The sequence below is a fragment of the Podarcis pityusensis genome, assembly GCF_964106645.2.
Source record: "Podarcis pityusensis genome assembly, chromosome: 9".
In the NCBI taxonomy this organism is placed as follows: domain Eukaryota; kingdom Metazoa; phylum Chordata; class Lepidosauria; order Squamata; family Lacertidae; genus Podarcis; species Podarcis pityusensis.
This window is the reverse complement of record NC_138034.1, coordinates 13,058,763-13,130,851: the sequence shown is the minus strand read 5'-3', so window position 1 is coordinate 13,130,851 and position 72,089 is coordinate 13,058,763. Positions and strand designations below refer to the sequence as shown.

Here is a 72,089-nt window from a genome sequence, read left to right as displayed (position 1 = left end):
ATTATCAGAAAGCACCAGCTCACTTAGATTTTGACCCTCAACTTTGTCTCTCAAGTTTTCATTTTGTCTAGAAATACTAGGCTGCAAGGGATAACAATAAGACCATAGGATGCATTTTCAGGTCTTGTTCAACATGCTCTCTATACACTGGCTTGGGAGCTATTGGGTACTCAAGACAGCATTCCACATTCCAGCACTTACCAATTGACTAGAGGTTTGACCTTCCAATGAGCAGCAAAACAGAGTCAAACATTCCTCAGTTCAGACATTCGCCCTCCTTTTTTACCCATCTATAAATCTTCCTTACAGTTTACCCTCTAGCTTTTCTTAGTTTCCATCTTTCTAAGACCAGTGCTCCCCCCCCTTAAAAAAATGTTCAGGGGTACTCACATTTTCCTACTCATCTTGAAACTTAGATTCACAAAATGTTTAGGGGTATGCATACCCCTGCGTACCACCAGAAAAAGCACTGTCTAAGACTATAACTGGTTTTGGAGCTATGAACAAATTGTGATTTCAGAAGAGCTGACTTGCTGGCATGCACTCAACCTTCCTTAATTTTGGATTTATTGGCTTTACATGCCTGCCTTTGCATGTCTTATCTCATGATCCTTGCCCAGTAAAGTCTTGCGGCAGCTAGTGAATACCTACTTTCTCTGCTTTCTGCCTTCCTGGTGCTCAGGGCTCTCACATCCCCTTCTGTTTTCATGTTTTCCAATAGACGATAAGGCAGTCCGTAAGGGGATGTTTCCTACCTGTCATCACAATGCAGAGGTCACTGCCAATGACAAGGAGAGGTTATGTGGTGGTGGGGTAGATGTGGTATGGGTGCAGTGTGAGGTGACATATACTGAGTTGCCCATCCAGTCTGGTGAATACTGCTGATGAACACCAGGACAGTTCATACTAAGTGTGGTGACCAACTAACATTTATTCAATGCAAACTCATTGTGAGGTCCAGCTCCGAGGGCCTTCTGGTGGTCCCCTCACTGCGAAAAGTGAGGTTACGGGGAATCAGGCAGAGGGTCTTCTTGGTAGTGATGCCCACCCAGTACAAGGCCCTCCCATCAGATGTCAAGGAAATAAACAACTATCTGACTTTTAAAAGACATCTGAAGGCAGCCCTGTTTAGGGAAGTTTTTAACGTTTGATGTTTTATTGTGTTTTTAATGTTCTGTTGGGAGCTGCTCAGAGTGGCTGGGGAAACCCAGCCATATGGGCGGGGTATTATTATTATTAATAATAATAATAATAATAATAATAGTCTGTGATGGTCAATCCAAAAGCAAAAGTGGTTCTCTAGTCAAACTAGTTGCTGGTTTGGGATATAAGAAAACATTATGCATGTAATCTTTTTTTCTGTCCTGAAACCCAGGCATTAAAACCCATTATTCACTAAAGTTAATCTAATATATAGAACAAAATGAATACATAGAATGAAACACATCCTCTCAAGCTGCCAGAGGGCAAAAGAGTGTACACCATTCTAGAGAAAGCACCGGAAAGCTGAACAAAAGTTGTAATTTTTACATAGACAAAGCAACACAGGTGTCAGCCTGTTTCTGAGACACCAGATATGCAAGAGTTAATACCTTTCTCTACCCCTCCTTTTACTTATCTCAGACCTTAGTGATCTAAAAATCTCAGCTGACTGTAAAGCATATTGAACAAACAAGGTGTCATCATCACGGAACGAAATGTATTTCTGATGCTCACAGATGGCAGGTTCTAGTTACTGCTTCTTAATTCTCACCTTTTAATTGCCCCAAATGTTTGTCAGTACTGTAGCAGCATGCTACAGTTTTAGTAGCATCTGGGTTCCAATAGCCTCTAGGGATTTGTACAAAAATACAGTGTCAGCAAGAGATTGCGTACCTTTGTGCACATCCAAAGTAACATACACATACATGATGGCAACTTACCCATATTTGAATACCACTGATTACAGCACAGCCCTCTGCAAAACCTCTCAGAAATAAGCCACATTGTGTTCAACTGAGTCAGCTTTCAGATCAAACCTATCCATTCTGAAGGAAATCAGCCCTGAGTGCTCACTGGAAGGACAGATCCTGAAGCTGAGGCTCCAATACTTTGGCCACCTCATGAGAAGAGAAGACTCCCTGGAAAAGACCCTGATGTTGGGAAAAATGGAGGGCACAAGGAGAAGGGGACGACAGAGGACGAGATGGTTGGATAGTGTTCTCGAAGCTACCAGCATGAGTTTGACCAAACTGCAGGAGGCAGTGGAAGACAGAAGTGCCTGGCGTGCTCTGGTCCATGGGGTCACAAAGAGTCAGACACGACTAAACGACTAAACAACAACAACAACAATGTTTGCATCCAGATGTAACTGTGCACCATGGACTCTGCCTAGGAGGAGCCCGGGGGACTGAGGCCCCCCAAATTTTCAAGAAGGGGGCCACCCCCCAATCCATAATAATTTTCATTTCTTTATTTATACTTTTCAAGTTCATACATTTCACTAATTTTATACATTTCACTCTTTTTACAATCATTTTGACATTTCAGAACTTCCTTCCCCCTCTTTCGGCGGTTCCTTAAATTTATTTTTAATATCTTCTGCATATCCAAATTAACTTGATTTGCCCCTTTATTCATATACTTTAAATATATACCCTTATAAAACTGCTGGTTATTACCATAATCCTTCTGATGTTTTTATCTGTTTATAATTCATCTGTAAATATTCAATAAACCATTTCCATTCTTTTATATAAAAAAAAATGGTATCGTGATTTCTTATTCTTCTGGTATGTTTCCCCTTTTCTGCATATTCCATAAGTTTTTGTATCCATTCTTCATTTGCTGGGACTTTTGCTTCTTTCCATTTTGGGGCGAGTAACATTCTTGCCACTGTAGTCACATACATGAATAAGTTTCTATAAATTTTAGGTAGCTCTGTCCCTATAATTCCCAAAAGGAAAGTGTCTGGTTGGTTTTTTTTTGTTCCCCCCCCCCAAAGGTTATTTTAAACATCCTTTTCATTTCATTATATATCATTTCCCAGTACATCTTGTGACGGGTGCAACTCAATCGCAGTGGCAAGGTGGTGTGCTTGCTGTGCGCTAGTGGAAAGCACTTACATTTGCACAAAGCAGGGAATGTTCACTAATCCCTCCACCTACTGCACATAGGAAGAGCCTTTTGGGGCAGACCACTGTCCCCTCTGGTCCAGCATCCTGTTCTCACAATGGCCAACCATATGCCTATGGGAAGCTCCTGAAAATAGACCAGAGGCACTTAATATTTCATCCAGCAGAGCTTTACTGCTACTGAAGGCAAATGAGCATCATGGTCACAAATCCAATAGATTCAGGATCTACACTGTCCATAAAAAATCCAGTTGCAGCAGACTTAATTTGGACTTACAATAACTTAAAATAAGTCTAAACCGTAACACTAAGCATACTACAGTGGTACCTCTGGATGCGAACGGGATCTTTTCTGGAGCCCCGTTCGCATCCTGAAGCAAACACAACCTGCGTCTGCACGTCTGCGCGTGCGCAGGTCGCAATTCACCAGTTCCACGCATGCATGTGACGTCATTTTGAGCATCTGCACGAGCGGCGAAACCCGGAAGTAACATGCTCTGTTACTTCTGGGTCAACACAGATCGCAACCCGAAAATATTCATCCCGAAGCTACTTCAACCCAAGGTATGACTGTATGTGCAGAACAGCACACCAGAAGGAAGAGAGATAGAAAGAGAAAGTGAAACCAAGGCTCCTTCTGGCCTATTATTATAATCAGCATGACCTTGACAGAAGAGATAACAGACCTAGTTTAAGCCAGCTGTACTCAGCTTCTCTGAAGGAATAACCTTTCACACAGAGAAGCTTCCAGAACCCTCTTGGATTAATTAGAATAGGAAAGTTCTCTACACATCAGATCAATACTTTCTGGACTAAGAAATGCAAACTAACAACAAATTCTTTGAGTGCCAAGCCACAGCCAGTGTGGGTTAAGAACAGTGGACTTGTAATCTGGGGAACCGGGTTCGCTTCCCCGCTCCTCCACATGCAGCTGCTGGGTGACCTTGGGCCAGTCACACTTCTCTGAAGTCTCTCAGCCTCACTCACCTTACAGAGTGTTTGTTGTGGGGGAGGAAAGGAAAGGAGATGGTTAGCCACTTTGAGACTCCTTAAGGGGAGTGATAAAGCAGGATATCAAATCCAAGCTCTTCTTCCTTCTGATTCTCCAACTCTCTACCTCCTTTTCATCCACTCAGGCCTGGATGAAGGTATGTTCTACAAGGGCTGTTCATCAGAATCCACATTGCATTTGCTCTAGGCATGTTTCCTTCCTGTTGGATTGGCCACACTGCAGATCTGTGTCTAAGTCAGGTGTGGGGAAACTTGGTTCCTCCATTTGTTGTTGAACTACAACTCCCTTCATCCCTGGCTATTGGTCATGCTTACTGGGTGCGCTGGTCCCAAGGGTTAACCGTGCGGTGAGGTCCGAGTCCAGTCCGAGGTCAAGGGTGCGGTATGGAGACAGTCTGTCAAAGCTGAAGCTGGGTCCAAGGCAGGGAGTCGGGTGAGGTCAGGAACTCTGGCAGAAGAGCAGGCAGGAACAGGCTACCAACAATGTTGCTCCCACAACTTGGGACTGGGGCTGGCTGGCTTTTATCTGCCCCGAGGCATAGGGTGGCGCTGATCCTCAGGTGACTCGCCTCTCCTGGCCTGGAGGCGAGCGCTCCTCCTGCGGGAACTTAGTTCCCTCCGCCTCTCTGCCCTGAACCTCTGCAGCTCAGGAGAGGCTGGAGGGTTACTGGACCCAGAGGCAACCTCACCTTCCCCTGACGGGGCTGAGAGTGGAGCACCTGCAGGCAGTGAGTCCTCCATCACCTCAGGAGCCAGAGCAGACTCAGCTGGTGCCTGCACCTGGGGATACCGCACACGTGAGGGCCCTTCAGGCTCATGCTCCAGCCCTGGCTCAGCTGGTTCTGGAGGCGGGGACTCCTGTGCAGGCTGGGATTCCTCAGGTTCAGCCTCTGAGTCTGAATCCCAGGCCATCACACTGGGGCTGATGAGACAAAGGTTCCCCACACCTGGTCTAGGTGGTAAAAATAAATAAATCAAAACATATTTCTAAATCATACTTTTTCTTGACACCCTAGTGATATTCAGCAAAAAAGAAAGAAAGAAAAGTGTGGTTTTTTGCCCCATTTGCCAACAAGGGACAAAATATTTTAAAGAATTTCTCAAGTACTTTGAGAGTGAGACAGAAACTCAGAACACTCTTTCAGAGCAAAATAAAACTTTCAAGCAACTGGTGGGAAGATGTGGCCACAGCACTAATCATAAAACATATCCAATCATGATAATGATCTGTGCAACAAAACTGCACATCGACTCTTGTTGATAAGTGTCTTGAACATCTGAGGAGAGTTGGTGGAAATATAAGGAAAGGTTTCACACATCCCTACCCAAAATGAATGACAATAATTAGCATAATTGTGAAGAGGTGGGGATAAAAGGAAGACAACATTCAGCTGCTATGCAGTGCTAGTGAATCATGACATTTTGAATATTTTTGATCGAAAGAATGACTCACTTGATACAATTTGAAAGAATAGCTCAACTTCTATCTCTCACAATCCCTTTTCACTTTTCTTTCTTTCTTTCTTTGAGCCTCTGGGAACCAATTAATTGATTAAAACAGTAATTTCAGTTCATCATGCATGCCAGACTTTACTGTACTTACCTTCAGGAATATCACACAGTCACCTTTCATATGGCAAAAAGAAATCCTCAATGTTATTATGACTGTTATAATATCCCTTACAATGGGCAGAAAAGATGAGAAATGCAGGCTTATGTTTTATCCAGAATTATAGTCAGAGCTAAGAGAGAACTGCTAGCTAAAGGAATAAATCCCTTCTGATCCGTGAACTGGGATAGGATAGAAACTTCAGGATTTTTCAAAAGAGCCAGGGAAAGGATCCTCTAGCATCTCTACTAGGACAAACCATATTCCTTCCAGGCATATGCTGATTAAGCTTTTTCAGGTTTAGAGTATAAGGGTATTAGGAACACTGATAATAACATTGATAATAACCACTGGCTACAATCTTTATATCACTAGTTCTAGATCAGTCCTAGATCAGTCAGTGGAATTTCAGAGTGTTTACAGTGGAGTAAAAGGTCTAAGCATTGTGGCTCAATACACTTTGTATTTAAAATCCCATGCATGCCACAGCAGAATGGTCAATTTATGGATTTTCTCCATTAATTTCACCCCATAGAAGACATGCCAATTTAGATAATAATGCTACTTTGCTGTAAGCTCATATCTCAAGGGCCGAACTCATGACTGGTCATCACACTGACCAATCATAAACCCAAGAAGAGTTTGCCCTAGTTGACCCTCAGGTAGACCAAGTAGAGCTCACTATAAAGAGTCTGCATGCCCCTTTGGTCCCAGTCAGTTAAGGAGAGTAAAGGGGAGCACCTCAAAATGAAATAATTTTAGGTATACAAAATGAGAAATACCATAGCATGTCCTAAGTCATTTTTTTTTTCTTTCCCCCTCTTGGAACAGATATTAGAAGTTTTCTTTTCAAAATAACAATGAAGTTCCTGGAAACACCGTTTTAAAAGCTTTTGAGTAGATGAGGTAGGAAATGTGCTCCTCAGAGCCAAATAGATGAGGTTATCAGATTAATCTCCAGGGAAGCAATTCTTAGCAATGGCCTTTAGACAGAAATTAGAAGTGACTACTGAAAAGATTCTCCAACTCCTTGTTTTCTTCTTCTTCTTCTTCTTCTTCTTCTTCTTCTTCTTCTTCTTCTTCTTCCTTAAACAAGCTTTATTGAAATTTTTAAAAATTACCAAGCATAAAATGTTGTCTTCCAGGAAAAATGCATATACAGATGTTAAGTATTGTATGAAGTCATCCACATGGCATCAAAACAGACCTGGATAAACTTTTACATTACAGACTAAATTCACATAAAGTGAATTACAGACTAAAGTGTTAAGAGCATTTTTCCATAGTCGCTGCTGTGACTGAAACAGAAAGGAGATTACTGTACTTATCTATCTTCTTCCTACTCTTCCTCCTCCTCCTTCTTCAGGAAAATACCAACAAAAGGCTTGATGGTAGGTTTTCAAGGAACATTTCGTGATCAAGGGGAGGAAAAGTAAACCTGGATCAGCCCTGAAGGTTTAATTAACTATTAAAGCAGAGAATGGGACTACCAGCTTTATTTCTCATTCTTTTAGATTTCTTTAATTTTTTTAATAATCCCAGTTGTGATTCATAATGTTAAATTCTTTAGGGCAGGGCCTCCCTTCTCCCTTATGTCACATTAATGGTTTTGTGTAATAATGCTAACAGTGAAAAACTTGTGGTGTACTAACAATGGAAGCCTTTGTTCTCCAGATATTTTGCATCACAACTCCCATTTGCCCCAGCCGTAATGGTCATACTGACTGAGGCTGATGGGTATTGTAGTATAAAATGTTATGTACTGAAGTTCTCACCCTGGGCCAGCAGGGGGATACTGTAGATAGTTATGCAAATAAGGGATCGAAAGTGACATTTGGTGATTGGTTAGTTTTAGAAAATTGTTACAGTTACGTTGTACTGGAGCTCTATATAAGCAGGCTGACTGAACCCTTCAGTTCAGTTCTGTTCTGGCCTGTGAATAAACAAGAGCTGTTTTAAGAATCGCTGTATCGTCTGATATGTTCACCCACAACTTAACATAAAACACCTGGCATGCACAGGGTTGGCAAAGACTGAGCAAGACGGCTGGATTTGGGAGGATGCATTGAAACTATGCGCATATTGCAGTCAGAGTTTAATGCATTAGTTTACTGGTTATAATGCTAGGGCTTCTCTCCTGATTTCTAGTTTTCCTTTTACACTGCAGTATCGGTTGTATTATGGAACTTACTGTGGCTTTTTCATCAATAGACGGCAATGCTGTGCTAAATTTTAAATGGTGAGAAAGGACTTTATGCTGGTATACCTTACCAGATTTTATCACTTGAGTGACAAAATGAAAAACATGGAGAAATTATAACTCAAAACGCCCACATTTTTCTAAGTTTGCAGGGTTACAAATGTACTTTTCCTGGACACAATGAATATGGAAATAAGTGCTACATTCCACCAGATTCCTTTAGATTTCTTGAAGTGACTTTTATGTCATGTGAAAGTTCACATAAAACACAAACGTCAACAAGATAGAAAATGTTTTGTTGTTGTTGTTTAGACATTTAGTCACGTCCGACTCTTCGTGACCCCATGGACCAGAGCATGCCAGGCCCTCCTGTCTTCCACTGCCTTCCGCAGTTTGGTCAAACTCATGTTGGTAGCTTTGAGAACACTGTCCAACCATCATGTCCTCTGTTATCTCACAGGATTGTTCTGATAAAGACTCTCCTCCTGAAGAGAGGGGAGTGGTTGTGGGCGGGAGCCCGAGCCCCGCCTCTAGCAGGGGGCGTTAACCCCCTGCCTCCCACTCACCTGGCTGGCGCCCACGCCCATCGGCAGGCACCCAACCAGGTGCCTCCGAGGGGCGTATACAGCAGCCTTAATACTGCGGCGCCAGCCCCTCCTCAGCCTCACTCTTCGTCGACCCGTTGCGATTCACCCACCCTCCATTCCCTTTGAGCTCAGGGTCTTAGTTTTCCTTGGCCTTGCTATGGACCTTAGGTTGGTCACCCTGGTTGTCTGGGGGGCCTGGTAGGAATTTTTCCCTTTGGCATTAGGCTTTTTGGTTTTTTTCGCCTACCTCGTAGCAATCGTCACAACTTTTGTGGTATTGGTGGGGCATTGGAATAATGTGTCGTGGTGTCGAAGGGCTAGGTGTGGCCATCGCCTATGCCTTCAATTTTTGGGTATTCCGTTAAAGGAATCTGGCGGTCGTGTATTCTGTCCGATGCCTGCTTGGCGGGAGGCCATGGCACGACCCTCGGTGACATCAGGGGAGAGCCTATAGTTGGATTAGCATCAGCAGGCTCCACCTACTGGTGAATAAACCCCCCTTGTTTCAGACTCACCCCTCTCTGAGGGGGTGGAGTCAGCTGATGTAATCCAATGCCTAAGCCAATACCTTTTTCACTTGCTGTAATCAATAAAGTTGTGGCCTTTTCTTGCCCATTAACCTTATATCACGTGTCCTTGTGTATTCATTCCACTGTGGGGGGGATCGGGTCCTCGAACCACAATAAAATAAGGTAGCCTCTGTATATGTCACCCTGGACTCCTTGGAGGAAGAATGGGTTAAACAAACTATTAAGAATCATGTACACTACCAATACACTTACAATACTTTCATCCCAAAAGGGGGCCCTGAGCAACTCACAACGTTAAAATTCCCTAAACAATTCAAAATACTAAACTGCATTACAGACAGAAGTTAAAACCAGCAGTATGAAAAACTTCATAATATAAGAAACTTCCTAATACAAATCATTTGGCCAAAACACAATAGTCCTATGTTCTCACTGCAATACTGTCACATCTGAAGTACCTATAGACCCTAGATTTCACACATGGGAACTGGTGTGGTTTGTACGATTTCAGCATGCAAGCGAGGGTTAACAAAATGATGGATTACTCATCCCAGAAACCCGAACTACAGATCTCTCACAGCAGGAAGTTGAAACCTGGCAACTCAGAGTTTTGGTCAGTTGCTGAAGCTCAGTGATGTTGAACAAGCAAGTTGCTTAGGATCTCTCTATGGGAGCAGAGAACGGAAAGTTTACTGAACTGTGTTAAGGGCTAAAAAGAAGTGGAGACCACATTGCTTGTTGTTTATGAGCAATGTGTTACTTTGTATACTGTAACATTTATTTGTAACTATCTTAAGACTGTTTCCAGTAAAGCTTAGAAATTCATTTTTGTGGCCAAGAGCTAATTGATTTTCTACTCTGTACAAGGTGCAGATCAGTGATTCTGCTTGCAGCTACTGAGAGCAGGGAATTACCAGGGTAGCATGCAGGAATACAGTGTTTGGAGTTGTGGAGTCACAGAATCAGTATTTTCTCCAAAAAAAGGTGCAGAACAAATGTGATAATATATCAAATATATTTTGCTTGTCCAGTCAGAACTTATTTTGCAGAGGCCTATCAGAATGATCCATGCTTCAACTTTCTAAACCATGGCTGTTTCACTTTGCAGCAAAGCTCCTGAACTGCTTAGACACCTGGCTTCTGCCTCCTGGTCTTGATGGGTTTCATTCCCTCCCAAAAGCCATTCAAAATCAAGGCAATCTTTTTTTTTATGACTGACACAGACATTGACTGTATCTACTGCCTCTATTTGGTTTCACAAAGTCATTTGCCGATAGATCACCACAGTCTTCAATCATGTGGATAGTGGCATTTTTGAAAGATCCACTTATCTGCTATCTATTCTACTAAATTAATGGCATTAGTTACAAAGCTTCTGGCTGGAAGGTTTGGGGAATATGGCCTTAGTAGAGCATTAAGGGTTCTACCCTATACATGGCAATATTTCACATATCCACTAAGTATGTTCATTGCATTTTCCCTTTTTGCTGGATGATCACTCATTTGTTTGAAAATCAATAGTTGCCTCATTTCTATTTCAGGCTCCTGTTACTTGTCTTAAGGCACTCAGCATCCATGGATGGGAGCTGCCTTATCTGCAGGACTGAAAATATAAAGGCTTTGAAAGCCAAGGAGATTTCATGTTAAAATAATTAGTAGTCAATTTCTTTGTGAGAATAAACTGGGAAGTGGTAAGTGAATGTGAAATCAATCAGCAGGAGGGGAAATTAATCAGCAAAGTTTCCCTGAAAAGAAGAAATTATTTATAGTTCTTACAGCTTCTATGCACATGTCTTTGGGTTAGGAAAGAAAGAAAGAAAGCTTTTGAGCCTTTAAAATGGAAGCTTCATCAATTTGGCAACTAGTCATTCCAGGGGAACATCTCAGCTCCAGGCCCCAAGCATGGGTGGACAGCTGTGGGCCTTCAATGCTACTAAAATTAAAATACTTCCCTGTTCAGGAGCTCTTGTGCATAAAACCCACAGTCTGGAGATATCTAATGTGTCTAATGTTTTGCTCCTGTGCTATCAGTGTTCAAACAGTTTGTCTGGTGTTCTGCCCTCACTAAGTGCCTGGCCAAGCTGATGTTGTTGTTGTTGTTGTTTAGTCATTTAGTCGTGTCCAACTCTTCGTGTCCCCATGGACCAGAGCAGGCCAGGCACTTCTGTCTTCCACTGCCTCCCACAGTTTGGTCAAACTCATGCTGGTAGCTTCGAGAACAGTTTCCAACCATCTCGTCCTCTGTCGTCCCCTTCTCCTTGTGCCCTCCATCTTTCCCAACATCAGGGTCTTTTCCAGGGAGTCTTCTCTTCTCATGAGGTGGCCAAAGTATTGGAGCCTCAGTTTCAGGATTGGCCAAGCTGATACCTGGCTTTTTACCCAAACATAGCCATTTCAAACTGGGGTGGAGCTAACATTTTAATCATGGTAAATATATTACCGTATTTTTTGCTCTATAAGACTCACTTTTTCTCTCCTAAAAAGCAAGGGGAAATTTGTGTGCGTCTTATGGAGCAAATGCAGGCTGCGCAGCTATCCCAGAAGCCAGAACAGCAAGAGGGATGGCTGCTTTCACTGCGCAGCAATCCCTCTTGCCGTTCTGATTTCTGAGATTCAGAATATTTTTTTTCTTGTTTTCCTCCTCCAAAAACTAGGTGCGTCTTGTGGTCTGGTGCATCTTATAGAGCGAAAAATACGGTATGTAATAATTGACACAACTCTGTCCCAAATTACTGTACTGAGTGTCATATTAGTCCAGACCTTGCTAACAATCACTGAATTTTACTTATTTAGAAGCTGATTCATATGAACTTTTTCACCTGGCTGATGTACTTCAAGGTTATTGTTTCAATGTCTATGAAACAGAACACTAGGCACAAACCAGCCCAAGCTAAGTGCCTTGGGTAAAGTCAGTGAGGGACTTTTCATGACCAACTGACCCGTCAGACAAAATACAAAATACACAATGAGGATGAAATGAGGTTGAGGGAACATTCTTTCATATGTGGTGGACCTGTAAAAGGGTCAAAGTGTATTGGGAAATGATATATAACAAATTGAAAAATATATATATTTTAAAGTACCTTTCAAAAAAAACCAGAGTCCTTTTTGTTTGGAATAATTCAGAAGGAAATTCCCAGGTGTCAAGAAAGGTTATTTATGTATGCCAGTCCATGTTTTGTTAGCCCCAAAATGGAAATCGAGCGAGGTCCCAACTAAAGAAGAATGGCAACTTAAGCTGACGGAATATGAGCAGCTTGTGGACTTAGCATATAGAATAAGAAAACAAGAAGAACATACATTTAGAGAAGATTGGAAAATGTTTATTGAATATATGGTGGGAAATCATGTACACTTGAAAACATTGGCAGCATTAAGATAAATTCAACAGTGTAAATAAGTTTTGATGGATGTAATAATGGAATACTGAATGGTTTAGTTTATGTAAAATATGTAGGGATTTATGATATGCAAAATGAACCATGGAAAGGTACCACTTGCAAAGTAATAAATTTCCTCTATAGATCAACCAGGTATTGTCAGAAAAATTTAATATGTTGGAATACATGGCACATCTGGCATTTTTAAGTTCCATCATTATGGTTAGCATGGGGTGGTATTCAGCTAAGTTTTATTCAGTGTAGACCCACTGAAATTAATGAACATGACTGTTAGGTCCATTAATTTCAATAGGACCACTCTGAGTAACATGTAGTTCAATACCAATCATCACTTTGCTAATGCTTGATTTGCTTGAGTCACCTGACTAGATTTTAAATCAGCTTCACTCAAAGGCTGCTTTCAAAACATTGGCAGTGCTTGAAAAAAATGTTGCAGTTACCTGTTTTCTCCTAAGTAAGGAAGAAAAGGCTAAGTGAAAGAGCAATTTCCTCAGTGAGTTCCCCCTCAAATGTGTAAATATGACCCTGGAAATCAGACGCTGCCAACCTGGAGACCTGATTAGTAGATTCTCAACCCCCTTCCCTTGAGTCTGCAAGGATTTTTTTTTTAAAAAAAGTGGTTTATACTGTCACTCATTTGGAAATCATTCTCCCTCTTGAAAAGATGTGTGATCCGTGTGGCTGCATAACATTTTGGGATCTCTCCTTAGGGCTGTCTATATTTTTCAATATTTTAAGAACTGAAGTGGTTTATTTCATTGTTATGTCTAATGCTCTTATATCCTTTTTCTATAATCTTAAAGCCATACATTGGAACCTGATTGCTCATCTGTCCATAGTCTATGGAGAAGTAGGGAGACAACAAACTGTAATCTACCCAATAGTGACCAAGAGAGTTTGCTGAGATTTCTTCCCATCCCAGGTGAAAAAATCCCAGAAGTTGAAGTTCTCTCACCACTAGCAGCCAGTTCTGGGATGAAAAGGTGGCAGCAAAGCTCACAGCCAAGAAATGATGCATGAAGCCAAATTGACACAGCATCAGGCTAATAATATCCCTTTCTCTCTCCCAAAAGTGTTCATTACTGTTCAAAAAGTATGCGTTGAAGCGCAGAATACAAAATAAACTGGAACATTAGGGATTTTTAAATTGCATAATGAAATTCAAAATCACATAGGTTTTTTGCTTGTTAATAGTGCAAGATGGTTCTTCAATTCTTTTTCTTTTTAACCCAAACCTTAAAACCTTAAAAACATGCTAAGGGACACGGGTGGCACTGTGGTCTAAACCAAAGAGCCTAGGGCTTGCCGACCAGAAGGTCGGCGGTTCGAATCCCCGTGATGGGGTGAGCTCCTGTTGCTCGGTCCCTCCTTCTGCCAACCTAGCAGTTTGAAAGCATGTCAAAGTGCAAGTAGATAAATAGGTACCGCTCCGGCAGGAAGGTAAACGGAGTTTCCGTGTGTTGCTCTGGTTTGCCAGAAGCTGCTCAGTCATGCTGGCCACATGACCCAGAAGCTGTACGCCAGCTCCCTCGGCCAAGAAAGCGAGATGAGTGCCTCAACCCCAAAGTCGTCCGTGACTGAACCTAACGGTCAGGGGTCCCTTTACCTTTACCTTTAAAAAACAATGCTAGTAACATTAAAGTGCAAGTTTGTGGGGCTGCATTTAATTCCAGTTTCAATGTGCCCTTGAGCTTCACTATCTATAGTACTTTTGGAATATATTTTCTAGATACTCTTTAAGCAAAGATTAATGCTACAGTGCTTGACTTGACAATCATGCAGAGTCAATTTCAAGGAACTTATTATGCGCTGTAACACTTTGCACATGGAAATTGCAGCAAGTTGCTGAGTCCTCAGAAGCCTGTCAGCACAACCAGGCATTTGATCTAAGGCAAATGCTGCCAGGCTGAAGTAATGTTACCCTAGTTTGATATGGAATATAAATAAGAGTACACTTGATCTAAAAATAAGAACAACGGCATGAGATTTGCATTGAACTTTCCCATGCATGAATACTATAGTCTGTCTGGGGAAAGTGAGGAGAAAGGCAGACTTTGTATTTTTCTATATTTATTTGAAGTTTTAATGCAAAAGAATTCAGCTCAGAAAAAAAGAAGCTACAAAGCACTGCAGGGAAGAAAGGTTTGCCCAAGCTTTAGAACATATGATTCTAGACTATCCACATCCCCCTTCCTCTGAGGGGCTAGCATCATTAGATAGCAGGCTTGGTTAGGAATAGGTCGTCTGTGGTCAACACAGAGCCAAACTTGAATAACTGCAGAATCAGGAAGGAGTGAGTAGCTGTTGGACCAAGAGTCAGGTCATTAGCCAGGACTGCAATACCTCAAGGACTGCCTCTTTCTGTATGAACCTACCCAGACCCTGAGATCATCTTCTGAGGCCCTCCTTCGTGTGCCTCCTCCTCGAGAGGTCTGGAAGGTGGCAACACGAGAACAGGGCCTTCTCTGTAGTGGCTCCCCATCTGTGGAATTCTCTCCCCAGGGAAGTTCGCTTGGCACCTTCATTACACACCTTTAGGTGCCAGGCAAAAACGTCCCTTTTTAACCAGGCCTTTGGTCAATCTGTTTGACATCCTATACCCTTTTAAAATGTGGCTCTTTTCTGGTGTGTGTGTGGGTGTTATTGGGTTGTTGTTTTTATTCTGATTACATATTCTGTGATCTTTTCTGCGAACCACCCTAAGACCTCCAGGTATAGGGTATATAAACTCAATTAATAATAATAATAATAATAATAATAATAATAATAGCCAGAAACTGGCTGTTAGAATGGCCATGTATCCTACTTTATTTGAAGAAGTCCTCTGTTTAACATACTATCTGGCCCCAGTCCAATTTAATGATAATGACATTATCCTGAAAATATGGAGAATTTCTTCCACCTTCTAATACATAAACAGGGAATATGTCACCCCAATTTTTGCAGCCAGAAAATGGGACTACAGAAGTGGGGCAACATTTTCAGCCTAGCTGTAGTCCAAAAATTATTTGGAAACTTATATTCAGGATGCAAGCAAGACACTCTAGTTGACCTACCTAACAGCAGCTTTTTCTTCTTTTTCTTCCTTGGGGCTACTGAGATGCTGGAGCCATAGCAAGCAGGGACATTGACATTAGTGGCCCCTTCAGGTGTGTTTCTGTTTCAAGGCATGTAAGGCATGAAGAGCAATTTTTGGGGACCAGTGCCAAGTCTCTCATTAAAACCAACGTTTCCTCCCTGAGAAGTGGACAAGTGTGGAATCAGAGAATTCCTTCCTTAGTTTTTCTCTTATTCTTCATAGGGGCAGTCTGGCAGAGTGCTGAAGTTAATTGGACATTCATTTTTTACTCTTCAGAGGCTTGAAACATGTTGTGATTAGCTATAGCTGTTATTCTATAATTAATTGAAAGAAACCCTTTAAACTCTTTTATAGACCTTGTGCCCACAGTTACGCTGTGAGGATTCCTTCCCCCACCCCATGTATTCAGTTGATTGCCTCTCCCAGACTTTGGGTTATGGGGGTGGCTATTTCTGCAGCTTTGGTTTTTCATTTTTATTCATCAGGTGGGTTCAAACTATTAGTTATGAAACTAATCTCACAGTGCCCTGACTCATACAGAAATAGCCCAGGGGAGAAGTTGGACCATCTACTTTTCACTAACCTGTAAATAATAACCATGTGACTTGGGGCTCCCCTGTGGATGACCAGTTGTGTGGTGGACCCATTCACATGGTGGGTTGTACAAATGAGGACTCCTGTGGAATCAGGTTATCATATTTCCACATTTCCTTTTGGCCTATAAGTCCCCTCCGCAGCTCACAAAGGGCCATACCATTTGATAGTATTAAAACAAGGCAACAAAATATGTTGTTGTTGTTTAGTCATTTAGTTGTGTCCGACTAAATGCCGTGACCCCATGGACCAGAGCACGCCAGGCACTTTTGTCTTCCACTGCCTGCCGCGGTTTGGTCAAACTCATGCTGGTAGCTTCACGAACACTATCCAACCATCTCGTCCTCTGTTGTCCCCTTCTCCCTGTGCCCTCCATCTTTCCCAACATCAGGGTCTTTTCCAGGGAGTCTTCTCTTCTCATGAGGTGGCCAAAGTATTGGAGCCTCAGCTTCAGGATCTGTCCTTCCAGTGAGCACTCAGGGCTGATTTCCTTCAGAATGGAGAGGTTGGATCTTCTTGCAGTCCATGGGACTCTCAAGAGACTCCTGCAGCACCATAATTCAAAAGCATCAATTCTTCGGCGATCAGCCTTCTTTATAGTCCAGCTTTCACTTCCAACAAATGTAAAACAGCAGGATGTCAACAGAACCATAGAGCTGAAAGGGACCCTGAGGATCATCTGCTCCAACCCCCTGCAATGCAGGAATGTGCAGCTGTCCAACATTGGGATCAAACTTGCAACCTTAGCATTATCATCACCCTGCTCTAGCCAACTGAGCTAACCACAAGAAGGCATCATTTCAAAACTAAAACCCAAAGTCACCTGCCTTTCCACTGTCAGGCATGGCCAAACTTGGCTCTCCAGATGTTTTGGGACTACAACTCCCATCATCCCTAGCTAACAGGACCAGTGGTCAGGGATGATGGGAATTGTAGACCAACAACAGCTGGAGGGCTAGGTTTGGCCATGCCTGGCCTAAGAGGAAAAAATTGTTCCCAGCAAATGGTTAGGAAATATTGGTCAAATTGTGTGGTGAAAGGGAGGGTACCATGAAATACTATGCTATTTCATCACTGCTTCCCAGTGAACACAGATATTTATATTTTACCCATTTTTTATGTATATTGGGTTGGATCCAGGCTGTTAGTCATACATACTGTTTTTACAGTAGTACCTCGCATTACAGATGCTTCAGGTTACAGACGCTTCAGGTTACAGACTCCACTAACACAGAAATAGTACTTGGGTTAAGAACTTTGCTTCAGGATGAGAACAGAAATCGCACAGCGGCGGTGTGGCGGCAGTGGGAGGCCCGATTAGCTAAAGTGGTACCTTAGGTTAAGAACAGTTTCAGGTTAAGAACGGACCTCCAGAACGAATTAAGTTCTCAACCCGAGGTACCACTGTAATTAGAACTAACATAATTTGGACCAAGGCCATTTCATTTCTCTCCTACCTTTCCTCCATGGAGTTTAGGGGAGTGGACTTGATTCTCCCTCCCATTTTTACCTCATAACAATGGATTGGTCCAAAGTCATCCAGTCATCAAATGTGAATTCTAACTGGTGTCCTCACTCTTCCCCATCTTAACTCTTGCTGGCTTTCTCACGATCTGGGGATATTTTGTACTCAGGTTTCTATTTGACATAGCAGTTTGCCACCATGAAGCCACATAGAGCACAGTTTCTGTTGGCATTTGAACATCGGACATTTGTAAAGTCTGTACAGACTGTATGTGGAACAAGTTCAAGCCAGGGATGAGAGCTAAGGCTGCAAATCTCGTGGCCACTCCCATTCAGTTACTCACAGGTGAAAAAGCAAACATCTTGTACAGTGGTACCTTGGTTCTCAAACTTAATCCGTTCTGGAAGTCTGTTCCAAAACCAAAGTGTTCCAAAACTAAGGTGCACTTTCCCATAGAAAGTACAGTGGCACCTCTAGTTACAAACTTAATTCATTCCGGAGGTCCGTTCTTAACCTGAAACTGTTCTTAACTAGAGGTGTGCTTTCGCTAATGGGGCCTCTTCCTGCTGCTGCGCCGCCAGCACATGATTTCCATTCTCATCCTGGGGCAAAGTTCTCAACTCGAGGTAACCCTTCCAGGTTAGCGGAGTTTGTAACCTGAAGTGTTTGTAACCTGAGGCGTTTGTATTGTAACTCGAGGTACCACTGTAATGCAAAATGGATTAATCCGTTCCAGGTTTTTAAAAACAACCCTTAAAACAGCAGTATAACATGAATTTTACTATCTAACGAGACCAGTGATCCATAAAATGAAAGCAATCAACAATGTACTGCAGTCACACAATCAATCAATCAGTAGCTGAACTGGGTTCCACACAGTCACAAAAACAAAACAAAACAAAAAGAGCCGCAAAAACGAAAACCCCAAATAAATAGCAAAAACAGACAGACCTCAGCATAGCACTCAAAACAGAAGTGTGGCACTCAAATCGGAAGTGTAACACTCAAAAATGGAAGTGTGACACTCAAATCAGAAGCATAACACTCAAATCGGAAGAGTTCGGCTTCCGAAAAGCGTGTTCTCACTAAAGGAGAGCACGTGTTGCGGATGGGGCCAGGCAAAGCACCCCATAGTTGCCAGGCAGGATAGATTGAAGGGGCCTGGCTTGGATTGGTGGTTGGTTGCTGGGGTAAATTTGATGTTGCCAATTTGGGGGTGGGAACAGAGGTTATTTAAACAAGGTTCACAGCAAGCTGCTTTCTCTTTCGCTGTGGGCACCGGATCACCCGCCCGCCCTCCCTTGTTTGGGCTTGTGCTTTGACCTTGCTATGCCTGTCATGGGGTCGTCCGCCTTGGTGCGGGGGCCTGGTAGGAATTTTTCCATTTGGCTGATTAGTGTGTGCCAATTGGTTTTTGCCTACTGTGTAGCAAATCGTCACAACTTGTAAAGTTGGCGGTTAGGCATTGGTTTAAATTGGTTGGTGGAGGGGTATGGATTGGCTGTGCCTGCCCCTCCAATGCTGCTGCTGCACGGGAATTCCATTAAAGGAATTCAGGGGCTTACCATCCTTTCGTCCAAACCCTTGGAATCGGATTTGGGCCGCGTAAGCCCCTGGGAGCATGCGGGGAGAAGCTGAGGGTCTGTGCTGCAGCTCCAGTTATCCCTGATCTTGTTCCTCCACACTGGCTTTTGCTGGAATCCGGGAGTCAGTGCTGTCCCCCAAGGCGGGGGGGACAGATAGTCATAACCAATGCCTAAGCAACCACTCACAATTTGTATGTTTAATAAAGTTGTGGCCAAAATTATACCAAAAACCTTAAACAAAAATTTATGAGTGATGTGTGAGTTATTGGGGTAGGGGTGTTTTGGGGGACCTCAGCATGCAAACAGTTTGCAAAGGAACACTTACTTCCGAGTTTGCAGTGTTTGAGTTCCAAGTTGTTTGAGTAACAAGGCATTTGAGAACCAAGGTACCACTGTATGCATCCTACTGTATGCTTAGATTTTGAAAATAATAAACGGAATTGCAAATGTTAAAAAGAAAGGAAAGGGTGCATTTAAATTTCAATCGAACAAAAATTATCATTCTTGTTCTGCAGCTGGGATGAACTCATCTGTCCTTGAGCCAGACTATGCCTGGGTATGTGTAAAAGAACAAACGTTTTATCCATGCTCCCTGTCTTGTGAAAGTGTCCTGCTGCCTTTCCTCCTGCTGTTTGCTTCTTTCCTACCCAGGATGGATGGTTGGGATAAGGAATCTGCTGCAATGGCTTCCTGCCCACAGTTCCTGCTGCGGCCACTGCTGTCCGTGCACTATTTCAACACTATCTCAGAATGGGGGACTTCTTGTCTCTGCTAAGTTCTTCTTTCCTCAAAATTTGTCCAATTCTCTATGTGGCAAAGCCTCCAAAAGAAAAAAAGAAAGAGAAAGTTCCAGTTAGGCCTTCCCACCACAACTAACGTGAATTCATCCATTTAAAAAGTAACACTATTCCCTGAGAAGTCACATGAATTGAAGACCTCATTTCAGTGTGAGCAACCAAATCTCATAGCCTCCAACATTTCTCCAATGAAAATAGAGATGCCCTGTTCAATAATAATAATAATAATAATAATAATAATAATAATGTTATTATTTACACCCTGCCCATCTGACTGGGTTGCCCCAGCCTCTCTGGTCAGCTTCCAACATATATAAACACACAACTAAATATTTAATATTTTAAAAAAGGCCCTATACAGGGCTTCCTTCACATGTCTTCTAAAGGTTATATAGTTACCGTATTTTTCACTCTATAAGATGCACCAGACCACAAGACGCACCTAGTTTTTGGAGGAGGAAAACAAGAAAAATAATATTCTGAATCTCAGAAGCCAGAACAGCAAGAGGGATTGCTGTGCAGCAAAAGCAGCGATCCCTCTTGCTGTTCTGGCTTCTGGGATAGCTGTGCAGCCTGCATTCGCTCCATAAGACGCACACACATTTCCCCTTACTTTTAGGAGGGAAAGAGTGAGTCTTATAGAGCAAAAAATATGGCACTTATCTCCTTGACTCAGGGTTCAGATAACTCCATACCCTCCAATATTTCTCTGATGACAATAGCTGATCTACCTGTCGATCGCGGTTGACCAGTAAGACATCGCTGTTCTAGATCAAAGGACAATTCTGGTTGATGCAAGTTTTGGCTCCCAATCTCTGTCCTGTGAGATATGTCTCCTGAACTGAGTTATTGTGTTTATTTCTAATGGTGTCCCCCTCACTGCCATACTTACCGACCCAATTCTAAATGGCTGGATTTATTTTAACACCAGTATGAGCTTATTTTGTTCTGCTCAGAATCATGATACAAAGAAATTTGGCTTCTGCAATAAAATATGCTACACTTTTTTCCTCCCAGTTCTGTTGATATTAATTCTGCTCACCTTTCAGTCAAAAACTTCAAATCTCAGGTGTTTTGTGTTATGCTGTGTGTGGCTAGACTGCATCTAATTCTGCCTGTCACTTGATTAAATGTAGCCTACTGAGGAGTAAATTTCAAATATACATTTTGCTGGTATGACCAGAAGTGAGGCAGAGAACTATAAGAACTAGGTACTTATAAAAAAAATATCTGCAAATTGTTTTCTGGCGACTGGTGCTGACTGTTCATGCATGTCTAGTCATATAATCACTTGAGGACCTGGAATGAACTGAACGGTGAGGTAGGGGATGGGGATTCAGAATTGATATATCTCCTGAAAAGTCTGCTTCTGGGCAGAACAAATTCACTAGAGATCTGAAAGCTCAGAGTTGATCATTGAGGCCAATTAAACGAATTACTGTAGAAGAACAGAAGATAATTCATGAGTGACATCTAATCTATTCTAATTTAATTGCACAAAAACTTAATGTGGGTAAAGCTTTAGTGTCTCACATGTGTTGGGTTAGTGAACAGCATTCAAGGAAATGATCATTTATATTTGATTTTCAGGTTTGCATGATACTATTGATATTGGCTCTCTTTTACTAATGGATATGGTTCATAGCTTCAGAGGATTCTTACGTTATTTTCTCCAGGCATGTAGACTCACACTCGTATTCAAAAAGGTGTGTGAAATGAAATGTAAGAAGAGGAATGCATATATAATCTGATCCAATATTACTTAACAGAAAATTGATTCCCTTGTGACCATTCCTTCATATGAAGGCCTCACTTTTGTGATTGTTGCCTTTGCTTTGTTTGCAGAAGAAAAGGCACACAAACTGGGCTTCTGCTCACATGGAGGACTCAGTTAACACAGAAAAAGATATGTAAGAAAATGGGTGTGAGAAAACAGGAAACAAAGGAACTGGATTTGGGACAACTTCCATTCTGATACAATTTCAGCAAACCTAAAGGAGGACAATTTTAAAACCCTCTAGCAATGGTATTTAATGTCTTATAAATTGAATTAATATATAAGTTAGGATCAGATAAATGTTAGAGATGTGGATTCAATAAAGCAAATTATATGCATATATTTTAGAATTGTTCTCAAATAGAAATATTCTGAATATCCATTCAGGCAAATATCTCTGATATGTTAGGATACCTGGAACCTAAAACATATCTGCTTGATTATCTAAAAGATGTTATTCCTGAAAATGATCAAGAAATAGTGTTCAACCTTATAACGACTGCTACGATTACAACAGCTTAAAAATTGGAGGGGGGGGGGAAGCTTATCATCTACCATATCTGAATGGGTTGAGAAAACTTGGTCTATAGTAACTATGATTAAGCTACCTTATTACAAACGAATACATATAAACCAGTCTCACAGGTTTATGGGGAAATGGGCATTTTCTGTAATGTTTTGTACCAAGTTCAGCGATAATGTCAAAGCGTAAACTGCTTTCAACCTACTCTAGTGGCATTTCTTAATGTGCTTTATCTTTGGCTGCTTTTGTTTATTAATAAAATAAAATTTATATGAAACGCACACACACATACAGTAAATACTATATGAATGCCTGGAGGAGAGGACCACTCATCCACCATGTTGTTGGAATGCAACCTCAGTGTATGAATTGCTGCCGCCCATAGAATTAAATCTGTGATGGTCCATTCATAAAACCAAATCATCATCATCAGCGTGTGCAAAACATCCTTTGATAGTCTGCAGACAGAGACTTTTAGAAGTGGTGAGAAATCAAGTAGGTGTTCAGGTTTTTTTAAAATGTATTTATCCAGGTTTTTAATTAGTTCTGCATTTAAATATCTTTGCAGTCCTGCATTCTGCACTAACTTTGTGTATACACCTGCATCCAGCACTAGACAAAGTTTTCGAACAGTTTTCAAGGGCAAGCCAACACAGATCAAAATGCAGTAGTCTAGCAGTGAAGCGCTAGAAGTATAAGCTGGCATATGAAACATACATTTTATGAGTTGTTTGTAGGACATCACAAGAGCTTGTTCACCCTTGACTATGGACAAAATTGGGTCCGAACTGTAAATTGTATTTTTTCTTTCTTTCATCTACAGTTGAACCAAACCTTTCTAATACAAACTTTCATTTTATATCATAGAGAGACATACATTAATGCTGCTTGACAAGATATGTATAATTAATGCCTTTAAGGTCAATGTCATCATTCAGATCTCATCTTTCCTCCCTCCTCATATGAATCTTACCAAACCGCTTAAGATGTCTTGGGCAACAACCTTTAAAATATTCCTCAGAACGGTTTTACATCTGTTTTAGAGCACTAGATTTCAAATGGTTTTGACTTCTTTAAATTTTGGTACTAAATGATGCTCTATCATAAAACACCTGGGGTGAACAAAAGCACATTATTAGCACGCGCATTGACCATTGACCTTTGTATTGTTGGCATCCATATATCTTGAGAGACAATAGAGCAGGCCTCCGAGAGAGAAGTCAAACTGAGGTGATCTCCCCAAGGCACAAGCCGGGGCAGCGTGCATGGAGGTTCTGGGCTGCCCAGATGCCCTCTTCTTGGTCTCGCAGATGTGGTCCAAAGGAAAGCAGAGCAATACATTTGGCACCAGCTTGGCTACTGGAGTTGCTGGAAGGAGATGTATAAGATGCCATCCTGCCATCTTAGGGACTCTGGATTTGTGTAGGGTTTACTCCCAAGCCTTTCTTCTCCAGAAAATATCCTGCAAGGCAGTGGAGGTTTAGGATATGAGGTTTCCTTCTCCTACCTTCCCAGGTCGACGAGCCCCATCTGTTCCTCATTTTTCCCAACACCATGTGCTTGTCTGCTCAATCCACTGCAGCCTGTCTTTGGTGGCAGTCCCTAACTCACTGGGGGTTTGAGACCCACCAGCTACCCTCACCTGGTTTAGCCAGCCAGTCGAAGCTGTTTCCTGGGGTGTAGCTGTTGTCAAATGTTGAGAGGCTTATAGGAGCCAAAGGTGAGAGCTGAGTGCAGAATGAGGACCAAAGGTGGAAAGCTAGATTGAGGTCCTCCTCCGAGGGTCTTCTGATGGTTTCCTCACTGTGAGAAATGATGTTACAGGGAACCAAGCAGAGGGCCTTCTCTGTAGTGGCACCCTCCCTGTGGAATGCCCTCCCTTCGAATGCCAAGGGGATAAAGAACTACCTAACTTTTAGAAGACATCTAAAGACAGCCCTGTATCATGAAGTTTTTATTTTTTGATGTTTTACTACATTTTATATATGCTGTAAGCCACCCAGATTGTGGAATGATGGGTGGGGAAGAAGAAGAAGAAGAAGAAGAAGAAGAAGAAGAAGAAGAAGAAGAAGAAGAAGAAGTAGTAGTGTTGAGGAGGGTACAGAGGGTACAGAGAACTAAAGGCTGCCTTCTCGCCTTTTAACCTTTAAATCTCCCACTTTTCAAATGTAACTAAGTTTAGTGTTATCCTGTGAGGAACATGCGAAGCCCTCAGAAGCCCTGCTTAGGTCATAGATGTTGCTGTGGGAGACTGGAGATTTCACTGAGAAGATGTTTGATGAATTTTCTAAGGTATGGGCAGGTCTGGTGTCATCACCCAGTGTATTCGGGTGGTTGGCAGCCGTACCAATTGGAGCCCCAGGAAAATGCAGGTGCTGTCAGTAGTGCTGGTGGGATCAGTGCTGGTGCCAAGCTATTTTGCTCCCTTGGCAAGGCTTTCTGCATCTTCCTCCACCCCCAAATTGCCAAGTTCAATTTCCAAAGACAGAGAGATAGCAGGATCAATGCCCACATTCTCTATTTTTTATTCCCTCCTCTGTTGCGCAATGGGTCAGTGCCTCTTGCTGTGAGCAAGAAGACTGGTGAATTGAGCCCACCCAGGGCTGGCTGTGGACAGGATTCCTGCAGTGTAGGGGGCTGCATCAGAAGACCCAACTCTACAATCTTACGATTCCATGATTCTCTGTGGTGTAGAAAAAAATGAAAAGCACAAAACTTGAAACTTGATTTATTTTAAATTGCAAGAATAAGTAATGCAGCAATCTTTGATTATCCCTCTCAAATACAAATAAAATGTTTTGGCACACAAATAATTCTGAATAACCTCGTGAACTGTGGTGTTAAAATACGAGTCTTTTAAAAGTTCCAATTTCAGGCAAATCAGCATCTCGCTTTGCCTGTCTTTTCCTTTGCAAATGTTGCCACCAATTCCTTCGGGTCAAGTGCTAATGCATGGGCACGTTCAACTAATATACCAGTAGTTGCCAAGCCAACTCGTCTCTTTTTGCAACATTGTTGAGCATATGTAACTTGTAATAAGTTTGAGCTTTGAGTAACTGCGTTCAAAATATTAAAAAGCAGAATATTATCATAAATTTAATAAAATGAATGCCAGATGCAGAGTGTGGTTGTTTATTGGCACTATACCATGCAAAGGGGAGAAATTTAAGTCTTCCCACCTACAATCTTCCCATTAATTCCCCCAACATTTGCTAGGTATAGAAAGTGAGGCATCACCAAGAGAAGTGGAGGAGGGGGTGGAACGTAATGCAGATAAGAAGATTGAATGAGGAAATATATTCTCCCTTGCTTGAAGAATCAGAAAGTAGAAATCAACCCCAGTTTCTATACACATGAGGGGAAGTATGAGAGCTTTCTAGGTAACTTCTTATGGGAAGATGAGGGAATAACTCTTAAAATCCCAAGAAGGATTCTCTTTTAAACCTCTTACATAGCAAAACACATGCCCACACATGATATAGTGAGCCACTCACAGGCAGCAGGCTGGCTCCATAATTACTTAATTAGTTATTCAACTTAATTGCTTAATCCCTTCTGGCAACGCTTAATTGCTCTTGGTTTCTTAATTTCGCAATGCAGGGTAGCTTACAGGGTCCCTGCAGAATTATTACTAGTTCTATCCCAGTCTAAGCAGAACAACTTTATGCTGTTCTTTGATACAGCCCTGCATCTGTTGTGTGATAGTGTCCGAAACTTCAAATTCTACTATGTAATTCTCTGGGCAGTGATTTCTCAGGACTGAATGAGAATTCTCTTGCCTCCATCCTCATCCTACAGTCTTATCTTTCTGACTTTGTTCCTACATAGGCTGGTGCAGCTCCAGCCCTGATGTCATGGATCAGCCAACACCCCAAGATTGGCCACACATAGAGGGCATGGAAGAGGGTGCTAGTGAAGGCAGGAGGTGCAGAGGTGTTTCAGGGCAGCAGGAGGCGACTACCACTGAGAGTGAGTATCACCTGAAGAGGCTTGCTTGGGGAAAAGTGACTGTGAGGGTGGAGGGTGCCCTACTCCAAGTTGTCAGGATGAGGCAGACATGGGAGACTCAGAAGACAGCAGCAGCTGCGACTAGGGAATGAGCATTAGGGAATGACTGGTTGGAGAATCACCAGTGGGCCTTGAAGAAGAATGGTGGGAGCCACCCCCTTCCCCCTAATCCTGAATCTTCCCAGGAACAGGAGGACAGCATAGATTTGGAACAGTGCTTTGCAGAGGGGCCTAGTGCAGAAGGCAGAAGCTGGGAAATACTGGGTGGGAAACAGCTAGAAGAAGAAGAAACACTGGAGGAGAGAGGTCAACAGATTCACAGTCCTTGGACAGCATTCCTCCACCACCCTCCCCAAAGTCAAGGAGAGCTCAGAAAGTTTCAGAACAGAAGGCGCAAAGGGTACAAGCTCAGATTACAAGACTTGGGGCTGGAGGTGAAGGTGGAACTTCCTTGGACTTTGACCACCCCTATCTCAACCCTGCACCAAACACCAACCATGACACCTACCATCTCTGCTTGCCTTGCATGGTGGGAGTTCCAAACTGCATGGAAACATTTGTTCATATAGCTGCACGTGCAAATGTATAGAAGTGTTCGCAAGTGGATGCCAAGAGTGGGGACTTGTTGGGGACCACCATGCTGGGGTAAGTCTAGTTGGCACATCTCTGCTTCCCCTACTGAGAAGGGCTTCTGTGAAGGTCACTTCAAATCCAGAAGTAGCTGTTTCTCCATGCAGAAAGGCATTTGAATGCACAAGCTGTTTTGTGTCTGCATCCAATATGACCTTAAGAGATTGGAGCACTGGGCCAAAACTAACAAAATGAATTTCAACAGGGGTCTTGGTAGACCACAAACTTAACATGAGACAACAGTGTGATGCAGCAACAAAAAAAAGCTAATGCCCTTCTAGGCTGTGTCAACAGAAGTATAGTGTCCGAATCAAGAGAAGTAATAGTACCACTCTATTCTGCTTTGGTCAGACCACACCTGAAGTATTATGTCCATTTCTGAGCACCGCAATTTGAAAAGGATATTGACAAGCTGGAATGTGAGTAGAGGAGGGAGGCCAAGACAAACAAAGGTCTTATGAACCAAACTTTATGTGGAATGATTGACGAAGCTGAGTATGTTTAGCCTGAAAAAGCAAAGACTGAGATGAGATATTATAGCCACTTTCAAATATCTGTCACATAGAGGATGGAGCAAACTTGTTTCCTCTTAAGGCAGCCCTGTTCAGACATCTTAAGGCAGCCCTGTTCAGGGAAGTTTTTAATGTGTGATATTTTAGTGTATTTTTGGTTTCTATGGAAGCCGCCCAGAGTGGCTGGGGAAACCCAGCCAGATGGGCGGGGTACAAATAATAAATTATTATTATTATTATTATTTATTCCTCCTGCTCCGGAGGCTAGGACCCTAATGAATTCAAGTTACAAGAAAGGAAAGACTAGGAGGAACTTTGAGACAGTAAGAGCTGGAATGGACTCCCTCGGAAGGTGGTGGGACTCTCCTTCCTTGGAGGTTTCTAAGCAGAGGTTGGATGGTCCTCTGTCAAGTATGATTTAGTTGAGAATCCTGCATCACAGCAGATGACCCTTGAGTCTTTTCCAACTCTATACTTCTGTGATTCTATGTGCTGCAGCCCAGAGTCTCCTTGAAAGCAGTGAGCAGAGACCCCTGGAAATTCATCCTATCATGCCTTATGACTCAAATCCAAGCGATAATAGAATTCACCAGGGTTTTGCTTCTGCAGCAAGGGAAACAAATACTCATGGGACAGGAGAAATTGCAGCACACTGGCTGGTAAAAGCCCCCAAGAGCATAAGAACACTGAATATCTGTGTTGATAACATGGTTGCAACTCAAATAGTCCCTACGAGAGTTCCTGGATTCTCCAGATATTAGTTTAGAAGAGGTAACACTCCAAGGGCCTCTCCACCATATGAGATATGTATTTCTTGTGTTTACACTAGCTATTCTGAGAAATCCACATTATTCCATTCCCATTTGGCACACAAGTCTTGCAAAAAGTACCCTCCATCTCCATTTATATTTTAATAGGGTCACAGACTGTGTGCAAGAGGCATCCTCAAGGAACAATTGTTCCATATTGGATACTTACTGTATATTACTGTGCACCAGGGCTTTTTTTTTCTACCCAAAGTTATTGAGCTTTTTTTAGGGGGAACAGCCAAAGTTGTTGAGCGCTGGCACAGAACACACCAAAGAGGTGCCAGAACGCACCTAAAAGGTGCCAGAACTCAGTTCAGGTGACCTCTGACTGGAGGTCAAAAAGCCCTGCTGTGCACAGATATCCCCTAGGATTGCTTGTTGATAGGAGATGTTTTTAGTTGAATAAGCATCTGCTTCTTCCATAGATTAACCAAAGGCATTTTTCAAATAGGCCTAAAAACCACAACCACAACTCAACACTGTTGAGTTACTGAAGGTAATATGAGAAGACTTACAACTTAATAAACAAGGTCAACACCCATTTTTAAACAGGAAAAATCGTATTTAATTTTTATATATATATTGCATTGCATTTTACAATAACGGAACCAAAGCAGCTTCCAAAATTAAAAAAGTGTGCTCTTAACTCTTCCAGGTAGTGGAGTTTGTAACCTGGTAACTCTTCCAGGTAGTGGAGTTTGTAACCTGAAGCATTTGTAACCCGAGGCATTTGTAACTCGAGGTACCACTGCAATCCCTTCATCTTGGTTCAGGCTGTATATATGTGTAAAGAAACCGTATATATAAAGATATAGTCTCTGCTGTGCATTATTCCCAAAGGCAAGCACGAAGCCTGGGACCCCTGAAGTCTCTCACACCAGCCCGTAGCATGTCACAATATGGAGGAGGCAAGTCTGCTTCTTGAATGCAGGACTGTACAGTGGTACCTCGGGTTAAGAACTTAATTTGTTCTGGAGGTCTGTTCTTAACCTGAAACTGTTCTTAACCTGAGGTACCACTTTAGCTAATGGGGCCTCCTGCTGCCGCCGCACCACCGGAGCACAATTTCTGTTCTCATCCTGAAGCAATGTTCTTAACCCGAGGTACTATTTCTGGGTTAGCGGAGTCTGTAACCTGAAGCGTCTGTAACCTGAAGCATCTGTAACCCGAGGTACCAGTGTAATCTTTAGGAAGGAGCTTGGATGACTGAATGCTCACTTGTGGGGAGACCCACCTCATAACAACAAATACCTAGCAAGACTATGGTTGTTGACATGGTTGTGACATAATCTGCATACATAACTAAGGCTTTGGTTGGGCATAATGCGTTTTTTTCAAGGACAGAGGATAGATCTAGTACTTGAAAAGCAATTGGCAAATGGCAGACTGAAGCAAGTCCTGCCCCATTGCTGTACTTTTCAGGATTCCTATTATACCCGCTTCCTTTTCATCTGCATTTATCCTTCGCCATAACAGGAGCTTGTGAAAGAAAGGGTTATATGAACAAGAGGTATATTGTTCTATTGCCAGCCTGGGTTTATGCTGAGGTTTGCTCTCTGTTTTTGTTTTGTTTTTGCTTTGGCACCACTTCATATTACAAATAAAGTAATCACTGCTAAAGCATGGGGAAGGAAGCCAGCACCTGGAAATAATACAAAAGTATGTGAGCACTGAAAGACAACAAAAATTGAACATCTCTCTGTTACATGTGCCCATTTCCACTCAGATTTGCTTTTGTTTATCCAAGAGAGAAAGAGCTGCTATTTTTGGCCAGAGATAGCACTGTATGCCGTAAACTCATTACACGATGTACAATCTTTTGCCATCAATTCAAGGTGTCATCTTATCAAAACTCAGCTACTTGCCTAGAGATTCCATCATGTTCTTTCTGATGTCCATTACCATTTTTATTTGCCATCATCAGCATCCCCGAGGCAGCCAAATTATAAGGAAGGAAGAAGTTTGTGATTGCGGGACCTCGAGGTCATTAATGCAGCCCAGTATCACAACCTAGCATCAGTTCATTGAACAGAACTGTAGCTAACAAAACATAAATTGGGAGGATTTGTGTAGATGAGGGGCAAATCATGAGAGAAGGCAATCACTGTGCAGAAATCTGAGATTACTTTAAAGCTTTAGCAGGCAAACATGGAACAGCAGAAAAGCAACTGTTTTTTTCCGGTTATTTCATGAACTGCTCAGTACCAACTCTGCTTTGCCCTATAACCCACCATCTTCCCACCAGTACTTTTATCTATTTTTTGAAAACATTTATGTACCACTCTTAAAACAAAAAATTAACAGGATGGTGCACAACTTGACAACTTGAATTGGTCAACTAAAACATAATTTTCTAAAAATCATCTGCCATATCAAAGATCAATAGAAACTGGTTGGAAGCCCAGCAAGGGGTCCTGAATCTTTTTTTTTTTTTAATATAATTTTTATTAGTTTTTTTTTAACATAACATTTTCAACAGTAATTAAACATACTTTTACATCTTATTCAAATTTTTGACTTCCATCAATCCTGTCTGAAAATTTTCTAATTTAATCTCTCAGTATGCATTTCTTATCTTCCCTATTACATTTCAAACTCATATCCAATATCTCTATCTTTGTAACACTTCGTATATTTCTCCTTACAAAACTTCTTGTAGTCCTCCTAGCGTAATTTGTTGATTACAGTTGCTCTTCAAATAATTCATATACTTCTTCCAATCTTCTGTAAATCTCTGGTCCCTCAGGTTTCGAATCCTTCCTGTCATTTTGTCCAATTCTGCATAGTCCATTAATTTCGTCTGCCATTCTTCTTTCGTCGTAATTTCTTCTTGTTTCCATTTCTGGGCCAACAATACTCTTGCTGCAGTTGTTGCATATAAAAACAATTTAACATCTTGCCTATTAATGTCCTGACCTATAATACCAAGTAAAAATGCTTCTGGTTTTTAAAAAAATGTATATTTCAACATCTTTTTCATCTCATTATATATCATTTCCCAGAAGTTCTTTATTTTATTTACATTCCCACCACATATGATAAAATTTTCCTTCTTTTTCTTTACATTTCCAACATTTATTGTTTGTCTTATACATTTTAGCTAATTTCACTAGTGTAATATACCATCTATACATCATTTTCATCATATTCTCTTTCAAAGCATTACAGGCTGTAAATTTTATCCTTTCATTCCACAATCTTGGAATCTTGACTAACTGACAAAATATCAGGACTGGCTGTTCCGTTGGATTTCACAGAGAGAGTATTCCTCAAGGTGGGTGCCACCACAGAGAAAGCCCATCTCCAAGTGCTCATTAGATGAATATCTGTAGGACGCAGCATAATCAATTCATCCGATGACCACAGCGGGTTGGTATATCTATATGGGGATTCTGTAATGTTTACAGCACGGATAAGGAACTTGTGGCCCTCCAAATGTTGTTGGATTACAGCTCCCATCTCCCCTGACTATTAGTCATTCTGACATGGGCTGCTTGGAGTTGGGAGTCCAAAATCTGGAGGGCCATGGGTTCCCCATACCAGTCTAAAACAGCTACAAAATCTCTCCACTGCCACACTGCCAGAGAGAGAGAGAGAGAGAGAGAGAGAGAGAGAGAGCTGGTCCTGGGGGGTTACCATGCAGCATGGTCCAAGTCCAGTCCAAGGTCAAGGGTGTGGTATGGAGTCTGTCCGTCAAGGCTGAAGCAGGGTCCAAGGCAAGGAGTCAGGTGTGGTCAGGAACTCTGGCAGAAGAGCAGGACAGGGTGCCAGGAGGAACAGGCTACCAACAATATTGCTCCCGTAACTTGGGACTGGGGCTGGCTGGTTTTTATCTGCCCCGAGGCAGAGGGTGGTGCCGGTCCACAGGTGACTCGCCTCTCCTGGCCTGGAGGCGAGCACTCCTCCTGTGGGAACTTAGTTCCCTCTGCCTCTCTGCCCTGAGCCTCTGCAGCTCAGGAGAGGCTGGAGGGTTACTGGACCCAGAGGCAACCTCAGCTTCCCCTGACGGGGCTGAGAGTGGAGCACCTGAAGGCAATGGGTCCTTGATCACCTCCGGAGCCAGAGCAGATTCAGCTGGTGTCTGCTCCTGAGGATCCGGCACAGGTGAGGGCCCTTCAGGTTCAAGCCCCAACCCCGGCTCAGCTGGTCCTGGAGGCAGGGACTCCTGTGCAGGCTGGGATTCCTCAGGTTCAGCCTCTGAATCTGATTCCCAGGCCATCACACACACACAGAGAGAGAGAAGATCCAACGAAAGGACATAGAGGTAAATGAAAATATTTTCAGATAAGGACTGGTCACGGTAGAGGAGAAATTCAGTTCAGTGAGGATTTAAAGCTGAATCTATTGTAGTCACGTTTTCTGAAACAATGTGTGACCTGAAATACAGGTATTCTTCAGAATTTTCACTTAGCCGAATTTTGCGATGCCTTTTTCCAACCATACAGTGTTTACAAAAATGCACACATTAGGGGGAAGTGTGCATGAAAGTGAATATTTTTTAATGAAAATAGCATCCAAAACTTGATAATAATAGGGGAAATTGCTTGCAAAAATGTGTACATTAGTCAAAACTGCATATTAGGTGTATTTATGAGGATATATTTGCACTAAAATGCTTATATATTTTCGTGATGATTTATTTATTTACATTTTATTTTTATTTTTTTAAAAAAACAAGATAGCAAATTCCCGCAAAATATGAAGAATGAAATTTAAGAATGGAAAAAGGAGAAACTGAGACAACAGAAATGGACACATCCTTTCACCCCCAGGGACCAGGTATTTAGCATCCACTACCTCACATTTTAAGGGACACGGGTGGCGCTGTGGGTTAAACCACAGAGCCTAGGACTTGCCAATCAGAAGGTCGGTGGTTCGAATCCCTGCGATGGTGTGAGCTCCTGTTGCTCGGTCCCTGCTCCTGCCCACCTAGCAGTTTGAAAGCACGTCAAAGTGCAAGTAGCTAAATAGGTACCGCTCCGGCGGGAAGGTAAACGGCGTTTCCGTGCGCTGCTCTGGTTCTCCAGAAGCGGCTTAGTCATGGTGGCCACATGACCCGGAAGCTGTATGCCGGCTCCCTCTGCTTATAAAACGAGATGAGCACCGCAACCCCGGAGTCGGCCACGACTGGACCTAATGGTCAGGGGTCCCTTTACCCTTTTTACCTCACATTTTACATCCACACCATCAGCCTTCCCATTTTGCAGAATTAAGAGATGTCTAAATGTTTCAGCGAGATGCGGGTGGCGCTGTGGATTAAACCACAGAGCCTAGGACTTGCTGATCAGATGGTCGGTGGTTCGAATCCCCACAACAGTGTGAGCTCCCATCTCTCAGTCCCTGCTCCTGCCAACCTAGCAGTTCGAAAGCACGTTAAAGTGCAAGTAGATAAATAGGTACCACTCCAGCGGGAAGGTAAACGGCGTTTCCATGCGCTGCTCTGGTTCGCCAGAAGCGGCTTAGTCATGCTGGCCACATGACCCAGAAGCTGTACGCCGGTTCTCTCGGCCAATAAAGCGAGATAAGCACCACAACCCCAGAGTCGGTCATGACTAGGTCAGGGGTCCCTTTACCTTTAAATGTTTCAGCAAGACTCTTTAAAGTGTCAACTTTAGCAGATGAGAGGTGCCATTTGGGTTCTGCTTCTGGCCAGCACCACCATAGCAGAATTCATCTTATGCCTCAGTGCCTGCCACAAGCTGTTCTAGCAGTCTTAACATCTGTTCTAACTTAACATCTGAGTTCCAACCTTGATGTTGCAGTTTATAGCTCTACTTTGTTATTTAAATTTATTTATAGGCCACCTTGTTCACAAAAGGTAGGACAAGGGGAGAACATTCTTTCCCAGCCAAATGTGAACTCCTACAACATGGCTGTCTGTTCAGATTTGGTAAAGGGATTTGGAACCTTCTGCCCTCCAGATGTTCTAAAAACTAGTGGAAAATGTAATTCGGACAGCGATTCCACACATTGAGGATGGATTTCTTCAGCATGGAAGCCTACACATGAAAGTTTTCCATGCAATCTGGAATCCTGACTGTCAGACGCCTACTTTCAACAATGAGGAGGGGAAAACAGCATGATGTGGGCTGGAGGTAGGGCCAACCCCAAATCCCAATTTGTCGTTACTTGTGTGAAGCCTTCTTCACACAATTAATGCACAAAGAAGGCCATGTCTTCTTGTTTGCTTAGGCCCTGCTCCCCACTGCCTCCTGTGTGGGACCAACTGTTATCAACATTCTGTTTCCTGTCAAACAGGATGTCTTTATATATATCAATGTCATTTTTGTTTTATTCACCAAGTTGTGTTCTTCTGCATACTAAGGAAATCTTTTGCATATGTGCTAGGTAAAGGGAAAAGGGACCCCTGACCATTAGGTCCAATCGTGGCCGACTCTGGGGTTGCGGCGCTCATCTCACTTTATTGGCCGAGGGAGCCAGCATACAGCTTCCAGGTCATGTGGCCAGCATGACTAAGTCGCTTCTGGTGAACCAGAGCAGCACACGGAAATGCTGTTTATCTTCCCGCCAGAGCGGTACCTATTTATCTACTTGCACTTTGACGTGCTTTCGAACTGCTAGGTTGGCAGGAGCAGGGACCGAGCAACAGGAGCTCACCCCATCGCAGGGATTCGAACCACCGACCTTCTGATCGGCAAGTCCTAGGCTCTGTGGTTTAACCCACAGTGCCACCCGTGTCCCTATGTTCCGCATCCCATATGTTCCCCTGAACTACTTATTAAAGGGACATTTCTCTTCTATGATGTTCTATTCTTTCCCTCACCAGTCCATCTTCACTGGGGTTTACACTCACTTAGGTTAGGAGTAGAATCCTGCAGCTGATCATAAAATATTCTTATGTAAAAGCATGTTCCACAGAGTTCAATAGTACTTACTCTCAAGAAAGTACGCATAGCATTACAATCATATGATAATTATCTAAGAGGCTTGAGTCTCTGGCACGGTTTATATTACCAAGCTTAACAAAATCTGTTCTAATATTCCAAGTCATCACAGCAAGCAAACCCTGTGATTGCAAGGCAATATGATGATCCCTCCTGATTGATCAGGCTTTTTGCTTTGGCCTGGCACGCAGTGCCAGCTACTGATGTCATGGGCCTTTCCACTCTAAATTTGGGTAGTGCGTACCTATCTTCAGAATCATGAACTTTGCTGAACTGAAACAGTTTCTCCTATCAGTTTATTTCCGGTGCCTTTCCCCAAGATGTTTATGTGCTTTTAATTTCTCAGACAATCTGTTACTGCTATGGATTCCTCACACATATGAGGAAAGTTATAATTAAAGCCTAATAGTATCATCTGAGAAAAGTTTTCCCTCTAACTTGGTAGCTATCTTCAGCAAAGAAAGGGCAAGTCTGATGGTACCATGACTGAATTCCCATCTGCCACCATTTCTGAAACATTTGGCTCCCTATAGGCTAAATTTGGGAAATAGTAACAAATGCTTTTAATATCCAATTCAGTCTTCTCTTGTCTCTTAAATGGAGCTGTGAGAAATGTCAAGAGGATAAATGTAAGAATTAGCAAACATTTTTACCCTTTTGGAAGCCCTGTGTCTGATCTTGAAAATGCAGGCAAAAAAAAATAAAATTTTTTTTTAAATGCTGCTTTTGTAAGGCAATCAGCTGCTAAAGTGTTCTGACTTACTATTTTTGTAGACTTCTAGCAGATAATGCTGCCAAAAAATAATATATCAAATATTTCTTAAAAGCATACCGTTCCCAAGCAGACTCTGTAGTGATGTTTACAAGCAAACTGACAGACAATTAAATATCATTGTTTGTGGAAATAATTTCACCTGGAGGAAGATTTGTAACAAGTTTTGTTTTGTTTTTTAAAAAGCGGGTGTCTGAGTGAGAGAGTTTAGTTAAGGAAAATCTATTTGCAATGTACTAAAAAGCAAATACCAATATGAAGATTAGATCCTGTACATATTGCTCCTGTAAGCTCTGAAAATAGGAATCAATATTTTCCCCTTTCCTCTACCTTTTAGATATAGGAAAGCTGCAATATAACCGAAATCATTTTCTGACAAGCAAATCTTTATTGCATTACCCACCCTGGAATATATCTATAGGATTTTTTTTTTCCTGAGCTGGAAACAGTAATAACCCAGAGAAGAACATTTCAACTGTGTTATCCTGTCATCAACATTTCAAGAATCTTTTCTAGAAAATAAAATTATATTATTGTTTTGGCTCTTGCTGTTGTTTTCTCCTCTCTTATTTGGAAGGGTTTTTGTGATTGCTGTGGGCCATATCATTGCAGCCTGATGTACAGCACTATGCAATCCACATTTTACAAAGAGTACAAGAATCTATGCACTTAAACTTTATTTGATGGGATTAGGACCTCCATGTCTCATTTTCCCTAAGGCTTATTGGCCAACAAACGATGGGGCTCTGCAGTTCAAGGGAAGTTTGGTGCTTTCATTTGCAGAAAAATATGACATCCAGCTTGCCCCATCTTCCTTCACTTGGGATTGTGGTAAAGAGGTATGTTTCTAGCATTTGTCTAAAGCTGTACAGTAGGCTCCTTAGCAAGGGAATGCCACAACGTAGGGGCTTCTACAGAGAATACCACTTCCCAAAATGTTTGAGGATGTTGGAACAAAAAAATCAGAACCAGGGAAACTAAAAAGCATATGTAGGGAAGGAGGTGATCTCTCAGATATTTAGGTTTTTAAGCACTAGTGTACCTCCTGGCAAATAGAAGGGGAAGAAATGGAGGCAGTGAGAGATTTTACTTTCTTGGGCTCCATGATCACTGCAGATGGTGACAGCAGCCACAAAATTAAAAGACGCCCTCTTCTTGGGAGAAAAGCAATGACAAACCTAGACAGCATCTTAAAAAGCAGAGACATCACCTTGCCAACAAAGGCCGGAAAATTAAAGTTATGGTTTTCCCAGTAGTGATGTATGGAAGTGAGAGCTGGACCATAAAGAAGGCTGATCGCCGAAGAATTGATGCTTTTGAATTATAGTGCTGGAGGAGACTCTTGAGAGTCCCATGGACTGCAGGAAGATCAAACCTATCCATTCTTAAGGAAATCAGCCCTGAGTGCTCACTGGAAGGACAGATCCTGAAGCTGAGACTCCAATATTTTGGCCACCTCATGAGAAGAGAAGACTCCCTGGAAAAGACCCTGATGTTGAGAAAGATGGAGGGCACAAGGAGAAGGGGACGACAGAGGACGAGATGGTTGGATAGTGTTCTCAAAGCTACCAGCATGAGTTTGACCAAACTGCGGGAGGCAGTGGAAGACAGGAGTGCCTGGCGTGCTCTGGTCCATGGGGTCACGAAGAGTTGGACACGACTAAATGACTAAACAACAATAACAACATATTGTGTTATGGCTTGTACAAGAGATAATTCTAAACAACTTGTCAGGGAACTGCCATCGGAGCTAGAGGTGGAGGGAAGGCTGCAGAGGGATGCCGGAGAGGGTCCCAGTAGGGAGAGAGGCAGCCCGTCCACTGGGGAAGGAAATCAGCGTAACACCAGTGGAGAAGGGGGGCAGATGGGGGAATCGGAGAGGAGGCTCCAAGACTCCTCGCCGGAGACCAGCGGAGAGAGTACGGGTCCTCCGCTGCCCACACCCTCGCTGCGCAGAAGGCTTCCACGCAGGGAGACTAGGCGGAGACTAGGCGTCAAAGAACTTTTGTGCTGGAAGAAGTTCAAGAAACGCCCACTGACGGATTCTGCCAGCGACTGAGACAGCCACGAAGCTAAAGGCTGTCCAGTCAGAAAGGTTTCAACCAGGTAACCTAGCCAGGAGTGGCTGCAACTTACGCACGAGCAACCCCTAAACCCATTACACAACTAAACAACTACAACAAGTGAACGCCTTTAATTGGGTCTAGAAATGAACTGGCAAGCAATATGCAAGCTGCCACCTCACATCCAGACACAGTTCTTTCAATCTGCAAGTGAGAAGGCAGCCATTGGTTCCTTAATAGTGTATTATCTGCCCCACCTCATATTCTGTAATAAGGAACCAAAATGCATGTTTACAAAGCTATTGTACTACCAATCTTACTGTATGCTTGTGAAACATGGACCACTTATAAACGCCATCTCCAACTCCTCGAAAGATTCCATCAACAATGTCTCCCGAAAATTTTTACACATCACTTGGGAAGACAGGCAAACTAATACCAGTGAAGCAGTGAATGGCAGAAGAAGCAACTAATGCCAGTGTACAGTGTTGAAGCAATGATTCTTCAACATCAACTTTGTTGGACTGGTCATGTTGTGTGGATGTCTGATGATCGTCTTCCAAAGCAACTACTCTATTCCAAACTTAAAAATGGAAAGCGTAATGCTGGTGGTCAACAAAAGAGGTTTAAAGACTCTCTCAAAGCAAGTTTTAAAAAAGTAGTATAAACACCGGCAACTGGGAAACACTGGCCTGTGAGCACTCCAATTGAAGAACAGCCTTTACCAAAGGTGTCATGGGCTTTGAAGACGCTCAAATTCAGGACGAAAGGGAGAAATGTGCTGAGGAAAGCACACTTGGCAAACCCTCACCATGATCAACTCCCGCCCAGAAACCTATGTCCTCACTGTGGAAGGGCGTGTGGATCCAGAATTGGCCTCCACAGTCACTTACGGACTCACTGTTAAAACCATGTTTATGGAAGACTATCTTACTTGGCTACGAGTGATCACAAAAGAAGAAGAAGACTATGCCAGGGGTTTGATTTCAATTTAGGATTTTTTTTGGCGCAGTAAATATAGCAACAAGCAACTTCAGGAGGGGGCAAATCAGAGCTGAGGAACCGTCGGATGGGGAATGTTTCACATGGTTTCCGCTAATCTTTTCTTTGTTCTAGGGTGATTCCGTGCTCTCACATTTCCAAATACACGTTTGGAACAGGAATAGGAGGAAGTGACTGGATGTTTGAGGCTTTAGACTGGAGTGGTTGCAGGAGGGGAAAGTTGTAACAAGTTTATGTACCTGTGGCAGCTGCTCAGCTCTTCCTCTCCTTTTTTCCCCTCCCTAAAGAAAGCACCTGTCAGGCTTTCAGTATATACACATGCAATGTAGTATATAGTTCCATCTGCAAATTGCAGCATCTCTCTCTCTGTGTGTGTACACACACACACACACACACACACACACACACACACCTTCCCCATTCATCATTATCTGCACACACTGTTCGCCTAACATAATTATCCTAAACAGATATTTTTATAATAATTATCTTCTTAGGAATCTTTTTGCTACCATACATCTTATAAAACAATTTTCTAAAATTAAAACAGAAGTGACAGTCTTAATGGTCTAGTTCATAAATTGGTGAACTAAGTGTTTCTATTTAAATAAATTATCTAAGTACATATAATTTTAAATGCAATTATCCTCACAAGTCTGGATTGCTTTGGTTTCTCGGTATAGAGAAGTTCATCCTCTGACTTCAGTCCCGGAGACTTTTAGGAGGACTGCATAACAGAAGGAAGGATTGCTTGGTAAACTGTAACCTTAGGCTGTGGTCAGGAACTAGTCTCTTTCTTTGGGCTGGGGGTGCTCTGGAGGTGTTGTGAGATTTTGAGCAGGAGTGCACAGCAGTCAAATGGCCTTGCTCAAATTCTTCCAAGCAGAATCAAATTTTCATCTTGGGAGAAGTTATGGAGGGAGGATTTAGAATTTACAGCATGCTGTGCATCGAAGGAGAACTATATGAAAATAATGTATCGTTGGTACTTAACACCTGCAAAATTAGCAAAGATATATAGAACTGCTTCAAATGTATGTTGGAAGTATAAGGGAAAAGAAGGCACGTTCTACCACGTGGTGGAAGTGCAAGATAACAAAAACATTCTGGGAAACGATATACAATGAGTTGAAAAAAATGTTTGAAATAACGTTTGTTTAAAAAACAGAAGCTTTTATACTATGAATTTTAGATGCAGAGATACCAAAGGAGCAGAAATGATTATTTAGGTATGCGATGACAGCAGCATGAATACTACTCTCCCAGAGATGGAAAGAAGATAAAGTCCTAACCAGAGATGCATGGCTGATGAAGATGATGGACTACGTCGAAATGACGAAAATGACCAGGAAAATCAGAAACCAGGAAGATAGAAACTTTAAGAAGGCATAGATAATTTTTTTAATAATTTACTTAAGAGAACACCGTAAACAACAAAAAACTTTGGCAGGACTTGAGTAACGCTTGAAATGTATTAAAAACTAAGGTAAAAAGAAAAATAGAGAAATTATGTGATGCAGCATGAAAAGTTTGATAATGGAAACTATGGAGGTGTGGTGGGAAGTCTAAGGATTCGGGGAATGATTATGGTTAATGTTTGAATTCAAATGTAGAATATAAATAATAATACCTTTATTTTCAATGCACAATCTGTACAATAGAATTGACTGCAATGTTCTCATGTATAAGCTCCATTCAAATAAGTGATAGTACAGTGGTACCTCAGGTTACATATGCTTCAGGTTACATACGCTTCAGGTTACACACTCCACTAACCCAGAAATAGTGCTTCAGGTTAAGAACTTTGCTTCAGGATAAGAACAGAAATCGGGCTCCAGCAGCGTGGCAGCAGAGGGAGGCCCCATTAGCTAAAGTGGTGCTTCAGGTTAAGAACAGTTTCAGGTTAAGAACGGACCTCCGGAACGAATTAAGTACTTAACCCGAGGTACCACTGTACAATGAAATTAAAACTGAATAAAAAAGTTGTTGTTTTTTTTAAAGAAAAGAATCAAGGCTGCAACACATTCTGATGGACTTTTCCTGTCTGTAAGGGAGCCACCCGCAGTCTGACACCCATACCTGGCCCTTAATGTGAGTTCTTTGCTCCCTGGGGGACACGGTCGCCATTGGCAAATAATGAGTGCAGTAGGAACCTTTGCAGCCTGCTACCCCATCCTGAGCTCAGGGTGACTGTAATTCGTCTCTAAAGTTCAAATTAACTAATGTTACCATGGTATCCCCGTGAAGGCTCTATTCTGTTAACAACAAGAGCATTTAAGGAACGCAATCCAAGGGAAAACCAACTACTTATCTCAAGAGTACATTTTACCCCACATCCCTGGTTTCTTCTTCAGAAAACAATGCCCCAAGAGACTCTTCAGATGATGTGAGTGTGTGTATGTCTGTATAATCTTGTAGTTAAAGCTATAGCTATATTCCATATGATACCATCTCAAGCACAGTTGTCTGAAGCAGTTAGAAGTCAGACATTGTTAAAAACATCATTCCTTGAAGTAGTTTTCCTCGGTGTTAATACATTTATAACTGCATCATTGTGACTCAGGGTTATATCTAAGGTCCACAGGGCAATATCAAATAATACAGGGAGCTTTTATGTGGGCACTTATCATTGTGTGTAATAAAACAATTTGATCCAAAGTGAGTGTGCCCCAAGCAAACTTTCTTGTGGCACTGACACATGAAATTGTATTTCTTCACATTAGTATTTATGGATATGGAAATATAACTATCCGTGAATGTTTTATTATGCTGTTAAGTTGAATTCTGCACTCATTTGGATGGGGATAAAATACCACAGAGGGCTTGTATACAAAGTTAAGAAGTAAGCTCTTTCATGTAACCTCAACCAGAAGAAAATGAAACAGGAATGATACTCTTTGTCACATCCCAATGGAGATTATGGTATTATTTAGATACTTACGAACGAAGTGATTCAACTTGCATGATAGAGGCACATTTAGATAGCACAGCATGTACCAAAATAATGCTTCAGCCTATTGTTCCATGAGGCTTCCCTCATGGAGCAACAGGCTGAAACATTATTTTGGTACATGCTGTGGCCTCTTTAAGGGGCCATTGAATGTATGGAGCTCCACTTTTGTGTCTGTTTTACTCCCTGTTGGTTGTATGGTAGAGGGGAGGGACTTTGCTTTTCTGTTATATGTAGCAATGGGTGAGGAACACCCCACTCTAGATAAGGTAAAGGACCCCTGGATGGTAAAGTCCAGTCAAAGGCGACTATGGGGTTGTGGTGCTCATCTCGCTTTCAGGCCAAGGGAGCGGGCGTTTCTCCACAGACAGCTTTCTGGGTCATGTGGCCAGCAAGACTAAACCGCTTCTGGCACAACAAAACACCGTGATGGAAACTAGAGTGCATGGAAATGCCGTTTACCTTCCCACCACAGTGGTACTATTTATCTACTTTTACTGGCATGCTTTTGAAGTGCTAGGTTGGCAGGAGCTGGGACAGAGCAACAGGAATTCACTCCGTCGTGGGGATTCGAACCAGCGACCTTCCGATCAGCAAGTCCAAGAGGATCAGTAGTTTAGACCACAGCACCATTCACCTCCCTCTACACACCACTCTAAAGAGACTCTGAATGCAAAACCCAGATGGCCGATTCCCCACTCATTGAAAGGGGAAAATCCTGGGGGTGTGCAGGGGATTCAGACAAATTCTGGACTTAAGCAGACCACTTTGGTCAGATTTCAGGCTTGTCTGAACTAAAAAGGGATCTCTCTGGAGAGTCCAAAACAGAAACAGGGCCCCATGAAGTGATTTTGGATTTAGAGTTTGAATTCCCTCTGCCCTCACAGCAGATAGCATATCTGAAAGCAAGCAAGCAAGCAAAGCAACCAAACCAAACCAAACCAAACCAAATCAAATCAACCCAACCCAACCCAACCCACAAAGCCCACCCTACTCCGCAAAAACTGAAACACCCCTTGCCAAGTTATAAGGAAAAGAACCAAGGGGGGGCTTTTTTTTTTTAGCAACAGCCATAGCTTCCAATTACTAAAAATTATTTTACCAGGGCTGCACCTATTTTCCTGCAATTTGGCTTTATATACTCTGAAAGGGTTATTATAACTGCAAATCCATCCGATTCTAAGGAAAATACACACATAGCCCCCCCAAGCCTCTTTTCCCTCAAATGAATGGGAGAAATACACAGCTTCATTTTTTCAAGTCAAGGTTTGGACCTGAAACAAATTGGGCATTTCAGAGGAAATTTTGTTCTTTTCTGAAATGCTGCATTAGCATCCATACTAAATTTTGTGGTTTGTTCACACCCCAAGAAAAAGCATTAGCTTTGCAAAAGGGGATAGCAGGACAGATGGTCAGGAGCAAACCCATCTCCCAGGCACGCAAGTTAGCTCTCAGAATTGAAATGGTGCTTCTGAGCATTCTTAGAAATATTATTTGGGATGTATAGTTTCATGAACTAGGGGCAATTCTGCTGTCTGCAGAGGTCTGCATTAATAGAGGTGGGTTAACTGAAGTGCTGGTACCAGAGAAGGAGACCCCAGCAGGACTGAAAAGGGAGTGGCCAAGACCACAGATATCCCAAGGTGGGAAGAAGATACCTAAACCTGGGATCCCAGAGCAGAGGGGGAGAGAAGAACTGCCCTCATGTTTGGCCAGTGATAAGGGTTAGTCTCGCACTCTTCAGAATTAAATCCTACTGAATTTGATGAGGCTTATTCTCAGGTAAGCAAATAGGATTGCAGCCTTAAGCTGCTATGGAGTTACCTACTGATTGTGTTTGGAGAGTGTTTTCTGATGTTTTGTGCAGTTTTATTGCCATTGTTTTAGATTCTAGTTGAGTTGTCTCCACTCCCATCGTTCTACCTGGACACTGAGGTGCAGCGCCGACGGCCTTCTGGCGGTTCCCTCGCTGCGAGAAGTAAGGTTACAGGGAACCAGGCAGAGGGCCTTCTCGGTAGTGGCACCTGCCCGGTGGAACGCCCTCCCACCAGATGTCAAAGAGAAAAAAGCAACTACCAGACTTTTAGAAGATATCTGAAGGCAGGCCTTTTTCGGGAAGCTTTTAATGTCTAACAGACAGTTGTATTTTAATATTTTGTTGGAAGCTGGCCAGAGTGGCTGGGGAAACCCAGCCAGATAGGTGGGGTATAAATTTTACACATATATATATATATATATGTAATATATATATATATATATATATATATATATATATATGAAATTTTACTCAATATTGCAGAATTCTCAATATTGTAGAATTTTACTCAACACTGCAGAATTTCCAAAAGATAGACAAGAGGCGATTGTATTTCATCCAGCAGAGCTTGACTGCTACTGAACGCAAATGAGCATAACGGTCACAAATCCAGAACATTCAGGACTGGCACTGTCCATAAAAAATCCAGTTGCAGCAGACTTAACTTAGACTTACAATAACTTATAATAATTCTAAACTGTAACACTAAGCATGTTATATACAGAACAGTGCACCAGAAGGAAGAGAGATGGAAAGAGAACGTGTAACCCAGGCTCCTTCTGTCCTCTTATTATAGTAAGCATGATCTTGACAGAAGAGATAACAGAACTAGTTTAAGCCAGCTGTATTCAGTTTCTCTGAAGGAATAACCCAAACATCAGGAATCTTCTGCTTGTTCCTTTCACACAGAGAAGCTTCCAGAACTCTCTTGAATTAATTAGGATAGGAAAGAACTCTAAACATCAGATCAATACTTTCTGTACTAAGAAATGCAAACTGACATACATATATATATATAGAGAGAGAATGAGACAGAGACAAAGAGAGAAAGGGACTGTAAGCCATCAAAGGAACAACAATTGCCATTGAAGTTTGTGTGAGAGAGATTCGTAATAAGCAAACAAATCATCCACAAATGATTTTCCTAATGTGATTCAGCAAGGCCATAACAGAGTCAAGTTCTGAACTAGGATGTTCAAGTCCACAACTCAGTCTCTTAGCCACAATACTGCAATGCTAAAAAGCCCCAAGAGTGCATTAACTAGTGAAATCAAGAGTTAGAGCACCGAGGTTTCTAAGGCTTCAATATTCAGGGCAATTCAGTGACTATTCACATTGCTTTGGCGGCCTCATTGTATGCAGTCGCTGTATCATCCTATTAGATTTTCCATAACAAAAGGCATGTCTAAATGAGGAGCAGCCACTGTATGACCATTATGCCACTTACATTTTTTTCATGGTCAGGAGGGACAATGAAGAAAGGGAACCTGGCAGCACGCACATTTCAACATGTGAATCAACGAAACCAGCCGGCTGTGCTGCTCAGGGGCTCAGTGATAGGAGGGACGCTAACATTCTCTAACACGAAAACGCTACTCAAATGTAATGCAAATGACATTTGCTCTTTTATAAAGCAATCTTGGGATGTAAGAGAAAATTGCCGGTCTGAGTTACCTACGAACCATCAAAAGCGTATTTCCTCTTCACTTAATATCAAAGGGGGAAACTTAACAGCGCAGCGGCATTTCATTGGGAGCTTTTCAAACCAGTCGGCACTGCCCTGAGCTCTTGAGGAAAATATGTTTGGATGAATAATTCCCATTCGAGGAATTCTTAATGCTCTTCAAATGGTTTGCTCTCCGCAGACAATGTAAATAGCGAATAATCCCCCTCCTACTCTGCTTAAGGAAATAATAGCACCGCCAGCAAGAGGCACATTCTGGAACTGAGTAGTATGCCCAGGAAAGACCCAAGAATGTGAAATCCAAATAATATCAAGGTCCCAGATTTGGGAGGCTCAGAAGCTCACAATACTCCAGCCATATCCCTCTAATTTCCCACCCCTGCTTGAATTCTTAGCTCTTTTGATATGCCAACAGGGGTTGTATGACTATATGAGAAGATAAAGGTAAAAGGTAAAGGGCCCTTGGACAGTTAAGTCCAGTCAAAGGCGACTATGGGGTTGCGGCACTCATCTTGCTTTCAGGCCGAGGGAGCCGGCATTTGTCCACAGACAGCTTTCCAGATCATGTGGCCAGCATGACTAAACTGCTTCTGGCACAATGGGACACTGTGATGAGTGCCAGAGTGCACGGAAATGCCATTTACCTTCCTTCCATAGCAGTACCTTTTGATCTACTTGTGCTGGTAGGCTGGGACAGAGCAGTGGGAGCTCATGCTGTCACGCAGATTCGAAACGCCAACCCAAGAGGCTCAGTGATTTAGACCACAGGTGTCCCCCGTGTCTTTTACTATATGAGAAACTGTAAGTGACTTACATGGGATTTGGGTGTTGCTGTGGGTTAAACCACAGAGCCTAGGACTTGCCGATCGGAAGGTTGGCGGTTCGAATCCTCACAACGGGGTGAGCTCCCATTGCTCAGTCCCTGCTCCTGCCAACCTAGCAGTTCAAAAGCACGTCAAAAGTGCAAGTAGATAAATAGGTACCACTCCTGCAGGAAGGTAAACGGCATTTTGTGCAGTGCTCTGGTTTGCCAGAAGCGGCTTAGTCATGCTGGCCACATGACCTGGAAGTTGTACGCCGGCTCCCTCAGCCGATAAAGCGAGATGAGCGCTGCAACCCCAGAGTCGGCCACGACTGGACCTAATGGTCAGGGGTCCCTTTACCTTTACCTTTAAGTGACTTACATATATGATTGCTTAAGAAGGGAAGACGTAATCTTCACCATGGGCAATTATTCCAACTGGAGAAGTATCCAGGTTCCAAATTATTCAGGGCTTTCTACAGTAACACCCTGAATTTTGCCTGGTAACATATAGGCTGTCAGCACAGATCCCTCAAAATATGTGTAGTACAGTTCTAAATGAAAGCATCCACCAAATCTCTTGTGGCATCATTCCACCGTTAGCTGCAGTTTCTGGACTGTCTTCAAGTGTAGCCCTTTGTACAAGACATAAATAGATAGTAGCTGTGGCAGGGACTAAAATCTATTTGTGGATGTTTACATTGTGAAATCTGCTGTAGCACTACATCCTGCAACTTCTCCACCATACCTACCCACTGGAAATTTTGCAGAAATAATTTCCTTTAATCATTGCACCAGCATGGCACCACAACATTTTTCTATTACTTGGACTTCCGGGGTGGCGCCATCGGCAATGGCGGACTCCCTCTGATCTAGAGGGACTAGCTCCGCACGAAATGGGTCTTTTCCGCTACGGCGAAGCGGGGACCCTTTCAAAAATCACAGGCAGATGAAGCCTGTGACCATGGGACTCGGCGGGCACCCTTAGCGCCCCCCCAACCCGCAAAGGAACCCACTAACTGGCTCCGAAGCGAAGAGGGGGAAGTGGCGTGGTGCTGAGAGTCAACTGCTATTTCCGTGGAGCAAAGCCGCATAGCTGTTGCTGGAGAGCGCTGCCTTTTTCCTGGGACAATTTGGCTTCTAAAATAATCACCCGTGAGTACTTAAATTTCGGACAATTGGACTTTAAATAAGGACTGGCGAGCAGAAAGGAATTGGACTTAAAAAATTACTTCAATTTGGCACTGAAACGGGAAGGTCTAAACAGGAAGTCAGCCTTCCGTTTCTTTGTAGACAGAATAAAGCAAAGACAACGTAAACTAGAGCTCAGAAAATCGCTTCTAAAAGATTAATTTTCATCATTTAAAATTGTTGAACCCCCCTTGGGAAGCAGGAGAAGAAGGGGGATCTTTTTCAAACTGTTTAAACCTGCAGAAGTGAGTTTAAAGTAAAGTAACTTTCCACCGTCCTGATCCTGGAGCGGGGTGTTAGGACTGACGTTTGAAGCTCATTGACCAGAGACAAACGCTTTTGACAGATAGCTAAAAGAAGAGAAACATAGTGATTCCACTGTTCCCTTTCGCATTTTAAAGGAACAAATATTGACAAAATATCTCAAAAAGGAAACTTTGTTGCTAGATTCGTCCTTAAAAGAAAGAACAAATAGAAGTTTTCCCCCTAGAGGGAGACTGTGAAACTGTAACTAATTTCAGGGAGCTTGCAGCTGTTACAGATTACAATCGTGGGAAATAGACTTGTGACCTTGTAGGACAATGTATTCAGAAGCTCTGTTGTGCTGTTACAGATTACAATCGTGGGAAATAGACTTGTGACCTTGTAGGACAATGTATTCAGAAGCTCTGTTGTGTGCTCTCTGTAAAACAAATGTCCTGCTGGAACAGTTAAATGAGAATACGGATTTGATGACCAATGCGGTCAGAATTTTTGAACAGGCAGTGGGAAACTATGTGGAGCCCACCCAGGAATTAATCCAGGAGTGTGCCCTGACAGAACAGATGAGAGAAGAGGATGTTGCCGAATCTTGGGCGCCAGAGATGGAGGGAGCTGTGGCCCTGCAGGAACATGAGCTTTTGGATTTGACAAATGAACTTGGAAAAAGCCAGATTTGGAAAGATAAGGTGTGGACTGGAAATGGGGGTTGGATAGACCCCCCTATGCAGGGATGTTTGGACTTTCCAGGTCTGGCAATGGGCCGTGAGATGTTTGGGGCTGTGGGGTCTCTTAATCTTGGAGAGATTCTGAAACATGTTTTTAAATACCACATGGAGTTTAGTCTGGACTTTGGAAAAGGGGCTGATTTGTTGAAAAGGGTCAAAAACATTACCAAGCTGGAGTTCCCATGTGTGAAAGGAGAATATGAAGAAGAGCTGCGGAAGGGACATGGAAGAGACTTAAGGGCCTCGGATATAAGGTTACCAGGTTAATGTGCTAGATCAATGGGATAAGGAGGACTGACAAAACCCGGGACCAGGAGGAAGGGACGCTGGATGAAGATTGGATTGTTTTTATTTCTTTCTTTTTATTACTAGGATTGTTTTATAAAATTGATGAATGTTAGAAAAATGTTGGAACGAAATTACTTGGCTCTAGCAAAAATGTCTAAAGAATTAGGTAAGAATATTATGGTTATGAGAAGTTGGTAAAAATAAGAGTTAAGTTTTAAGTTTTAAGGTTTTCTATAAGATAAGATGAAAATAGATTAAGGTAATGTAATGACAGAATATTATGAAATATGGAAAGGATTTGCTGCGATAATTAATAACTAGGATACCAAAAAAGGGAGGAGGAGGAGGTCAAAGAAAGAAGGTAATGAAAGTTGAGGATTCAAGAATGATGGATTTGTTTTTATTTGTTTGTGGTGTATTTTTGTTTTTTGTTGTTTTTTTTAAAATTTACATCCAAAGCATAAAACCATTCCCTCCAATCACAAGGGAGAGGTGTCAATCACAAAAGAGCCCCCCAACCGTGATTCTGGTGTTTTCCCTAATATAGAAACATAAGTCTCAATTTTACAAAGCTGCCCCCATTCCCCTGGCATTTTTCCTTATACGTCCCACAAATACTTGTCTGCAGCGTTCTTTTGATGTCCAAGTTACCAAAGTGCTTCAGATGATTTTCACTTAGACTTGGGGTATCCTGTAAAGATCTTGCTTCACCTTGAAAAAGCCAATAATCTCTCTGAGGCACCCCGCTTTGACTTGAGGTTTGAGATTCCTCTGAAACTGCAGCACAGCCATATCTCAGACCTACTTTACTATGTGTTGGGAATAAGCCCTCCAGGAACATGAAAGACTGGAGGGAATTATTCTGTTGTGTGGTGGGAACATATTTCCTCTGTATCCCGGATCTGTTCTGCAGAGAAACAGGTTCTTGCAGGTGTGGTTAGAGCTGGCTCAGAAACTAGCTTGTTTTACCAAAATACACAATATGAATAACTTTTAGGAACTGTGTTTTTTGTAGCAGATTGCCCCTGTAAGGTACCTTAGAGGAAGTAATGGAGGTGAGCCCAGAGTTCTTCCAGAAAAAGAGGTTTTATTGAGAAAGTAATAAACGTAAAAGACAAATTGCAAAGTAAATTACTGAAGGCTTGTCCCAGAAGGGAGGCAGGGGGTTTTAAGGAGATGAGGCAAGTCAAGAATGGCTGCATGATGATGCATCCAGAGGAAAAGGCAGGAAAAGGCATAATGAGCGAGGAAGCTGACAAGAGAGAGAGAGAGGAATACAGATAGAATAAAATATGGACATATTTTAACTCTGCTTCCTTATGATCTATTCAAAAACATGTCAAAGGAAAAGGGAAATAATATCTACAATGTCACTGTAAAACTGAAGAGGGCAAGAGAAGGAGTTCCTCAGCCACAGCGAGGCTGTAGGGCGATGGGGTGCAAAGACGAGCAACCACAGCTGGGAATTCCAAGAATCTGTCCAACAGTTTGCCTGCCAGGAAGACGGTGGTCTTGGGATCATTGCTAGTAAGTGTTATGAGATCTATGAGTTCAGAGGTCCAGAGCAGGGAAGTCCAAAAACCAGGTGGGCAGAAAATGTGTAGAACAAAAAATGAATGTTGGAAATGTAAGGAAAAGGAAGGTACTTTCTACGATATGTGGTGGACATGTAAAGAGGTAAAAGCTTTCTGGGAAATGATATACAATGAGCTGAAGAAAATGTTTAAAAACACTTTTGTTAAAAAACCAGAAGCTTTTCTATTGGGGATAGTGGGTAGAAAGATACTGAGACAGGATAAAAAAATGTTCTTATATTCAACAACTGCAGCAAGAATTTTGTTAGCCCAAAAATGGAAACAACAGGAGTTACCAACAAAAGAACACGGGCAGATGAAACTGTTGGACTTTGTAGAACTGGTGAAACTGACAGGAAGAATCTGGAACCAGCGAGATCAAGCATTCCAAAAGGACTGAAACAAATTTATATTATATTTGAAATACAATTGTGAGCAATTAACATCATTAGCAGGGTTATATGAAGATTTGTAAGATGAAATTGCTACCTATCCAGGTTGAGTGATACAATATTTTAGGTAATGATATAACAAGGATGGGACGCGGGTGGCGCTGTGGGTTAAACCACAGAGCCTAGGACTTGCCGATCAGAAGGTTGGCGGTTCAAATCCCCACGATGGGGTGAGCTCCCGTTGCTCGGTCCCTGCTCCTGCCAACCTAGCAGATCGAAAGAACGTCAAAATGCAAATAGATAAATAGGTACCGCTCCGGCAGGAAGGTAAACAGCGTTTCCATGCGCTGCTCTGGTTCACCAGAAACGGCTTAGTCATGCTGGCCACATGACCTGGAAGCTGTACGCCGGCTCCCTTGGCCAATAAAGCAAGATGAGCGCCGCAACCCCAGAATCGGTCACGACTGGACCTAATGGTCAGGGGTCCCTTTACCTTTACCTTCATAACAAGGATAGGAAACGAAGTGAAATGTAAAGATGTAAAGTTTAATTTTGTAAAGCATCAGGCGGGAGGGAGGGAAGTCGCTAGGCTCAGCTGAGCCAAAGAGATAAAATAAGAGGGCGCCAAGGATCAAAAAGGTAGAAATCTGCTCAAAGACTTGCTCCGACCATAATGCTGTAAAGATGGAGATGAAACTAACATCAACTGGATCCTTTAGATGGAGAATGAATGACACCCTATTTAGAGATGAAGAGATTTATAAGAAGGCCCAAAAAACACTGAAAGATTATTTTGAGATAAATTTGAGAACAGAAGTGGAAAAAAGAATAATCTGGGACGCAAGTAAGGCCGTGATGTGAGGCTTCCTAATACAACAGAACTCCATAAAGAGGAAAAAGCAAAATGAAAGGAAAGAAAAAATTCTGGAAAAAATAAAAGAAGGTGAAAAGAAATTGAGGTCTAAACCAAAGTCCCATGAGATTCTGAGAGAAATAAAGCACTATCAGGTGCAATATATGGAATTGATGAATCAAGAGATAGAATGGAAAATAAAGCAAATGGGACAAAAGACATTTGAATCAGCAGATAAATGTGGGAAACTTCTGTCATGGCAACTGAAAAAGAGGCAAAAACTGAACACTGTGACAAGTTTAGAAGTGGACGGAAAGATTATCCACAAACCAAACGAGATAAGTAATTGTTTTCAAAGTTACTTCAGGAAATTATATGCACAAGGACCAGTTAACGAACAGGAAATAGAAGAATTTGTTAAGAAACATGGATTACCAAAAATTTCAGAGCAAAGCAGAAGGATTTTGAATGAGAAAATAACAGGACAAGAAATAGAGGGTGCCATTCAGAAGATGCAATTGGGAAAATCTCCAGGACCAGATGGTTTGACCGCCAGATATTATAAAGCGTTGAAGGAATGGTTAGTAGAACCACTGAAGGAAGTATGTAATGAAATTTTGGAGGGGAAAAAGGCACCGGAGTCGTGGAAAGAAGCCTTTATTTCACTTATACCGAAAACTGAGACTGAAAAGAACCAGGTTAAAAACTACCGCCCTATATCATTACTCAATGTGGATTACAAAATTTTTGCAGACATTATGGCAAAAAGACTGAAGAGAGTGTTGGTAGGGGAGATTCATAAGGACCAAACTGGCTTTCTTCCAGGGAGACATATGTCGGATAATGTGAGGAACATTATAGACATTTTGGAACTGTTAGAAGTGGACATCAATAGGAAGGCTGTTTTAATTTTTGTGGACGCGGAGAAAGCCTTTGATAATATTGGTTGGAGCTTTATGAAGAAGAATCTCCAAGGGATGGGGGTAGGTCAAGGGTTTGAAAACGGTATAGGTGCAATATATTCTAAACAAAAAGCAAAGTTAATTGTAAACAATGTGGTTACGGAAGAAATATCTATAGAAAAAGGTACACGACAGGCGTGCCCAATATCCCCTTTACTTTTTATATTAGTCCTGGAGGTTTTGTTAAACATGATTAGAGGAGACCAGTTGGTTAAAGGAGTACAAGTCGGAGCTAGACATTACAAGCTAAGGGCATTTGCAGATGACCTAGTATTGACCTTGCAACAGCCAGATACTAGTACTAAAAGAGTATTAGAACTAATTGAGATATTTGGTCAAGTAGCAGGATTTAAACTGAACAAACAGAAAACGAAAGTGTTGGACAAAAATTTAACATTGGCTGAAAAAGAGAAGTTTCAGAATGAAACAGGTTTAGTGATAACGAAAAAAGTAAAGTACCTGGGGGTAAACTTAACATCTAAGAATGTGAATTTATTTAAGGACAATTATGACAAATGTTGGACAGAGGTAAAGAAAGATCTAGAAATATGGTCAAGGTTGAAACTCTCTTTGTTAGGTCGAATTGCTGTTATCTTTTTTTTTTTTAAAGCAATTTATTAGGTTTTACAATAAAAATAAACATAATAAGCAATATAACATTGATCTTAACATATTTTCACATTTTCTTTGGACTTCCTCACATCTCCCGCTCCCACTTTCATCGTTGTAACGTTTGGTCAGCAATTTATCATCTTATTTAAATTCTTATATCCCTTCTATATTTCATAATCTTATAATTCTCAGAAGGAGCTAAATTTCACAGTCTTACTTATTTTCTTAAAAACTTCTAAATTTAGTGGTGCTCAGTTATTTTGATCTAGCATCTTATTTAGCATTCACTCAAATTACAATACTTTTGTAAATAGTTCTTAAATTTCTTCCAGTCCTCCTCAATCCTCTCTTCTCCCAGGTCACGGATTCTGCCGGTCATTTCAGCCAGTTCCATGTAGTCTATCATGAATTGCTGTTATCAAGATGAATGTATTGCCTAGAATGTTGTTTTTATTCCAGACATTGCAGATTTTGGACAAGATGGACTGTTTCAAGAAGTGGCAGAAAGATATATCTAAATTTGTCTGGCAGGGCAAAAAGCCCAGAATAAAATTTAAGATTTTAACTGATGCAAAAGATAGAGGGGGGTTTGCCCTGCCGGACTTAAGACTCTACTATGAATCGGCGGCTTTCTGCTGGTTGAAACATTGGCTGCTTCTTGAGAATACAGACATTTTGGATCTAGAAGGGTTTGGCAATAGATTTGGCTGGCATGCATATATATGGTATGATAAGGTAAAACTGCATAAAGGTTTCAAAAACCATATTGTTAGGAAAGCATTATATAATGTTTGGATGCGGTATAAAGATTTATTGGAAAGTAAAACTCCCAGGTGGTTGTCACCAATGGAAGCTAAAGAGGTGAAAAAACTTAATATGGAGTCTAAATGGCCAAAATATTGTGAAATTTTAGAACAAGATGGGGAAAAAATTAAACTACAGAGTTATGAGAAATTAAAGCCCAAAGTGCGAGATTGGTTGCACTACCTTCAGATAAATGAGACATTTAAACAGGACAGGAAAATAGGTTTCCAGATGGAGAGGTCAAAATTAGAAACAGAACTGTTAGAACCCAATACTAAGAATCTGTCGAGAATGTATAATCTGCTGTTGAAATGGAACACACAGGATGAAACAGTGAAATCAGCTATGATAAAATGGGCACAAGATATTGGTCATAACATTATGTTTGCTGACTGGGAACAGCTGTGGACCACCGGTACTAAATTTACGGCATGTAATGCCTTAAGAGAAAACATTATGAAAATGATGTATAGGTGGTACATGACCCCAGTCAAGCTTGCAAAAATTTATCATCTGCCCAATAACAAATGTTGGAAATGTAATGAGACTGAAGGTACTTTTTATCACCTTTGGTGGACCTGCCTGAGGATAAAAGCTTTTTGGGAAATGATCTATAATGAAATTAAGAAGGTTCTTAAATGGACCTTCCCTAAAAAACCTGAGGCTTTTCTCCTGGGCATCGTCGGCCAACTGGTGAGAAGGAAGGACAGGACGTTTTTTATGTATGCGACCACAGCAGCAAGGATTCTTCTAGCAAAGTATTTGAAGACACAACAACTACCCACACTGGAAGAATGGCAGACGAAGGTGATTGACTACATGGGACTGGCGGAGATGACTGGCAGAATCCGTGACCAGGGGAAAGAGACAGTGGAAGAAGATTGGAAGAAATTCAAAGTATATCTTAGAACTTGTTGTAAAATTCAGGAATGTTAAAATGTCAAGGGGTTGGGAAACAGAGAATTGCAGCTGTAATTAACAATATTAGAAGAACTTAAAAGAAATTGAATTGAATAATTAGTTGACTGAGGAGTTGCTGAAGAAATATAAAACAAGGATGCAGAAAAGGGGAGGTATGGGGAAGTCCGGAAAGTAAGGTCTATGAAAAAATGGTTATGAAATTATACATGTTTATATGTTTGTATGTCTGTGTATTGTGTATTGTTTTTTTTTTTTTTATTTTGTGTTTGGAAAATTAATAAAAATTTATTTAAAAAAAATAAAAAAAATAAGAGGGTATGATGTTACGTAATGTGATTATATGTAAAACCAATAAAAATTATTTTAAAAAATAAAAGAAAAACCAGGTGGGGCAGAGTTTCTGCCATCAGGACAGCTCTAGGATTGCTCTGCTCTGACTCTAGGAATCTCAGACCAGCTACACCTAAGAAAGGGGAAACTTTCTTGGTCTGGGAGGGAGTGTTAAGATATAGTGCAGGCATCCCCAACCTGTGGTCTTCCAGATGTTTTGGCCTACAACTCCCATGATTCCTAGCTAACAAGACCAGTGGTCAGGGATGATGGGGATTGTAGTCCAAAACATTTGGAGGGTCGAAGGTAGGGGATTCCTGATATAGTGCCATCGGTGTGCATGATACTTTAGAGAGTAACAGATCAGTGCCTCTGAAGAGAATTTAGACAGAGGGGAGAGGCAGCAGCAAGCTAAATAGTATCTTCAGGAGGGAAACACAGAATTTAAAACTTGACCTTGCATTATAACTCTGCACAATTTTTTGAAGTGTTTAGGACTTTGTTGATGTAAGTGGAATTGGCAAGGTAGAGCGTCTTCTGTGAGTTCCTGTATCCCACATTATGCTGTTCACATAGACAGCTCATGTGAACAGAGTTCTTTAAAGAAAAATGCAAGTCAGTTAGCAGTGCTGGCGTGTTCTCCAAACTGACTCATAGGAATATTGTATCTGATTTAATTCATGATGAGGAAGTGAAAATGGATGTTGGAAATTGAAGGGCATGAGTAAAAGTCACATCTGTCTAGCAGAAACTTCAACGGTTCCCTCAATGATGGTTTTCTACATGCAGACTGCAAAAACTCCACTGCCTAAATACAACTAGCACCCATGTGAGCAGGCTGCACCATAAGCATTGCAGATACGGTATTTAGCGGAGTCACAGTGACAGCAAAGCATAGGTCCAAGGCATAGAGCCTCATGTTGTGGTTCTCATGTTATGTCAGGATTCCCAACCATTTTAGGTCTGTGGACACATTTAGAATTTTGAGACAATGTCACCAGTGAACATCTGCCATGAAGCACGGCTAATCACAAAATGACTCTATGGGCCCAGATGTGAACTCTGGATTTGATAGTGGGTTCTGAGTATCTCCAGGCAAAAACAAATAAAAAATCAGAATATATAGACCTTCATTTTGGCATGAAAATGGCACAATACATCTATGGGTTTTTATGGTACAGTGTATGGCTTTACAGTGTCCCCTTATAAGACTCTTAAGTGCCTATGAGTATTAGTGTCTCTGTTCCATATTTGAGCTACAGTGGTACCTCGGGTTAAGTACTTAATTCGTTCCGGAGGTCTGTTCTTAACCTGAAACTGTTCTTAACCTGAAGCACTACTTTAGTTAATGGGGCCTCCTGCTGCCGCCGCGCCGCCAGAGCCCAATTTCTGTTCTTATCCTGAAGCAAAGTTCTTAACCTGAAGCACTATTTCTGGGTTAGCGGAGTGTGTAACTTGAAGCGTATGTAACCTGAAGCGTATGTAACCCGAGGTACCACTGTACTTAGTTTGAAGTTGTTTGTTGCCTTCTGCTAGTAGGTTGTGTGCATTTTAAGGATGTTTCATAATGTTTTAACTATTATGTATATGTAGTAATTGTTGTAATTCTACCCTGGAACCACTTAATGAAGGGCAGAATAGAAAGGCTGTATTGTCTAAACAAGTAAATATTCCCGTACGTGGTAGTGTCATGCTTATGGTACAGCCCATGGATGAGCTGTCCGAAGGAAACTGGAGTGATACAGTGCATGAGTGATGAATACCCATAAATATCTATCCCTCAGATCTAGATTTTTGAGCTATGCTGAGTCACAAAGCATTGGGTTTATGATTTTATGGTTTTCCAGTCCCTAGGACTCTACCCTCTCCAGGCCTTCCCTTTTGCTGACCTCACTCCATGCTCTCCTCAAGTGCTTTTGCCTGGCTGGAATGTGTCTTTTGCACAAGCAACTGCCTCCTTCAGGATGCAAAGCATTCCCTATCCCTGCTGTAGCCCATGAACATGGAGTTGTGAGTTTGATGGTAGGTTTGAGGTGTCTCCATATACAGATCATGAGAAACCATGCAGGTTCATATGTTGTTGTTGTTGTTGTTTAGTTGTTTAGTCATGTCCGACTCTTCATGACCCCATGGACCAGAGCACACCAGGCATTACTGTCTTCCACTGCCTCCCACAGTTTGGTCAAACTCATGCTGGTAGCTTCGAGAACACTGTCCAACCATCTCGTCCTCTGTCGTCCCCTTCTCTTTGTGCCCTCCATCTTTCCCAACATCAGGGTCTTTTCCAGGGAGTCTTCTCTTCTCATGAGGTGGCCAAAGTATTGGAGCCTCAGCTTCAGGATCTGTCCTTCCAGTGAGCACTCAGGGCTGATTTCCTTAAGAATGGATATGTTTGATCCATGAAGGGGCAAGTTCATATAGATCTATATTTCTTTCCCTCCCTGTTCCCAGAGATTGATGATGTTTAGACCCACTTTTTAAAAGTTGGCTAAGACAAGGCCACTTAAATTCAGTGCCTCGATGAGTAAAAAGTTCTGCTCCTTTTCATGTATTTTTAATGCAAGGTGCTGAGTGTTTATCCGTACCCATTAAGAGCAAAAAGCACCCTGACCTAAATGGCTGAAACCATAGCCCAGTATTTACTTCCTCTGAATGAAATGCCGGCAAAGCAAACACTGCTTATGTTTCCAATTTACCCAGCATGAGATCAATCCGCAAATATAGAAAGGATCTGTTCTATCATTTTCTTCTTCCACATCTTGTGTACACCATTATGCTCATTCTAACTGGGTAGTGCAAGGCAATTGGTGTGTATATAATGTTGTTCGTGTAAAAGACTGCTACAGATATAGAACTTAATAACGGCTGCAAATAAATTGGCAGCATGGTTTATCTAGAACTAGAAATTTGTGAAAACCAATATATACTAAGATTTATAAATGGATAATGTACCATATTTTTTGCTCCATAAGACGCACCAGACCACAAGACGCACCTAGTTTTTGGAGGAGGAAACAAGAAAAAAATATTCTGAATCTCAGAAGCCAGAACAACAAGAGGGATCGCTGCGCAGTGAAAGCAGTAACCCCTCTTGCTGTTCTGGCTTCTGTGATAGCTGCGCAGCCTGCATTCACTCCATAAGACGCACACAAATTTCCCCTTACTTTTTAGGAGGGAAAAAGTGAGTCTTATATAGCAAAAGATACGGTAATTTGTTAGTTGCTAGGGCTGTGCAGGTGCAATATCCAACCCAGGGAATATATAAGCCTTACATCTCTCACTCTGTGTGTACACCATTTGGGCTTTGGGCTTCAGGCAAACAAAACTTCTGACACTACTTCCAAGGTAATGATGAAACACTGTTTTTCTGTGCCCTCATTCATATTGTACGTACAAGTTGGATACAATAACATTTGGGGCAACATATCAATGCGGGGCGGGGAGCAGGGAGAGAAAAACACAATGACAAGTTATTTTGCATTAATCCCCCCCCCCCTTTGTGATAAACTGCAAATAGGCATACAAAATCAACCCCACTCTCACCTCACCATTACATTTTAGAATCTACAATTAATCCAAAATGCGGCAGCTAGACTTGTGACTGGGAGTGGCCGCCAAGATCATACAGCACCAGCCCTAAAGGATCTTCACTGGCTCTCAGCACATTTCTGAGCACAATTCAAAGTGTTGGTGCTGACCTTTAAAGTCCTAAATGGCCTCGGCCCAGTATACCTGAAGGAGCATCTCCACCCCCATCGTTCAGCCCAGACACTGAGATCCAGCTCCAAGGGCCTTCTGGTGGTTCCCTCACTGCAAGAAGTAAAGTTACAGGGAACCAGGTAGAAGGCCTTCTCAGCAGTGGCACCCTCCCTGTGGAACACCCTCTCATCAGATGTCAGGAAGATAAAGAATTATGCAACTTTTAGAAAACATCTGAAGGCTGCCCTGTTCAGTGAAGTTCTTAATATCTGACATTTTATTGTTATTTTTATATTTTGCTGGAAGCCGCCCAGAATGGCTGGGTAAACCCAGCCAGATGGGCAGGGTATAAACAATAACATTATGCTTATTATTTTTATTATTGAATCCTGCAAAATTTTGTTTATTTCGAATGATTCTCATCTGCAGTCATTAACTTGTACGCTTTTACGAAGACCAGAGATGCAACAATCAAAATAAGCAAATGCTCGTAATATTGACAAAAACAGTTTCATATAGTCTTATTCTAACTATTGTTTTTTAATATGTAAACCAGCATTGACAAGAGCTTTGGCAATGAGCAGAAAGCTATTCTCGTTCAGGTACTAGGGCAACAGTGGTGTTCGACTGAAGGACCTGCATTGCATTAATAACTTAGTTCCCATAATTGCTTAGGCCAATCAAAGGTCAGCATCCAGAGCAAATAATAGAGTCATGTGCAGTGCAGGAAGAGGAAGAGTAGTATATGCCTTGACATTAAAGATAGCAGAACTGGCTGACTACAAAACCAAGAAGAATGCCAAAGAACTACTGAACCCAAAGCATTGTGAAACATAATGCAGATACATAATGCAAATACATTTTCACTGCATCCTACTCATTAACCCTGAAGGTCAAGTTTAAATAAAATAAAATAAAACCCATGAATACTGAAATGCAGGAGAAATGTTCTAGCCTGGCATTGTCTCTGTTATGTAGCATCCTTTTTATCATGGAAGATAAAAGTGATACAGCCTGGGAATTAATTCAATTCAATACTTTATTGCGGTCCAAAGACCCACAAAACAATTTCCAAACTAGATACAGTTAAAACGACCAGACAGACAGATGGAAGAAACCAAGGCAGTCATTTTGTTTTATCTAGGGCATAATGCTCTTTTTTTCTTATTACATCCAAAAGAAACTTTGCCACGGCCAGTGTGATATCATTTGACCTGTCTTCCAAAAGATATTTAATATGGGAGGCTTTGGATTTTCCTGGCAAATTTGCCAGTAAGGGTTTGTTCAGTTGATCCCTTGCTTGCTCATATTGCCCACAATGCAGTTATGCTTCATACAATCGACATCCTGGGAACATAAACAAAGCCTATTCTGATAGGGAATGCCTCTCACTCTGCCATTTAGAGCTTCCAAAGGAAATACATTTAGTCTGGCTTTGGTAAATAAATGCAGATAGGTAGGTACAGACAAATTCCTAAGGCATGAGGATACCTGAAAGTCGTACCCATATTGGATTCCAGCTGTGACTGGGCTACAAATTACATAGGATCAAGATCGCAGGACGCTATGTGAGATAATTGCCTCAGGAATTCAAGGGCAGTGTCATAACCCAGATGATATAAGAGGGATGATGGCAGTCCAATCGAGGTGGCTTTTCTGGCCATAGTTTTGAGCCATGGGCTGACAAACTTCTCATTGGTTAAATGTACTAATAATCCCTTCGCTAGGCCGAATACTGAGATCTTGAGCCAGTATCTCAAGGCAGCCCACCATGCTTTGGGGGAGAGTGCACATTCACCTGTTTCCAGAAATAGAATTGAATTTGGGACACAGTTTGGGACCTGTAATAGGGATCGAAGAAACTTTGCCTGGAACCTGTCTAACTTAGGAAATGAACCATTGTACCAGATTTCTGAAGCATAAAGAAGTTGGGAAACAGATTTTGCATTAAAAACCCTTATGGCTGATGGAACATAATGGCCTCCCCTTGTAAAAATGAATCGGAGTATAGCAATTTTGCTGAACTCCGCCTTTTGATAGGCGGTCTGCCAGTGGCAGTTCCAGGACTTTGAGTGATGAAATAAGGAGCTGAGAAACACATGCAAGAGCACCAAAGGGTTAAGATGCTTTGTTGCTTCCAAAGCAGCTTTGGAGCTCTAGAGTTATCATGGAAAATGTCAGAACAGGAGCTCATAGGCCTTGTACATTAATACGTCTCCAGGATCTTATTCATGAAACATTTCACAAAAACCATACAATCCACATATAACATTGTCCATATGCATTCTTCTAGAAGAACCATGGCAAAGCATTCATTAGACCCTTATGAATCCCCACAGTTGGCTAGCAGATCTTGTATTTGTTAAGCTTATCCAGCAATGTGCAGAGGACTCCAAGATGCACCAGACTAGCCTCAAAGTTACTTACAGCAAGATAATAAAGCCACATCACAATTTCAGCAACAAAGTATGATCCTTAAAAGGCAGTTACTGTCGGAATTCAAGCCTATATCAGTAGTAACTGGCAACTTTCCATGCACCCGGCTTGATCTCCTGTTGACCTCCCTGTCTGCATTCCCCAGCAAGATACAGGCTAGGTCGCGATAGGCGATTCTTCTCGGCGTGAGAAGAACACCCCCCCTCTTTCCTGCCCCCCCCGGCAGGGGAAAGAGATAGACAGAAACGTATTTACATTCCTTTATTTCTGTCTTTGCAGCATTACAAAAGCATGACTGCTCTCTTCAAGCTCCAGCAGTCGAGAGACAAACACTTCCTGTACTTCCTGTACAAGAGCAAAAGGAAGAGCTCATATTACACTCTGAGCTAATTCCTGTGCATTGCCCTGTGAATTGACTGTCCCTCTGTTTCCCACGGAACAGTCCTAACATTCCATCATGTGCTGTTTTCAAGCTAGCAGCTCGCAGCTGCATTGCTTTTATATCATAACAGTTACTTCAGCAACGTATTAAAAGCGGTGAACTCTGAGGCTGCCTACCTTGTTCTTACCAGTGCAAGAACTGGCGAGCTTGAAAATCAAGGTATTCTAAGTAAGATATGGATCTGTCCAGTGAGGAGCAAAGTTAAGATATTGAGATCTTTCCTTCCCACTTCTTCAGATTTCAGAGTTCATTGCACACATCTTGGATTTCCCACTAGGGAGCTGGAACCTGGCTCTACCATTTATTGGGGTCGGCAGGGCGGTCTGCACCTGCTTCTCATGAGGTTCCATTCAGTAAAGGTTCTGGGAGCTGGCAAGTTCTGACACCATCAAATGCTTGGCGGATGAGAAAAAAATTTCACCTGACACCTGAAACTTGCAGCAGAGAAAGTTCCATAGTGCAAGTGTTGCTCACAAGGGACTTTTTTTTTTTTTTTTTTTTTTAGGTCTTGCTTTCCCCCAAATTCCTATTGAGAAAAGTTCTGTTTTAGACACAAGCCCTCTGGACAATTGCCTGAATACATAAAAAGTAACAGTGTGTAGAGGGGGCAGTGAGAGATTTTACTTTCTTGGGCTCCATGATCACTGCAGAAGGTGACAGTAGTCACAAAATTAAAAGACTGCTGCTTCTTGGGAGATAAGCAATGACAAACCTAGACAGCATCTTAAAAAGCAGAGATATCACCTTGCCGAAAAAAGTCCGTATAGTAAAAGCTATGGTTTTCCCAGTAGTGATGTATGGAAGTGAGAGCTGGACCATAAAGAAGGCTGATCGCCGAAGAATTGATGCTTTTGAATTATGATGCAGGAGGAGACTCTTGAGAGTCCCATGGACTGCAATAAGAACAAACCTCTCCATTCTTAAGGAAATCAGCCCTGAGTGCTCACTGGAAGGACAGATCGTGAAGCTGAGGCTCCAATACTTTGGCCACCTCATGAGAAGAGAAGACTCCCTGGAAAAGACCCTGATGTTGGGAAAGATGGAGGGCACAAGGAGAAGGGGACGACAGAGGACGAGATGGTTGGACAGTGTTCTCGAAGCTACCAACATGAGTTTGACCAAACTGTGGGAGGCAGTGGAAGACAGAAGTGCCTGGTGTGCTCTGGTCCATGGGGTCACGAAGAGTCGGACACGACTAAACGACTAAACAACAACAAGAGGGGTTCGGGCATGTATGTAATCTGCACTCCCAATATCCCCATGTACTTGGGCTTCTCCTGAACATTCCAATATTCAAGCAAATGCACTTAGAAACCCCCATGGGTAGTATCCAAAGCAAACCCCGCAGAGATCTGACACAGCAGCACTTCCATTTCCTCTCTGCCACATGCCCCTGAAATCTACTCTGGAAGGTCCCCCACCCCCTTACCTGATTTTGAGAGTGCAGGTGGGCTGCACAGGAGAGGAGGCTATGCTTCATTCTGTTAGTGCACATTGCTTTTGCTAGCAGAGCAGGAGTGTTGGATACAATCCCATATGTGTTGGGACATTGGTGGGGGAACTATGTGTGTCTAATCGCCCGTCTAAATAGTTTTAAGTTTTGATTGTTTGGGTTAGTGACAGAAGAGCGCTATAATCCTGTAGCAATCTAGGTATGTGCTGCAGACCACACTCCCCACCCAGGTGAAATACCACTACCCTTACTTAAATTGGCATTCCTTAGTGTTTTGCTTGAGGAGAAATATCCAAATTTGGGCAATGGTCTCAAGCATGGGTAGGCAAACTAAGGCCTGGGGGCCGGATCCAGCCCAATTCCCCTTCTAAATCCGGCCCACAGAGAGTCCGGGAATCAGCGTGTTTTTACAAGAGTAGAATGTGTGCTTTTATTTAAAATGCATCTCTGGTTATTTGTATGGCATAGGAATTCATTCATTCCCCCCCCCCTCAAAATATAGTCTGGGCCCCCACAAGGTCTGAGGGACAGTGGACCGGCCCCCTGCTGAAAAAGTTTGCTGACCCCTGGTCTCAAGGAACCTGATCCTGCAAATATATGAAGCCCATATGAAGCTGGATGTGAGCAGTGCTTGTATGGGAGACTGCCTAAAAGACTCATTATGCCCTACTTTGAGTTGCATTGGAAACAAAAGGAGGAATATAAATGCAATAAATAATTGCTTCAAGGGGAAACTAATAAATACCTGTGTTTGAGATCGTAGCCCTATGAGCTTCCCATCAGCATCTTCAAATATCTCAAGGGCTGTCACATGAAAGAGGGAAGAAGCTTGTTTTCTCCTGCTCTGGAGGGTTGGATTTGAACCAATGGCTTCAAGTTACAAGAAAGGAGATTCCGTCTAAATATACCGACAAACTTCCTGACAGGAAGAGCTGTTTGACAGTGGACTAGTCTCCCTCAGGAGATTGCAGACTCTCCTTCCTTGGATGTTTTGAAGCAGAGGTTGGATGGCCATCTGTCATGGATGCTTTAGCTGAGATTCCTGCATTGCAGTAAAAGGTAAAGGTAAATGGACCCCTGACCATTAGGTCCAGTTGTGACCGACTCTGGGGTTGCGGCGCTCATCTCGCTTTATTGGCCGAGGGAGCCAGCGTACAGCTTCTGGGTCATAACTAAGCCACTTCTGGCGAACCAGAGCAGCGCATGGAAATGCCATTTACCTTCCCACCGGAGTGGTACCTATTTATCTACTTGCACTTTGACGTGCTTTCGAACTGCTAGGTTGGCAGGAGCGGGGACCGAGCAAGGGGAGCTCACCCCGTCGTGGAGATTCAAACTGCCGGCCTTCTGATCGGCAAGTCCTAGGCTGTTTGGTTTAACCCACAGCGCCACCTTATCCTGCATTGCAGTAGGTTGGACTAAATGAGCCTTGGGGTCCCTCCCAACTCTACGATTCTATCATCTGGATAGCCACAGTGATCAGAATGCTGGACTGGATGTGTCTTTAGTCTGATCCAGAAGAGCTCATGGTCTTAAGTTGATGCATGTCTTTATTGACAAGTATGTTTTGCTTATAAAGCACCTTAGGGTAACAGCAAAAATAAAAAAAGGTCAGAACTTTTTTTTAAAGGTTACCACAGTGAATTCCACAGCTTAATGCTCGTGAATGTTGATGCTATGCATTCTAGTCCAAACTGTCATTAAGGATTACAGAGGGCTATAGATCACCTTTATCCTGAGGGTGTGAACAAGGACAGAGGCAATCAGTTCAGAGAGATTTGGCAAGGGGCAAAATGTTGGAGTGGAAATTACTCTCTTGCTCTGGGGAAGGGACCACTCTTGAAACCAGAGATTATAAGATTTAGGTCAAGATTGATGGCTAAATCTTACAACCCAAGTCATCTTCAAATATGTGCCCAAGTGATTGGAAAAGCTAGTGTAAACTAAGACACAGTTCCAAAGCAATTTTTTAAAAACAAGGCATTCATTAAACTTTTGGCATCATATGAACCAAAGGTCTGATGTTAATAGCAAATACCTCAGCGATCTCTTTCCTGGACTGTCTTCAAACTATTCCTATTGACCAAGTATTATCAGAGAGAGATAAATTGTGCATTTTTATTATCTGTTAATTACTTCTCTTAGCTTGGTCCAACAGAAGGTGACATGACTTGACCTTTGAGGTATGCCACAGGGCTTATCAACACTGACAGGCATTTTCACAAAGGCCATTTGAGGTGCACAAACCGGTTTAGTGAGGTTGTATTGTATTTCTGAATGGGAGAATTATTCACAGGAGAAACGTCAATATCTATTTCATTTGGCCAGCCTCAAGTTATTTCTTGAGAAATCTGCCAGATTCAGTACACCCCCCTCCCCAGTGAACGTTTTCTGAATTGTTTAGTTTAACCCAGAGCTTGAATATTATCTGTGGCAGTGATGGTTTTGGTTTTTGCTTACGTTCTCACTGCATCATAGATTTTGTAAACATGAGGATGCATTTTGCAATAAGAAAGCTGTGCATGCAAATCACATTGTACCTATGCATTTTCTGGTCCATTTTCTGGAACAGTTGTGAACTGAAGTTCAAAACAGGTCATCTTAGCTTTGGCAAGGATGACTGCAAAAAGGATCATAAAGCACTTTTGCTGATGTAAAGTGCTACACAAATATGATCTAAGACCTGCCTGCCTGCTACACCTCTCTTGATACCAATGACTTACTTTCTCTCACTTGTAGAGTGGTTGCTTCCCCTCTCGTGGTTCAGATGTTGTGATATAACAGAGAGGGAAGCCTAAAGCTATGCAGCTGATCCCTTAAAGAGGACTTCAGGGACCTTAAAAATCTAATTTTTAGGCCAATTAACAACTTCTGTTTAACTAGAGGACACTAGCATTGACTGCGCGTACTGTTCTTTCAAATTTCACTTTTGTATTACGTTAGGTAAGACTTTGGATGAGATACAGACTTGTCAGCGAAAATTTTTACAAAAGATGAAAGCTGAAGCATATTTGGAGTACAAATATCAGGAATCATAAGGGAAGTCAGAATTAGGTTGCTGAGACTACCTGATACAAAATTCAAGTGAAAATTTGGGAGTTTCTCTTCAGGTGAAAGATGAGGTGAATTTTGAGGAACAACAAAATGTTTCAATAAAACTCGTGAAATTTCTCAGAAAGCTTCTGCACCCCCTAATTTAGCAAGTGATCACAGTCAGAGAAGAAAGGCAGGCTGGTGAAACTTGCTTCCTACGGCGTATGATTAAGACATAATTATGAAGCAATCTCATTTTTCCAAGCTAGAGTACCTCATTGATCATCTCACATTATGCTTTTACACCATAAACAGCCAAACATCCTTCATGGATCTTGCACATAAAGGATATATTTCAATATCAAGCTATATTAATTAACCCAAGTTTCCCAGCAATTTCTCTTATCCACTTATATCCCAATCTCATTTATATAAACTGCACTTGTTCTCACTTCAGTGACACTCTATATCAACTTATAATTGAAATATGAATACAAAATTGGTTTTGAAAAGTGGAGAATGGATTTTTTTAAAGAAATAGACCATGCCTTAAACTAAATGTTCAAAATCAAGTGAGTTTTCTGTCAAAATCTGTTACAAGCAGCATATTTTTATCCAGTTATTCATCTTCTAATCCACGTGACTTTAAACCCAGTGCCCAGGTTACCCATAAAGGAAAAAGTCAACTAAGTGTCAGCCAAAACTCACTTCTGGCACCTCTCAGGTGGGCACCATTGCCATTATTGTCATCACCATTGCTGTGGGTGGTGCTGTGATCTAAACCACTGAGCCTCTTGGGCTTGCCGATCAGAAGGTCAGCAGTTCGAATCCCCGTGACGGGGTGAGCTCCCATTGCTCTGTCCCAGCTTCTGCCAACCTAGCAGTTCAAAAGCATACCAGTGCAAGTAGATAAATAGGTACTGCTGTGGCGGGAAGGTAAATAGCATTTTTGTGTGCTCTGGTTTCCGTCACAGTGTTCCATTCTGCCAGAATCCGTTTAATCATGTTGGCCATATGACACAGAAAGCTGTCTGTGGACAAACGCTGGCTCCTTCGGCCTGAAAGCAAGATGAGCGCTGTGACCCCCCTGTTGCCTTTGACTGGACTTAACTGTCCAGGGGTCCTTTAACTTTACCTTTAATAAAAGAGCAAAGTAAGCATTCGTGGTGAGTTTCGGCACCTCTTTTTCTAGAAAAATAGCAGCGAATAGACCTGTTGAAATTAATGGACCCAACTTAGTCATGTCCCTTCATTCCAATGGCTCTGCTCTGAGTAAAATTGGTTGAATAGCATCCCATATATTGCGTTAAGATGATGGTGTTTTAGAGGGCAAATAACACCCACTATTCCAGCTTTTCTTTTCAAAAGCCAGGGATATTTTTGTTTTCAGACTCACTCAGCTTGTGAACTGCAGCATGTACCCTCTAGCTGTTTCTACTAGGAAAATTAAACCTCTCAAAATATCTGCCTTTCATATCAGTAGAAAACAAACCTCTCAGCTAAAGTACACTGTTCCTATCAGTAGACTCCCACCTCAAGCCAGTTCTTCCAGAATGGTCTCATTGATTGCTGTGGAGTAAAGCTATCGGATTTAGCTGGAGAGTATTTCATTTCATTGACCTCAAACTTTCCTTGCATATATCGACTGTCTAAAGTTGTTACATGAGAACACTATCATGATCAGTTTTATTTCTGAGAACTGGTAACTCTCAGACCTAAAGCTTTACATTTTTCCCCAGTTGAACTTTGCCTTCTTATGAAGGGAGGGGCACCAGCTCTCATTTCAATTGATGTTGAGGGTATCAGAGCACTAGTGGAGATCCCCTAGATGTCAGGCTTTGACATGAAGTTTCAAGGGCTGCCTTCTCCTCAAGAGAATTATTCATGGCTCGGAGAATAATTCCCAAGGGAATTGTTCGTGGCTGGGAAAAATCTGGCAGAGAAAATGTTTTCTATTTGGACAGAAAGTAATTCTGCACACGGCGCACACTTAGCTTAGTGAACGCCTTATCACTATGGCCTTTTCCCATTGCCAATTATTGTAGTAAAGTTGCTGATTTTTCAGATGTTTTGGCACATGGCTTCATCAATATGCAGCTGGTATTTTGCAATAACATACTCCAAAACCTGTGTTTTCATCTACTGCAATCCCCAAGCTTTTGTGAAATATCTGGAATAGGTCATCATCACTTGAGTGCTCAGTGGAAGGACAGATCGTGAAGCTGAGGCTCCAATACTTTGGCCACCTCATGAGAAGAGAAGACTCCCTGGAAAAGACCCTGATGTTGGGAAAGATGGAGGGCACAAGGAGAAGGGGACGACAGAGGACGAGATGGTTGGACAGTGTTCTCGAAGATACCAGCATGAGTTTGACCAAACTGCGGGAGGTAGTGGAAGACAGGAGTGCCTGGCGTGCTCTGGTCCATGGGGTCACGAAGAGTCGGACATGACTAAACGACTAAACAACAACAACAAGGTCATCACAATTTTCATTTGTATACAAGCAACATCCCATCCCAGGATGGGAGTTGATGGGCATGGTTTGTCAGACATTGTTTCTCATCATTTCCCTCTGCACTCCCCAGCCCCCACTGCTGATAGGCGGGTTCTCACATGCTGGGCGGGGATTGGGTGCTCAGAGTGCTCTTCACCCTCTGCACTCACCCAGCCCTCACTGCCGGAGCCAGGCAGGGCACGACAGGGATCTTTGTGTGGGGTGTCAGGTTTCCTTCCTCCAGAGTTTGCAGCCAGGGCAATGCCCCCCCGCCCCGCTCCTGCGCTACACCACTGGTAGCACAAACCATGCTGCTATCCACACACACATGCACGCACACACACATATTCTAATTTACATTTCAAAATATTCATTTAAACAACCTTAAATCAATGACTTCCCGTCTTCTCTTTCCATAGTTCATTTTGCATACCATACATTCCTGCATAATTTACATGAACTTACAAAACCGTTCAGTAATACATTGTTACATCCATCAAACTTACTTATACTGTTGAATTTGTCTTAATGCTACCAGCGTTTTTAAATGAACACAATTTTCACCCATCTATTCATTAAACATTTTCTTTAAACGTTCATTCTTCTTGTTTTCTTATGGATTCCTAATGGGGTTAATAAAATTGTCACCTTTATACCCCAATTCTAGCCTCACATTTTCACCCTGGGCATGGGGACAGACCCTCATCATATCGACGCAGGGTTGTGACAAATATATTTGAACTCCAGAATAGTCCAATAAGGCACTGATCTCAACTGTACAGACATTTTCAGAGCTTTCAGCATTACAGCACATCCATCTCGTAAAATGTAGTTATAAATAAATTTCACACACAGGAAACGAAGGCTCCCTGTACAATATTAACACGTGAAAGAATTCTATAATACAATGGAACGTTATTTTATATAGAACTTCAATACAGCAGCGGTGCCGTGGAACGCTACCAAATTTATCCCACTGTTACATTAACAGCTGAAAAGCAAGATCTCAAAATTAGATGAAAAACAAAGAAAACTTCTGACAAAATGTTAGAAGAGCTAGTGCTGATTCAAACTGTACTTTTTGAACTCAGGTTCAAAAAAGCATAGGTTTAAACAGCAAGTTACGTGCTTGGTGCCTTCAAATGTGAGTGGCAAGCATACATTTAAATGGCCAGATTCTCCTCTCATGAAAGACAGAAGCAAGACAACATCAGAATTTGCTTCTAAGCTTATGGTTGTTATCAACTTACATCAGGTATTGTTCAGTGTTCAGTGGGGCTTCCTTCCAGGTCAAGATGCTAAAGGACAGCGATTATGAACCTAGGGCCCTCCAGATGGTGGTAGATCATAACACCTGTTATTTTGAAAGATTAATTGGACTTCCGGGGAGGTGCCTCCGGTAATGGCGGAATTCCTCTGACCGGGAGGAATCTGCTCCATGGGAATCTGGGTCTGGCCGCCACGGCGAAGGCGGAGACCTGTTAAAATCACAGACAGGAGAAGCCTGTGAGCATGGGATTTGGCGGGCACCTTTTGCACCTCCCCCACTCGCGGGGAACCCCGGTTTTTGGGGCTCCGGAGCGACGTGGGGTGAGCGGCGCGGTGCATCGAATCGTCTGCTTCTTCCACGGAGCGAAGCTGCATAGCTGTTGCCGGAGAGCGCTGGCCTTTTCCTGTGCACAATTTGACTTTAAAGTAATTACCTGTGAGTAGAGCTGAAGCGGAAGAATTGGATTTCTAAATGTTTAATTTGGTATCGTAACGGGGAGGTTCAAAACAGGAAGTCCGCCTTCCCCTTTTGTAAATAGACTGAGGCAATGAAGTTGCAAGCTGGAGTCTTGGAAAGCCTTTAGTAAAAGAATAAATTTCCATCGGTAAAGAACATTTAACCCCCCCTTGGAGGCAGGAGAAGGGGGGGGGGAGTTGTGGACTGAGTATGCCTGCAGGAGAGAGTGAAGAGAGCTAGAATACCGCCGCTCTGACCCTGGAAACGGGCTGCTAGCAGGACTGATGTCTTTCGGAATGTTCATTGACAGCGTTTAGAACGTTCATTGACAGCTATTTAAACAAAAGAAATACATTGTTTCTACTGTCTCCGGCTGCTTTAAAAAGGAGTAAAAGTAACTGAAAATTGAAACTAATTTGAAACTAATTTTGGATTGTTTAAAAGAGGATACTATTGACTATTACAAATAGAAACTGTTTCCCCCTAGTGGAAGCCTTTGAAACCGGTTGCTTTACAAGAGCTGGGCTAGGGAAATTTCCAGCTGCAAGTTAAAAACCGTGAGACTCTGGGACTGACCTTGAATCTTTTAAGTGTTATGGTAAATGGAAGAGGAAAAACAGACCAGTCAACTGCTGACAAAACATTAAGGTCTGGGAGGACTTGGCAACAATCCAGGAGAGGTCCATCATCAGGCCCCCCTGCTCCTTCTGTTGCAGCCTTTGAACCAGTATATTTAAAACCAAGAGGAATGTCGACAGAAGAGGCTTTAGTGGCTGCATTATATAAGATAAATGACTCATTGGATCAGCTTAACAGGAAAATGGACATGATAAATGCGAAAGTGGATGTTTCAATTACTAAAATTAACTTAAATACAGAAAGTATAAATAATACCAATACAGAAACCACCCAGAAATTGACACAGGAACCTACTTTGATACGGCAAACTGCGGAGGAAGCCAGGGAAAAAGCTGTTGTTGCTGAATGTAAAGTAACACAACTGGAGAGAAAGCGAAAGAGAGCCCCAGCCCTACAGAGGCAATTTGATGAACATAAGTTAACGCTTGCTATGACTGAACTTAAAGAAAAACAGACGAATTTGAGGATTAGAGTTCACCTTTGGTGGACATGCCCAAGGATTAAGACACTTTGGGAGATGATTCATAACGAAATGAAAAAGGTATTTAAATATACCTTTTTGAAGAAACCAGAGGCCTTTCTCCTGGGCATGGTCGGCCAATTGGTGTTAAAGAAGGATAGAACTTTTTTCACGTATGTAACAATGGCAGCAAGAATACTTATTGTGAAGTACTGGAAGACACAAGATCTATCTATTCGGGAAGAATGGCAGATGAAGTTGATGGACTATATGGAACTGGCGGAAACGACTGGCAGAAATCCGAGACCAGGGAGAAGAGTCGGTGGAAGAAGACTGGAAAAAGTTTAAGACTATTTATAGAAATACTGTAAAAATAATGAATGTTAAAAAAATGTTGGAATGAAGTTATATGGCTCTAGTAGAAATGCTATAAGGAATCAAGTATAAATAGATTAATAGAGTATTAAAGGGAAAATAAGGTTAGAATATGTTAAGATAATTATAGGATAGAAAACAGAGGAAGATGGAAAGGAATTGCTGAAACAATTAACAGAAGTGGAATACAAAAA

General features: G+C 42.1%; 1 long non-coding RNA gene across 1 annotated transcript; it reads left to right on the top strand.

Moving 5' to 3' along the window:
- Nucleotides 1–31,488: 31,488 nt before the first annotated feature.
- LOC308484966 lies at nt 31,489–36,451 on the top strand. Its single transcript, XR_013990244.1, has 3 exons — nt 31,489–31,600; nt 32,910–33,010; nt 36,246–36,451. It is a non-coding gene; the product is annotated as an uncharacterized lncRNA (long non-coding RNA).
- Nucleotides 36,452–72,089: the final 35,638 nt, after the last annotated feature.